The sequence below is a fragment of the Passer domesticus genome, chromosome 13, assembly GCF_036417665.1.
Source record: "Passer domesticus isolate bPasDom1 chromosome 13, bPasDom1.hap1, whole genome shotgun sequence".
Taxonomy (NCBI): Eukaryota; Metazoa; Chordata; class Aves; order Passeriformes; family Passeridae; genus Passer; species Passer domesticus.
In genome coordinates, this window is record NC_087486.1 from 6,983,398 (window position 1) to 7,053,750 (window position 70,353).

At 41.6% G+C, this 70,353-nt stretch overlaps 3 protein-coding genes and 1 long non-coding RNA gene across 24 annotated transcripts; 2 read left to right on the forward strand and 2 right to left on the reverse strand.

The window, feature by feature from the left end:
* The first annotated feature begins 1,062 nt into the window (after positions 1–1,062).
* Positions 1,063–16,407, forward strand: HNRNPH1 (heterogeneous nuclear ribonucleoprotein H1). Of its 18 annotated transcripts, none has more exons than XM_064388328.1 (16): positions 1,063–1,198; positions 1,771–1,882; positions 7,610–7,669; positions 8,419–8,556; positions 9,393–9,548; positions 9,748–9,891; positions 11,407–11,545; positions 12,543–12,721; positions 12,956–13,027; positions 13,106–13,239; positions 13,406–13,541; positions 13,709–13,792; positions 13,903–13,953; positions 14,283–14,366; positions 14,970–15,062; positions 15,628–16,407. In XM_064388328.1, the coding sequence occupies exons 2-16, from the start codon at positions 1,834–1,836 to the stop codon at positions 15,750–15,752; spliced, it is 1,644 nt and encodes a 547-aa protein (XP_064244398.1). In that variant the 5' UTR covers positions 1,063–1,198; positions 1,771–1,833; the 3' UTR covers positions 15,753–16,407. The 18 variants fall into 18 exon arrangements, with proteins under 18 accessions (XP_064244398.1, XP_064244399.1, XP_064244400.1 ...); XM_064388329.1 differs by lacking the exon at positions 14,283–14,366 and adding an exon at positions 14,804–14,866; XM_064388330.1 differs by having other exon boundaries at positions 13,127–13,239.
* Positions 2,539–6,979, reverse strand: LOC135280438 (deoxycytidine kinase 2). Its single transcript, XM_064388347.1, has 7 exons — positions 6,745–6,979; positions 6,037–6,152; positions 5,449–5,642; positions 5,084–5,231; positions 4,733–4,848; positions 3,372–3,471; positions 2,539–2,728 (listed from the first exon to the last, which is right to left on the reverse strand). Exons 1-7 carry the CDS (start codon positions 6,842–6,844, stop codon positions 2,690–2,692), a joined length of 813 nt encoding a protein of 270 aa, XP_064244417.1. The 5' UTR covers positions 6,845–6,979; the 3' UTR covers positions 2,539–2,689.
* A 1,166-nt stretch (positions 16,408–17,573) lies between the features above and the next one.
* On the reverse strand, positions 17,574–32,733 carry RUFY1 (RUN and FYVE domain containing 1). 4 transcript variants are annotated; one of them, XM_064387610.1, is made up of 18 exons: positions 32,451–32,733; positions 27,534–27,707; positions 27,100–27,217; positions 26,358–26,459; positions 25,913–26,036; positions 25,445–25,503; positions 24,647–24,712; positions 23,967–24,036; positions 23,413–23,514; positions 22,872–22,988; positions 22,380–22,547; positions 21,547–21,644; positions 20,995–21,114; positions 20,084–20,213; positions 19,564–19,658; positions 19,077–19,125; positions 18,830–18,907; positions 17,574–18,308 (listed from the first exon to the last, which is right to left on the reverse strand). In XM_064387610.1, exons 1-18 carry the CDS (start codon positions 32,716–32,718, stop codon positions 18,165–18,167), a joined length of 2,082 nt encoding a protein of 693 aa, XP_064243680.1. In that variant the 5' UTR covers positions 32,719–32,733; the 3' UTR covers positions 17,574–18,164. The 4 variants fall into 4 exon arrangements, with proteins under 4 accessions (XP_064243680.1, XP_064243683.1, XP_064243681.1 ...); XM_064387613.1 differs by having other exon boundaries at positions 32,393–32,725; XM_064387611.1 differs by lacking the exon at positions 32,451–32,733 and adding an exon at positions 28,408–28,544.
* Positions 32,734–39,561: 6,828 nt separating this feature from the next.
* Positions 39,562–51,898, forward strand: LOC135280363 (uncharacterized). Its single transcript, XR_010347342.1, has 6 exons — positions 39,562–39,650; positions 41,342–41,427; positions 43,894–44,005; positions 48,277–48,330; positions 49,653–49,739; positions 50,939–51,898. It is a non-coding gene; the product is annotated as an uncharacterized LOC135280363 (long non-coding RNA).
* Positions 51,899–70,353: the final 18,455 nt, after the last annotated feature.

A 70,353-nucleotide genomic window follows, 5' to 3' on the forward strand; every position in this document is an offset into this window, starting at 1 on the left:
GTGAGTGCTCACATACCATGAGACCACCCCCAGGTACAAAAGCACTGAACCAGCCAGGGCCTCTGAGGAAAAGGGCTGCTCTGTTAGCAACAATTCCATTTGAATTGTTAATTATTTTTGCCTTTCGAACCAGCATATACATTGGCTAATCACAACTCTTCTGGTAACTATTTATGTCTTTGCTTGCCCCTGCAGCTCACAGTCACGTTCTTCCCTTGGAAGTGGCTGTACCAAACTTGCTGTGGGTTATGTCAAAGGCAGGCTGAGTTTTTTGCCTAAGATTAGTAGCAGTTACATTTTTGCAGAAAGAAGTCATATGATCTTTCTTCTAACACTGGAAGGATATCTAGAACTTCTTGTCACTGTGAACACAGGATGATTTTAATTTCCTAAGAGACCTCTAAAGATAGGTCCTACATCAGAATCCTGTTTAACTAAATAAACATAAAATCAAGAAAATATTAGGCAAATCAGGCTTTATTTCTCACTGTAAATTAGATAGCAAGAGAACAGCCATTACAGCTCTCTTTAAAGCCACTTAATCACGTGGATCATGATGCATAAACAACAGAAAACCTATTTTCTGTCCTTTTTCAAATGCAGTAATGGGGACTAAAAATACCAATCAGGACTAATAAAATGACACATAGTAAATGTTCCTCAGTGTATGAGCATTAATACACACTATAAAAAGCCAAAAATTATCATTATCTCACTGCTAGAAACGCAAAGGCCTCAACAGGGATTAGCAAAGGGATTTGCTTTACACTAACACCGGGCCAGAAACAAAGCTTGGAGCCGATGCCACACCTCCACAGTCCTAAGGTCACCTTTTATCTGCTCAATCCCACAGCAAGGCTCCCTTGCAGCTATTTTAACCCGAAGCTGCTTCTTCAGCTCGCGATTTTTTTGCGGAGCCGGTGCTGGGCAGAGCGCGGTCTGAGGGCTCGGAGGAGCTCCCAGCGCCCATCGGCGCTCCCAGGCACAGCAGGCTCCTGCGCCGAGCCCGACCCGCCGCAGCCCGGCCCGGGCAGCCCGAAGGAGCGGGGCAGCGCTTCGGGCCTCCCCGCCAGGCCCCGCCGGGCCCGGCCCCGCCGCGGCGGGAGGCGGAGCCCAGCGCTGCTGACACCGGCGGCGGGCGGGGCTGCAGTGCGCGGAGCCGCCGATCGCCGCCGGAGCCCCGCGGCTGCAGCTCGCCGTGAGCGGGGGTGTCGGGGGAGCGGGGACGGGCGGGGGGCGGCGGGGCGGGTGTGGGGGTGAGGGGCAAGGCTGCCGCCATGTTCGGGAACCGGGCCGCGGCACGGGCGGGGGCGGGACTGGAACCGGAGCCGGGGCCGGCAGAGGCTCGCCCCTGGCTCCCCGGGGACTCGAACCCGGGTCCCCCGGCGGGCGCGGGGGGCGCAGGGCCTCGCGGGACCCCCGGGGCGGTCGCGCGCTCCCCCCTCCATTATCCCCCCCCCTCCTCCCCCTCCCACCGCGCGCGCGGGGGGCCGGACGTGACTGGCTGCGTTCAATTTGTCACGCGGCCATTGGCTGGCGGGGGCGGGCGGCGCGTGACGTCAACGCGCGGCGCTGCGCGGCCGGCGGCCATTTATAGGCGCGGAACGGGCGCTGCGCAGACGGAGCGAGCGGGCGGCACCGGGAGTACCGGCGGCTGTATCGCGGCCCATCCCCGCGCGAGCGCCGAGAACCCCCCCCCGCCGAGCCCCGATCCGCCTTCCCCGAGCTCCCCTCCGGCCGCCGCTGAGCCTTTTGTTTCTGTTCGCGCAGCGCCTGAGCGCCCCCGCCCAGCTTTGTTCTCCTTGCGGCCCCTGCGGGGAAGGCGCGGCCAAGATGGACCCTTGTCACACCGAGGAGACCGAGGGCGAGATCCCCGGCTTGGGTAAGGCCCAGCGATGGCGGGCAGCGGGGGGAAGGGGCGGTCGGGCCCTCGTGGCGCGGCCCGGTGCCGCGGAGGCCTCACGGCGGTGGGGGGAGGGGGCGGCGGGACGGGCCCGGCCGCGTGCGCCGCTCAACCCCCCCGGCCGCGTGCGCCGCGCCGGGCGGGGCCGCGGGGGCTCCTCGGGGTCGCTGTCCCGCCTCCGCCGCCGCGCCCGCGGGTCCCTCCCCGCGCTGCGGAGGGGGAGGGTGGGGGGGAGGGGGTGGGCGTGAGATCGCGAACGAAGATAAGCGTGAATTGCAGTTTGTTGCAGGTCTAACGCGTCCAGCCCTAAGTAGCGTAAATCCGGTGGAAACGGCCACTCAGTAAAGCAGAAGTTGAAAGTAAAGGTTTCTGGACGCCATAACAGTCTCGTCTTAAAATGGTGAACTCGTGCCAGTTATTGCAAAACAGCCCTGCTCAGCGCCTGCTATCTGTTTACTGGGTGTCGGCCTCTCGCTGAGCTCCCCCCCCCGGGGACAGTCACTCGACAGGCAATATGACTTTTAAATCTTTATTAAACAGCAGAGAATATACAGGGAAAAAAAAAAAACAAAACCAACCACTATCAAAGCACCCCATATTTGTTCTTTTTAGTTATACAAAAAAGTCTATCAAAACCCACGCTTCTCATAAAAGGATAAAAATCAACTCCAAATCATGTTATTGCATTTCAGGCTTGCTTTAAAATAAGCTATACAGGTAATGCATTTGCTTTAAGTAAATTTTTAAACAGATTGTTGAGTCAACTTCAAGGACTTGTTATTCAAATTAATGTTCATCTTCTAAAGAAGTCAGGAACGACTTGACCTATCAAGAAAAGAAAAAGCATATGTATTATTTCGTAAATTAAAAGCTAAAGCACCATGCTTTTCCCTTTATTTGGGAACAAATTGTTCATTACTGTGGTTTTCCAGTGATGTTTTGCCCCTGCATTTAATTAATGAGCTGAAATGCGTGTGGCCTTTCAGGGGGGCAAGGCAGATGGCATTTCTGAGTGTCTGCTCAAAACTAAGCTATTAATTGCTGGGTTCCATGAGGATGTAATAACAAATACCTCCACAGTTCATCATTGGGCTCTCCTTCCCAGTTTATTTAGAGCTGTTAAATTGAGGGAATTAGTCTTAGAGTCATTCTTCAGTAATCTCAAATTGATGACCCAGATCAAGATGAAGAAAATGGTTTTTATATGGTTTGCTAGGGGAGAGCACTTCCTTATTCTTTTAAGTATTAGGTGGAGTTTTTTTCTCCCCCTGGACTAGCCAAACTTGAAAATTTCTTTTGGCATTTACTTCCCAAGTCTTGCCTTTCCTTGGAGTTGGTAAACACCATTTTGACTAAAGTAACCTTGTCTCAAATGGTTGTTTACTCTCCCTCCCCACTCTGGAAGTGTCACTGCATGCATGATAACTACAGAAGAGCAGGTACAAATCCCCCAGTACTTCATACTTACTTTATCAATCAGGTACTCTTGTTTAATTTTATCATTCTTAAAATCTTCATTAACATCCAAAACGAGAATAGGAATCTCCTTAATGTTCTCAAAATCAACTCTGTTAAATGGAAGAACATAGTTTCAGTAAAATCCACATTAAATCCTGTACATTCAAGACCCCTGCTCTTGATTACCACATACACCTGAAATGTTAAAGCTGATGCTCTTAACTTAAATATGAAGCCCGTGCCAAGTTTGTCCTTAATTGCTCTTCATATGTTTCACACATCTGGGCTCTTATACACGTGGGGGTAAGATAGTTTTTACCTTAAGTTCCTTTTTCTCAGTCTTGTAATGGAATCACTTAGCAGGAACTGAGTATTTTTTTCAAAATCTCTCTTGCCCTGTGTCTCCCACACTTAATCCACTTACCAAGATGCAATTTTAAAGCTTCCTTTCATAAGGATGACCTCTTTAACAGGTTATAAGACTGGTATTTATAACCAGTCTTTATTATTACAAGTAATACCATTTTAGCTTCAGTTTAGGAACAGATGGGAGCAGTAGTTAGTTTTTCAGAGTGTGGAAGGCATTTCTAAAATGCAGTACGTGTGCTCAACATTCAAACTTGTGCTTGCACACTTCAGTTCCAATTCCAAACACAGGAAGTGAGTACACAACATAAACATTCCCAAAATTCCACACTATGCACTGCCTTCTGTCTCCTAAGCATTTGGGTCATCCTATGTGAAACTTCAGCAAGAAGATCAAACTGATAATGTACCTTTCCTGGAATTGTAATGCTTCCCCTTCAGTAGAAAATTTTGGACTCCTCTAGGGAAAAATCTCGAGTCTGTTTTTATATTCAGAGATTCTTTAGATGGGAAAACCAGTAAGAGTCAGTAAGGAACTTAAATTTAAAGGAAGGTATGCAGACATCACTCAGTTGCTAATTAGGTTTCTTGTGTGTAACAGGTCTGCCAAAAGCCTCTCTGATTATTGTTTAAATTTAAGTTAGGATTAATATGTAAACTTTAGTGAAATGCAGTCCTGCTAGTTTAAAGGTAGCTGGGGCCTTGTCTGCCCCTTACATAGCAACAGAAACTCTGTGGTGAGAAATGTGTGTGATTGTTCCCTGGCCACCATTTTAAGTGTCTTATTCCTGAGTCCTTCCAATTAGCAAAATCCATATCCTTGCTGGAGTTACAACTGTAAATCTTTCTCGATAAAATTAGATGAAATCTGAAGTGGGTATAAATATGAGCGTATCCAGCTGCCTGAGTGAAACTAGACTTCACTGAACTCAGTAAAACTAAGGCTTAAAGTAGGAAAGAGCCTTGCCTGCAAGTTGAAACTTGCTACAGAAAATGGATTCCTACCTCATAGTCCTTTCATGAAGCCAGGTTTCATGTTTATAGTGGAGGTTTTCCAAATACTCAAGCTCAATTCCTTGCTCCTCTTTTCTTCCCCTCATCTGTAGCCTTTCCATGCATTTCTGGGGAAAAAAAAAGTATAAACCTGGTCATTAATCATGTGTTCTAGGTTAAATCAGCTAAACGGATCAAGTAGCCCTTAACTTGGAAGGACTAATGCTAGACATCAGTGAGCATTAATTTTAAATGGTTGGCTGAACATAAATGAGTTAAATCCAGAATAACTTTTTTGTACCCTCTTAAGTCTCTGGAAAATGAAACTGGAACTGAGAAACGTCCATTTTTAGTGAGCATTACCTGAGGTGTGGTTCTGAGATAGATCATGCCGTCCAGTTCTATATCTGATTGAAACTGATTCAAAAGCCATGTGTGCCAGTCCTGATAAATGGACCACTCTGTTTCATTAATATTTCCAGACTCGAACAGGTTAGAAGCAAACACGTATCTGCAATGAAAGACATCAGTCTCATGCCAGGAATTACAAAAGTGACCTACCAAAACACTTGTCATCAGAACAGAATGATGGTATTGAAAAAAATACCTTAATCAAGCCTGCTCCCTTGCAGGTATTAGTTTAAATATCAAGTGTTTCCTCAGCTCCATGTCGTTAAAGACCTGGAAACTGTTAATGTGAGTTCTTGCTATGCTGTGAGAGTAATTACCTGTCACTGTACACTGATCTTTCGAAAAATTGCACTGGATGTTCTGCTTCATATAGCTTGGCTGAGAGAGGTTTTAGTTGTGCTTTTACTCGGCTCAAGCAGGCGTAAGTTTGAAATGTGTAAGCCCATCTTGTGGGTTTGTCATACAGCATTTGAAGTAAGTTTCCTCCGCTCTTCTGAGATGTTGAAGGTTCCTAGAAGGCAAGACAAAAAAGTTAATATGAACGTACTGCTTTTCTCAGTCCAGAATTCTGGTATGTTTAAGAATTCATGGCTTTCTTTTTATTATTAAGAAAATGCTTAGGGATAGGAACTAAGAGACTCTTTCCTCAGGTGATGGTGGTTTTCATGACAGCTTCTTTGAGCAGTCTGAGTTAGATTTTAGTGCGATCCCTGTGGAGTAGGGGATGTGATTTGGAATATACGTTCAGTAGTATCTTGCCTTTACAATTTGAGTGCTTGACCAACTGTGGTATGATAGTGGGGATGACTCTGGCTGCTGCAAACTAAGTATAGCTGGATTTTGGCATAGCTCCCTGACTGTGGAACTCCCTGCAGTTTCTTCCGGCCCAGATCCAGCGCACCTACCTCATACTCATCCTCGGCTGTCTTGATGTTGCACCACTTAGCGATGGGCTCGGGGATGATCTCCCACTCATCGCTGTGTTTCTCCAGCAGCCTGACAAACGTTGACTTGCCCGCAGCTGCGGAAGATTAGAGCAGTTTACAGAGGGGTGGGGGTTGATGGCTCTGGTGCTGCTGACGGACGGGGGGGCAGTTTGAGGTTGTTAGCGTCTGTTGGGGCCGGCCGGGTGCGCCGCGGAGCGAACCGCGCTAATCTTTCCGGGCAGAGGGGCCGCGCCCGGCCGGGCGGGCGATAAGGGCGGCGAGCAGCAGCCGACATTTTAGAGCTGCCGAGGCGGGCGGAGCTTGCGGGGCAGAGCGAGGCAGCGGCCGCGCAGGCGCCGGGGCTTGGCGCGGGCGGGAGCGAACGAGTGCTGCTGCCCTGGTGGGTTTGTGCTCCCGAGCCCGCCCTGCGCCTCGGTGTCACTGGCGGGCACCCTGCTCGGGGAGCTCCCCATCCGCCCAGCCTCGCGCCGGGTTCGTGTCCCGGTGCGGCTCTCCCTGCAGGGCCCCCCGCTGCCCGCAGAGCCGGGACGAGCGCGGCAGCCGCGCCTCTTTCTGTCTCCCCCGGCATCCCAGCCCTTGGGGTGCTCCCGGCCTGGTACCCCCCACCTCCCCCCGGACTCCCCTACCGCCCTGAGCCGCCTCCCGCGCCCTCTCCGCCGAGCTCACCGATGTTCCCCTCGATGGAAATCTTCCTGAGGCGCTTCTGGAAGCTGGATTCGAGGGAGCCGGCGGGGCTCTGGCAGTGCCGCTTGGCAGGGGTAGACATGGCGGCGCCGAGCGGGAACTCCGGGGTTCCCGGCTGCTCCAGCGCACTTTAAGCGTCCCGCCAAACGGGTGGGCGGGATGGCCGCTTCCCGCCAGTCCTCCCCGGGAAGAGGCGGAGGCGCTGCCCCCTCCCGCGCCGCTCCTGCCCCCGGCTCCCGCCGCCTCGCTGTTACAAAATGGGCGTTCGGCAAGTGAAATGGAGAAGAGAGCTTTGTGCAGGAAGTGACTGTAGCGCGGTTCCACTTACTGATCTAATTTGCATTTCTGTAAACGAGTTCGCCATGTTGTTTGATTTACTTACGTAAACTTGAGCATGCACTTAAAAAAAAGTCAAAAAGCCTGCAGCTGTGGGGGTGGGGTGGTTGTTAGCAGTCCGGAACATGTAATGAGAGATGAGGCAGTGTAGGCTCAGTCTGGTTTGGTACTGACTGGGAAAGAAACACTCGTGCACGTAGGGCGTTCAGAGCAGCTTCTGGGCTCCAGATACCTGTGCAGGGGCTCCAGCAGCCTGCTGACTCTAGGCATAGGTTCTCTACCGACTGTGTAGACAAGTTGAAACAGGAGCTGGTTATCCAAGGGGGAGGGGAATGGAGGATTCTTACATAATGAGTTATTCAAGTTTCCTCCTTCCTCCTCGGTAATGCAAGGTGAAATCTAGCTAGGTCTGGTGTGTTTGGAGGAAATGGGAGGGAATTAACTTTTCCGTTCTTTTATGATAATTGTGACCCATTGTCTCTTCTTTCCCCATCTCCTCCAAACACACCAGGCTTCAGTGACCGAAGCGAGCAGATTGTTTCACGTGGGGTAGCGTCAGCCTTTGAAGCTGGTAAGTGCTAGTTGTCCCGCACGCTGCGTGCGGCCAGAGCGCTCCGCTGTCCGCGCCGCGCGGGGGCCGCGCCGGGCCGGGGCGGGGGCGCGCGGGGCACGCGCAGTGCGGCGCGCGGGCCGCGCGGGGCCGGGGCTTTGTTCGGCGCGGCGGGCGGGCGGCGCGTGCGCACAGGCGGCGCGCGGGGTCTCGGGGGTGGGGCCGAGCCCCACCGGGCACATGCGCCCCGCGCCCCCCCGGCCACGCCGCGGCCGGTCCCGTGCTCGGCCAGGGCTCGCGGCGCTCGGTGCCCGCTCCCCACACGGCCCTCCCTGCCAACCGGCCGCGGGCGCTGCGCCATCGCCGGGGGCCGCGGGCCCGCCAGGGCGGCGTCTGGGACCGCGCTCTTTGTGCGGAGGAAGGCCCGGCCCAGCGGAAGCGGGAGCACCCGCCGCCATTTCCTAGCGCGCTCTCGCTGCAGGCTCGCCCGCTCGCTGCCGCCTGACCGGGACTAGGCGCTCTCCGGACAGTGGATCAGGCTCGGAGCCCTAGAACCAGCGCGGAGCCCCACCATGTGTGCGTGCGGGGAAGGGGCAGGGCGCGGGCCGGGGGCGGGAGCGGCGCCGTGTGTGTGAGGCGGCAGCGCCCGAGGCACAGCAGGACCAGGGAGGGCCGGGGCACAGGCCAGGGGGGCCGCCGGGCGCTCTGAGGGGGTGCGGGTGGCGGCCGTGCTGAGCAGCATCTCAAAGGGCCCGTTCTGATCTTTCCAGCAACCACGGAAGCAGAGACAGAGCAGAGCCTCACCCCGAATGTGATGCTGAACACAGAGAGCAGCGAGGGATACGTGGTGAAAGTCCGGGGGCTGCCTTGGTCTTGCTCCACCGAGGAGGTGCAGAGGTTCTTCTCCGGTAAGTGGGGCTGTGGGGGAATAGGAAGTGTGGGAGAGGGGTCGGGCTGTGCTGTCTCTTCTTCTGGGTCCCTCCCAGTGGGAGTGCTGTAGTGAGCAGTTGCAGGAGGCATTCAGTAGCAGTGCAGTTTGTAGTGCAACAAGTGCTTCACCTAGAGCCTGGGATGGAAAGCTGTGTTCCTGCTAGCAGGAACTCTAAGGGGCTTGGTCTGGGTTGCTGGGATAGCCACAACTGCCTTTGCTGCTTGAGCAGCCAGGAGAGAGAAGGTTCAGTTTTAAAGCATGTTCAACCTGAAGCAAGAATTTTAAAGCTAAATCAGTTTAGTTCTTGTATTGTCCTAATAGACTCATGTCTTTTGGGACAAAACAAGTTTTCAGTGTGTGTATCATTCCCTAAATTATTGGCATTCTGCAGTAATAAGTAGTGGTGGTAAATGCTGCAACTGGACCATTTAAAACTGCTTCAGGAATTTGGTGTATTTGACTTAGTTCTCATACAGTTTATTGCACTTACACTGATTGTTACTATTCCTTATTTCTTGTTAATAAGAAAGTTAAGATCAAAAGCAGATATTATGTTTGAGGCAGAAAAGCTTTGGAAATAGCTAATTTGCAATTATCTGTAGGTTTGACGAGAATGGTAACTTTAGTTAGCATCTTAGTTAGTTGATGCATCTTAGTTGATTGGTCATTTTAAGGTTGCATTGCAACAGGAGTACTGCTGGTTTTGTTGTTATAATTGATACTCAGTACATTTTTGGTTGTAGGCTCTCTGAAATTTTCAAAGTGACACTGTTCTTGTGATAATTAATGTAATTCTGGCCTTTCTGTTTTCAGACTGCAAGATTCTGAACGGGGCTTTGGGTATCCGTTTCATCTACACCAGGGAGGGCAGACCAAGTGGAGAAGCATTTGCTGAACTTGAGTCAGAGGAGGATGTGAAATTGGCCTTGAAAAAAGACAGAGAAACAATGGGACACAGATACGTTGAAGGTTTGATTCAGTTGGTCTAGTAACTGACTACATTGTGTTTGTGCTTGATGGGTTTTTGGTTAATTGCATTTTTTTGTCCCTTTAAAATGCATGTGAAAGGACAAATGGTGGACGTGCATAAGTTGACTAGTTTCAAGGCAAATGACTTTAAAAACTGTTCCTTACTCCAGAATGCATTAATTCTAAGTGCCTTTTACAGTTTTCAAGTCAAACAACGTTGAAATGGATTGGGTTCTGAAGCATACTGGTCCCAACAGCCCTGATACAGCTAATGATGGTTTTGTACGTCTTAGAGGACTCCCATTTGGCTGTAGTAAAGAAGAAATTGTACAGTTCTTTTCAGGTATGTGGGATAAAAGTAGTAGCTATAGCACTATTGGTTTATGCTAAAAATACCCCAGCAAACCAAACAGGCATGGATTGCCCATGTCGTAGTACATCCAACAGTATTATCATGGGTATTAAAAGTAAATCAGTTTTTCACTAGTTCTCTGACCATGAGGAATCCTTTGGATCACTTTCTAAAATACTTGATAATTAAATAATTTAGGGAATGCCAAAAAGGTGCTTGAATTTGTACTTGGTGGGACATGCTGTTCCAAAAAAAGGATTATAGCAAAGTGTCTTGCTTTCCAAGTAAAGCTGAACAGTTGATGAGGGAGGCTACTTCCACCCCCAGCCTTGGATGATTGGCCCTGGTCAGTGAAGGAGGTAGAGCACACTCACCACGGGGCTCTGTGAGGAGCAGGTTCTCAGTAAAGGCCCATGACCTCTTCCCAACATAGAGCTAGTACTGGGGGAAATGCAGGGAAAACCTGCTGAACTCTACCCAAATACAGATTTACAGATTTGCCCCTTTCTCTTCCTATGGGGATAAAAAAAGCCACCAGACCCTTGATGTTGCCTAGCTCAAAAGTTTTTATGGATGAAGAGTTTGTCTTGTTTTGACTAATTTTTACTTTTTTTGCAGCTGTTTTATGTTTACAAACTGGAAGTAGACTATTAAGATGTCTAAGAATGGAATATATTGATTGTTTAGGATTTCACTTGTTATTATTTTGAAAATACTAGATTTCTTAATGTTTTGCTATTACAAGATATTATGAAGCTTGCTGTTTTGCTTTAAAATGCAGTAGAAACATTTCCAGTTTTACAATCTCAGAACTTGTTTTTTGTTTGTTTTCTTTTTTTTTTTGTTTTCTGAATTGGTGATATAAACAAAAGCAATTTCTAAGCATGTGCATTTTAAGCTGTTTTTTTCTTACATGGTGAAGTAATTCAAGCTTTATAAGTTATTAATGTGCTTAATATACAAAATGTGTCTCTTCTGTTCAGGAACTAATACTTAAAAATTACTTCATGATTTTTTTCTTAATTAAGCACTCCTAAAGATAAAAAAAATGCTGAAACTTGATGTTTGCATAAGATTTAATTATTTTATATGAGTGACATCTAGTAAAATTACTTGTTCTATATAAAGCTGTTTAACTTGCTGTGTTTGAATTTAAGTTCTCTTAAAAAGTTCATCTTAAATACTTTCACAGAATTGCCGAGGTTTGTAATGATGTGTGACGTTCTTAACGCACCCTGCATTAGATGCCTTCTCTGAGGGGCTGTCCCTGACCCTCAGAGCTTTTCTGAGCTCTGCAGGGTGGGTTAAGAACCTGAACTGAATGGTATGTGATCGTGGAGCTCTTTGTTGACATGCCTTTTTTATTCTGGTGTTCTAGAATCAACATACCATTCGCTTAAAAGTGTTTAAATTCTGGTGTTTTTAAAGCTATAAGAAAAAACTCATGACTGGGCTTGTGATGTTAATATTGCCCCCCTACTGGGGTTATTTGTCCTTGGGTTGAAGGGTTGGAAATCGTGCCAAATGGGATAACATTGCCGGTGGACTTCCAGGGGAGGAGTACGGGGGAGGCCTTCGTGCAGTTTGCTTCACAGGAAATAGCTGAAAAGGCTCTAAAGAAACACAAGGAAAGAATAGGGCACAGGTGGGGATGGATGGTTGGTTGGCTCTGTCACTTTTCTTATGGTAAACAATTAAATCCATATTCTCTCTTCTGAAAGTGTTAACACCCAAATCAAAATAGTATTGTGGTCTCTAATTTGGTGATGAGTAAAGGTATTGATTGCTACACTGTGTGTGGCACAGACTGTTTAGATCTACCTGAAAATACAAGATAAAATTGGCTAAACTAAAATGTGCTTTGGAAAATTAGTAATAACAGGCATTCAAAACTATAGCTTGGAAATGACAAAGTTGAGAGACTATGGCTTTAACTTCTCAAATAGCACCAATTCTGCCTTTAGCTCTAAAGACATGCACAGTATTCTTACTACCATAAGAAAATGTGATACTTTCTAAACTTGTTTTATAAGTTGAAATGTAACAAATTTACTTACTTGTATTAATCTTCAATGTAATAAGCATAGCTTTCAAGAAATTGTCACAAAGGGTTTTTATTCAATTTTTACTTGTGACTATTTTTCATTGAAGCATGCACCTTTTGCCTATGCTGAATCTCTGAAGCATAGGCTGGGTTCAGTAGTACATGCAGAGCTTTCTGTGGCATCCTGGTGGGTTAAACTCTCGGTGGAGATCGGGTTTTTAACCCTCTGTTTCTGTTGCCTTGAGCAACAGTGCTGAGTTGAGTGGACACTGGTCCCTCCTACATTGTTTGACTAACATTTTAAATTGGGGGGAGGTGGGTGGGGAATTGATATTGCTCCCCCACCCTTAAGGCTGGGATACTGCAAAGTATAAGGAGCACATAAACCCTTCAGTAATTTTAATTTCTTGAAAATACACTGATTTAAATGTAATGTAGTGCTAATAATAGAAAGTCATTGCCTACATAACGTAAAGAAACCTGGCTTAAAATACTGCCAGTGTCAAGGCTATGACTAAATGGCTTGTTGTAATGTGAAGTTGTGAGGTGTTTGTGGAAGGAATGGAAGACTGACTTGTCCCTGTGCAAACACTCGCAGGTACATTGAGATCTTCAAGAGCAGCCGAGCAGAGGTGCGCACTCACTACGACCCTCCCCGCAAGCTGCTGGCCATGCAGAGACCCGGGCCGTACGACAGGCCCGGCCTGACGCGCGGATACAACAGCCTGGGTAGAGGAAGTAGCTTGGAGAGAATGAGGCGTGGAGCCTACGGAGGAGGTAAGTGCACGGGGGCCCAGGGAGCTGCTCGTTTCAAAAGCAGCAACTCCTGGACCTGGTAGTGTCTCCCCAGCTGTGTATGTGTCCTTGGCCTTAATTCTTGTAGAAGAAATGAAATGTTGTAGTAGTCGTTGTTTGCAGTGTGTACTGTGTATTTGGATCTTTCTGTAGTCGAAATGAAAGTTTATTTGGATCTTTGTGTAGTTGAAATGAACATGTCCAATCTGTTTCTAGGTTATGGAGGTTATGATGACTACAATGGGTATAATGATGGCTATGGGTTTGGTTCTGATAGATTTGGAAGAGGTAAGGATCTCTAATAGGAACAGTAACTGAACTTACGACATGTCCCAAAAGAAACTAAAATACATCTGAAAGACCTAGAATGGACTCTTTTCTCCGCAGGGATGTCGGACCACAGGTACGGCGACGGATCGTCCACCTTCCAGAGCACGACCGGCCACTGCGTCCACATGCGAGGCCTGCCCTACAGAGCCACGGAGAACGACATCTACAACGTGAGTGCCACACGCTGCTCCCAGTGCATGGCTTTGGGTCCCGGGGTCCTTGTGGGGACATAGCAGCTGTGCTGCAGCTGCGGTGTTCCTCTGGAGAAAATGGCTTGTTGTAAGCCCAGACTGTTGCATTGGTGCGTTTTAATCTGTGTGACTGTTCCGTGTGTAGTTCTTCTCACCTCTGAACCCTGTAAGAGTACACATTGAAATCGGACCAGATGGCAGAGTAACCGGAGAGGCTGACGTTGAGTTTGCTACTCATGAGGACGCAGTGGCTGCTATGTCCAAAGACAAAGCAAACATGCGTAAGTCCGACTGCTCGGAAGAGGTGGCTTTAGGGAGCTGCCAGCACTGGTGTAGTGCATCTGCTGCAGCTGGAATGCCAGAGATGTCACTGCAGTTTCACTTGCACTGAGACAGGCTGCATGGGTTTGGTGTGAAATGCTCTCATGGGAAAACTTTCTTCTTCCAGAACACAGATATGTAGAGCTCTTCCTGAATTCTACAGCAGGAGGAACTGGTGGTGCCTATGGCAGTCAGATGATGGGAGCAATGGGTATGTAACGGTCTCACTGCATGTGGAAGCTGGCTCGTTTTGTACAGTTCATGCTTTATTGTGTGCCTGGCTTCAAAACTGAAATTCAACATTCTGTCTTAATCACACAGTCAAGGAATCGGAAGGGGTGGTCCAAGATTGGAACACTAGCACATTGCCAGGTATATAATCCTTTTGGGAATACATTTGGGCTTAAATAGGTTGAATAAACTTGGTGCTGAGTGTGGTATGCCTGATGGGATGAGTGGCTTCTTTGAGAGTGTGGTAGTGCAAAATCTGGGAGATGCCTGTCCTTTTTATTCTCCTTCCCCTTCCCTGTTGGGGAATACCAGAACATAGTTCGGTGATGGAGGATGTATCTGTGGCATGTGACCGGCCATTCAAGCTGAGTCTTGGTGGTGAGAGAGAGATACTTGGAATTGGGAGAAATTGTCTGAATTGCTCTGGCAAACCCCAAAATTGTTTAAAAATCTAAAATGTGTGTTTGCAGCACAAGTCTTAAATGCCTGTTGCTGTTATGCCTCTAAGACAGATACCCTCCTGACACCCAGCTGGGCTGGTTTCGGAGATGAAGGTGGGGTTGGTTTCTGGGGGGCTCCTTTCTCTCGAGGGTGGGGGGTGTGGATACACTGCTGTTTTTATAGTATTTGGTTACAAAATGTTTGTAGTTCTAATGCTGATAGTGAAACTACAGAAAGGAATGTAGGCAAGTGATGAGGTGAAGAGCAGTTGCTTGTGTAAACAGAGGTATCTCTGTCTGAGCCACAGCACTGCTCTGATGTGATGCACAATCAGTCTGGGGCAGGAATAAGTCTGTCAGGACCATGTACACATGAGTGACTCCAGTTAATGAGCTTCTGTCCTTCTGGAAGGGCAGCACTCAGTGTGAGGTCCCTTAAAGCCAAGCTTAAGTTTTTTGGGGTGTGTTAAAATTCAGATTGATCCTTTTTAGTATAGTCCACAGAAATTGTAAAAGTAATTTCTAAAGTTCTTGTTGCTGCTTGATTGCAGGGATGTCCTTAGAAACCCCATCACTTTCCTTGAGCATGTTAAACTTCCCTTGGTGTGAGCAAGGTAGTGCCAGAGTGCAGGGGCTGTTGGTTGGGTGAGGGCTGGGTTTGTTGATGAGCAGATCTTGACCCGAAAGTTCTTAATCTTTCTACCCTTAACTTAAAAGGGAGCCAATCCAGTTACGGTGCTCCAGGCAACCAGCAGCTGAGTGGGGGCTACGGAGGAGGATATGGAGGTCAAAGCAGCATGAGTGGCTATGGTAAGAGCATTTCTTTGCTGGTTCGCATTGGGCCAGCTGGCTTAACATGCCCTTCACTGGTGTTCAAGGGTTGTGTTATAACCTGGGCAGCACAGGCTCTGAAAGTTAAAGTTGTGGTTACTGTGAATTTTGGGGAGTGGGGGGATTGATTTGAAGCTGCAATGGGGAGCTGATGGGGGGGAAATGTGGGAAACTATTCTGAAAGGGGCAGGAAATGCCAGTCTCAGACTTGCATTGCTCTGATCACTTTTCTTAACCCAAAAGCTGGAGACCAGCTTTGTTTAAACACAGTACAAATGGGGGAGGGGGTCATGGGAGGCTGGGTCCTCCCTATTCCCCCAGAGCAGTGGTAAAGCTCTGGCTTGGGAAGGGGGTGATGCAGAGCTCGTGCTGTCGTTGAACATCCGGTAACTGGCTTTGGGTACGGAGCTGTAAACTGACACTTTGCAGCGTTGGGCACGGTAGACGGTATTTACGAGGTGGCCCAGCAAGGACAGGCGTTGGGGCAAGGATGCTTCGAGTCGGCCTGAGGCAGCTGTGAACCTGCTGTCGGTTTCCCCCTCAGACCCCGGGAGCCAGGGCGCCATGAACAGCAGCTACTACAGCAGTGGGAACCGCGCATCCATGGGAGTGAACGGCATGGGCGGCATGTCCAACATGTCCAACATGAGTGGTGGCTGGGGAATGTAACCAATCGCTGACTTTTGGTCACATCTTTTTTAAAAAACAAAAAAACAAAAAACTAAGTTTAACAGTTTTGCAATACGAGCTTGTGATTTATGCTTTACTGTAAGTGAATTCAGGATTGTTTTAAAACCTTTCAGGTTCAGTATTTTTGAACATACAGAAATGAACATTCATCTAGGATGTAATAACCAAGTAAAGACTATAACTGTTAAACAATTTGGAGCGTTTCTCAAGTTAGTTTTGTTGTAGGAGTGTATTTAAGCAGTAAGCGTATTTAGGTTAAAGCTGTTTGAATTATGTTAAATGTTGCTCTTATACCATATTACATCCAACACTGTTTTGAATACATGTTGAAAGAGACATGCTTTTTTGTAAAGAACCAATATAGGAGCTGTGTCTGAAAATCAAAGTGAACATTTGGCATGTTAGTTCTAGTTTATTTCTTTTAATATCCTGTAAGGCATGTTAAAGCTTTTTTTTTTTAAGTTAATGGGGGAAACATGTTGAGACGCAATACGGCTACTTTAGGATTTTGGTCTTGGTGTTCGTATAAAATTCTGAGGCCTTGATTTAATCTTTCATTGTATTGTGATTTCCTTTTTAGGTGTATTGCGCTAAGTGAAACTTGTTAAATAAATCTTCCTTTTAAAAACTGGAACTCACTCCTTCTTGACCTCCAGCTTCTTGTAACCACACTTGCACCCATGTCCTCTGGCTGTTGTGCTCTTGCCCTGCAGCTGCCCCACAGTGACTCCTGAGGGAGCACTGACCCATAGAGTGTTACAGTGACAGCTGGGGGGAGCAGGGGCAGCCACCCCTGCTGCTGGGGGTGCCCAGTGGGTGTTGGTTCAAAGCACTGCATGGCTGTGCCCTGAGCGGGGCCTGGGCCCTAAAACTGCTGGGGGGATGAGAGATGATTCTGTACTTTACTGTGGGCATCCATGGACCGGGCAGCTTACTGCAACCATGTTTCAATAAATGTAACTTGTCAAACATCCTGCTTAAAGATGTGATTTTGTAAGCAACATAGTTACAGCTTTTCAAGCACTGCAACTTCCCCCGAAATGGGGAATCTGCTTCCATGCAGTCAGTGGTCATAGTACTTTGTTTGGCCATGGTATAGAGCCATTTGTCCTGAAGGGTAAAACCTGAGGTCCTTTCTACAGTGATGAGTGTCCTGTTCTGTAGCAGAGGAGCTGTAAGGGTGGAATTCCGAGTGCTGGGTATTCCAGCCATGGCTGTGTGCCATGGGAGCAGCCTGCTTCCTGAGGGGAATGCTGACAGCCCAGCTCAATGGCCACGTGGCCCTGCCGTGCCTGTGTCAGAGCTGGGGCAGAGGGGGGATCACCCCGGGGTTTGCACTGTCCACATGGAGCCTCTGGTGGTTGAAGAGCTGCCCTGGAACCTGGGGCACACACGGGTGGTGTTGGGTGCTGCTTGGGGACAGGGCTGCTGGTGAGGTGACAGCCCTGTGCCCTGGCACAGGACCACAGACTGCTTTGGGATCCCTGGTACAGCCAAGCCCAGGCCTGGCAGAACAGGGACCAGGGTCCCCTGGGGCTGGAGCAGCAGCTGCTCCCCTCTGTCCCAGGGGTGCACACAGTGAGCTGGAGCCACTGACCTTTTTTTTTTTTTTCTGGAAAAGGGTGAAAGCAGTTCCAGCTGCAGAGCAGTGCCTTCATCTGGCACCTTCCAGGGAATACCACAGCTCTGGTCAGACACATTCTGCTACCTTTAGCTTAAACCCTGGATATGCATGGCTGGAAGAACATTCTCTTCTAGGATCTGTGACTGATGGGTGTTAAAAATGGCAACTTCACTTGCTTTCAGTTTTTGCAAAAGACTTTATTGTGTAACTACTGCACTGTGGTCACAGCGACTTCCAGAACAAGTATAATGTGCAGTTTTGACTCCGCAGTGAACTGAAGGCACATTCATTGACACTCCTTATAAAGCTTTCTATAGACAATTCATAAATTGACCTTTTTCTCTCTGACTGACTTAGAGCAAATACAAAACTGTACATGAGCCAGGGGAACACACAGGAGCACCTACAGTGAAGGTAAAGAAATTAGGTTCATGTACAGAGAGACAATGATGTCTACAGGGATCAAATAAATGTAGAAATGCCATATACAAATTTTAATACAAATATCTATAAAAATCAGAAAAATGAATCTTAGTTTCAAATAGAACTTTTGGGGAAATTACAGTTGATATAAGCTCCTTAATTATTTCAGTTGGAGAAGCATTAGCTTGCACAATCCCTACAAATTAATTTACATTGCCCTTACAGTGGAAATTAGCAGACCAGCCAGTCCAGTCTGCTGAAGACAGAAGACACCTGCAATTCAGAATTAAAAAAATAATGGCTACTTTCCAATGTTAAAGTGGCTCTGTAAGGGTGGGAGAGCCTTAGGAGGAGTTGGAGGAGCACTGCTGGAGCAGCAGTGTGTGACAGTTATCACAGACACGGACGGGTTTTGGGTAGGATGGCAGCGCCAGTTCGTTACTGGAACAAGTGTTGCAGAAGATGTCCCCGCAGTTTCTGCAGTGGTGCTACAAAAAAAGAGCCAGAATGAGCACAGCTGCCTAAAAATATCATCAGGAAGAGAGAAGTCAGGCCTTGGAGTCCACTGAGTCCCACCACTTCCCACCAAGCCCAGCCCTCCCAGCAGCATTCCCCTGCGCAGGGCCGAGCACTGGGCGCGGTCCCGGCGCTGCCGCCGTCCCTCCGCGGCCGGGAGCTGCGCCCGCCCGGCGCGGGACAGCCGGGAACAGGAGCGGGAGCGCGCCTGGCGCGGAGGGAGTGGCTGCGCTGGCCCGCACCGCGGGCCGGGCACGGAGCAGCGCCTGCCCAGCCGGGAAGGGAGCCTGAACACAGCCACAGCAGCCCTGCACCGAGAGCACCGAAGCTGGGGGCAGTATGGCTTTTTGGGTGGTAAATGCCAAATTATTCCCTATATATTTATCATGCCAACAAGATTTGGAATTGAACAGGTTCAATCTTCCCTAGCAAGGTACACAACAGCACCACTTTTGTTTTCCATTGATTATTTAAAAATAATCTGCTGAATTACCTTCCTTCTTGAGATGGAGAATTCCTTTTTACATTGCTTACAATGAGTTGCTTCATCATCCTTCAGCCACGTATGACCCTGGAAAATTGGTATGAAAACCACCAATGGAGATACAAATAAACTTACAGGCATTTTACCAACATTGGTATTTTTCAAAAGCCACCTTTTAAAGCAGAATAACCATGGTGAAATTTGAAGGTGTTAAATGAAATTCATATGTTTAGTCAAAATATCCATGAGAGAGTACCTTTAGTGCTTTATTTACTTCTTTAATGTCTTCCATCTTCAGCTTTGATCTGGAAAAAAGAAATTATGCCCTGCATGACTTTTTATTTAGTTGTGTTTGGTTTTCCCTGCCATTCCACTGTTGAGCCACTGAAACCAAACCCCAATTCTTCAGGCAGCTCCCTGTTACCCATCTGAACCACTCACTATCACTGGCAAACTTTGTCAGCTCAGGGTTTGCCCCTTTTTCAGGATAAACAGAATAATGTAGGAAAAGCACAATTCCACTGTAAGAACTAAACATTTCCTTTAATGTTTCAGCCAGCTCACTCTGACAAGATCCTCCCTCACTTTCATTTCATGGCTCTTTCGTTTCTCATACATAGTAATTGCCTATTAAAATTCTCACATCAATTGATTTTTATAAGTAAATGAGGTTTAGAATTCTTGCTATTAGTCTGATACTCCAGCTTACACCACTTACAGGAGTTCTGTTCCCTAGAACTTACTGGCTGAGATGAAGTCCCATTTCTTGGAGAGCTTGCTCCTGCTCCTCACGGACCTTCTTCAGCTGCTGCTTCTCATCTTGCAGTTTTCTCAGCTCCTATAAAATCAAGCACAAAATTTAATTTTTTTGTGCACTGCTTGACCTAATAACCTCGATCAGTCTACCCAAACTACCCAAGCAGTTCACAAAAATCAGCTCCTTTGCAAATCCCCCTATTTCTAAGGCTTGATTTTTAAAATTACAAGGGGGAACTACCCACAGGTTCTGCACAAACAATGGAATTGTTTAACCATATTTACCAAGAAAAGGATGATTTTCAGGCTTTGAACATCCTTCAAAAGAGCTAGAAAATGGCAGTCTTGTGCCAAAACACAGGAGCACACAGACAGGTACAGGTGCACAACTGTGTCCTCAGAAACTGCTCCATACATGGCACCAAATCCCCTTCAGGTTAAAAAGAATGTTCATACTTAAAAAAGAAACCACATTCAGTTGTTCTGAATGCTTGAAACTGTGCATACCTTTTTCAGTCCTTCCATCTGTTGCAATTCTGTTTTAAGCAGAGTGGTTGCATCCTTCTCTTGGTGCAGTTCTTTTTGCAAAGTTTGTCTCTGTTCCTTTTCGGATTTTAACTCCTTTTCCAGAGTTGAGCTATTTAAAAATAATTCATTCTAAAAAAAACCCTATAGCAGAAGAATATCCTATAGCACACTTAAGGATAGCGACAGTGTGAGAAGTAGAAATCTTGTCCAAAAGAGGGCAAAACTAGAGTGGTGTTCTGGGAAAGAACAGGCAGCAGATGTCAAAAATGTTAACACTGTTAACATTTAACATATGTTAACATTTTCAAGTCACAGAAAACAAACAGCAATGAAGGGCTAGAAGAAAAACAACAACCAAAAGACCCCCAAAGAAACCAATCCCCACAAATTAATATTTCACTACCTGTTTAAACTGCCATGTTTAAAAGGGACACTCTATCCTGCAGTCTGAACAGTGGAAGAAGATTTTTCTATCAGTGTTAGAAATCTTTAGAGGATTAACATTCCCTAAGTAAACACCCATAAGTCCCTTCAAAAATCCCAGTCCCTTTGGATTAAAGTCAGTTCTACGCTCAGCCTGCAAGCATGACCATACCTATCTCCTGATTTATTAAAAAAAGCAATTGAAAACTCTATTGCTAGTTGGAATGGGCAGATTTTTTGCCGCCACTCTGTGCTCTAAATTAGATGTTCTGGAAAAAACATGTCAAAATTCTGATGCTAATTGCCTACTGTACAGAAGTGTTGTGCTTCCTTGGGTCCTGTCTGTCAATGCTGAAGCCAACAGAATGACAAATTCACCCCCTTCTTAGACCTGAGCATAAAAGGAGTAGAAAACACTTCTTAAAGAAATGGCAAAGGGAAGGAAAACACCTGCTCAGATTAAATACCATTTGCTGTCCAGCTGGGCCATCTGCTGCCGACACGAGTCGAGCTTCCCAGCCAGCTCCTGTTTCATCTTATTGCACCGTTCCTCTGCTGCCTGCCTGGCCTTCTCTGCCTGCTGCAGCCTGCACAGGAAGGGACACAGACATTTGTTTGCAATTCACTCCTTCCCTGCACCCTCTTCTTTTAGAGTTACCACAGGGATCTTTATAAAAGCTTGTACTGAAAATGGTAGTGGAGAAAAAAAACACTTTCGAAAGCAGTTGTTTTTGGAAAAAAACCCAAAAGGAAAGTCACACCTTAAAGTGAAGTTAACATGTTTTTCAACAGCTTGCTTATGGAAAGAGCTATGGTTTTCCAGTGGGTCAGCTATGGGCATGTTTGCCTGGGAAGGGAGAACAGCAAGCACAGAGGGATGAAGAGGAGGAAGTGAAAAAGCTCATTCTGGCACACAGGCCCAAGTGTCTATGGGGTATATGGAAGGTCATCCTCTAAAGGTTTATATTGTAAACTTTCTACTGACTTCAATGTTGACCTTCTGATCTTGCAATTATTACCTCTTCTCCATTTGTTTCATAGAGGACATCATCTCATTTGTTTTTCCTTCAAAAGAAGATATTGCTTCTGTTTTCTGTTGTAATGAACACTCTGCATTCTGTAGGAAATAGTGAACAGTGTTTAAAGTCTGCCACCAGAAAAAGAATGTTCAGCTTGCTAAAGGCCATGCCTGGGTCTGACTGGAATGTGCAAACAAAATGCTGATAATTCCAGAGCAGACATTGCTCCAATTGTTTTGTTACAACCTCAGAAAAAACCCAAACCACCTTAACTATGTTTTGACCTATGAGATCAGCTACAAGGCAAAAAAGTTCTCTTCAGAAAAAACCCGAAGAAATAAAACCAGATTAAATTGACAGGATAAGAATATCAATGATGATTTGAATGTAACAACTGCACTCAGTGGGCATGGAACCAGGAAGGAAAAAAAACCCCAAATAAATACTTGCTTTCAAAAGCAAAGGCACACCTCAGCACTGGGGCTTCACCGACTTGCAAGTGTCTGGGAAGGAGGCAAAGACCTGGATAAAGCCTGAGCAGGCATCAAGAAATAGGCCATAAAAATTGAGAGAAATCCTCTCAAGATTTCTGGAACAAGGCGTGGGAGAGGAAGGCTTGCTGAACTCTTACTTCATGCATAGAGAGGTTAGCTAAACTTTTGTTTCATGAATGGAAACAAGCTGTGTATATTTTGTGTGAGCACTGCTACACCATGGCTTCCTCGTAGAAATGCCTATCACACAGTTTTGTTCAACTGAAAAAACAACATAAAACCACAACTCACCCAAACAAGAGAAACCCCACACAACCATCCCCAGCCCCCTGTACATACCTGGGATTTGTGAAACATCTGCAAGTTAATGGCCTTCACTTCTTCTAACTGTTGGCGAAGGGCAACTAAAGTGTCTTGTTTTTCATGAGTATCTTTTTCCAGAAGTTTCATGGCAATTTCCATTTCTGTTTTCATTCCAATTTGTAGCTCCAACTCCTTCTCTAGCTCCTTACAAAGACATTTCCTGGTTATTGCTACGTAGCCATAGGTCAGGGATAAAACCCAGACAACCCCACACACAAACTATGTCTCTGCTATAATAATGCCAGTGGTTTCTTTAAAAAAGGCCTTTTATTTCCAACATTACAAAAGCCCCAATTCCCAGTACCTCACAGACACTGTTAATAACCAATGCCCAGCATCTTGCTTGCAATTGCTGTATGAATTCTGAACAGCTGCAAAAGGTGCACAGCTGTCATCTTGTATTTGTAATGTTACCATAGGCTGAATCCTGTGTCTTTCACTTCACTTTCTGTAGTTAAGTTTCCTTACCAGCCTGATTTTTTTTTCTTCTTTCAACTGCTTCCAAACATCACTGTACATTTCATCAAGACCCTGGCGTGACTGCTTGTAAGTATCCAATTCTACTTTTGTATCCTCTTTTGTTACCTACAAGAAACATCAGATACATAAGATCACAAAGTATTTAAAGTATCTCTTTAATTCTTGCGTGTAACACAGTATTTCAATGTGCTATTTCAAGTAAAATCCTGCTGTTTTACAATCAATGACCTCGTAAACATTAATAAGCTGAAATTTCAAAGATACAGTAATGATAAAAATACTTCAATACTTCACACTTTTTACTTTAATACTTCTAATACTTTGAATTTGTTCTTCCTTCTGCAAGTGTATTTTGGGTGTGTAGTAAAGATCAGTAAAATCAAATGCCTGAGCATACATCACCCAAACCCAGTGACCTCAACTGTGCTGAGCATTCCAGTGCACAGTGGGCTCAGGAGAACTCACTGCAGCTGATCAAAAGAGATCACTTATTTTAAGGCTCCTCAACATCTCTAAGTAGATGTCCCACCTCTACACTTTTTTCACTCCGTTCACGAATTAATTCATTCTGTTGTTTCAGCTGCTGCTGCTCTTCCTGAAGGGATCCAATTCGGTCGGTAGCTGCTGCAAGCTGTGTGAAGAGAACAGATCTATATTTAATCACTGTGCAATCATGCAGCATCTGGAGCAATTCTGAAGTCAGTAGCTCAGTCTCTGCAGCAGCTGTGCTGCTCACTTCCCCTTTTGCATTCCCCAGGAGCTGCCTGACCCTTACACAGCCATACCCACTGTCAGCCAAAATTAATGTGCCCAGCAACATTTGTTCACCAACTTCAGCTTCACACCGTCATCAATTATTTTTAAATATTAACTGAGCAAAGAAACACACCATAGTGTAAAAGGCTAAAATCCACCCTGGATCTGTGGTATGAACTAGAAGTCACACCAACCCATTCCAGTCTGTCCACTCCCCACAGCTCATCAGTATCTACTCAAATATTTCAGGTGTAAGGTACAGCCTTAGGGACTTTTGCCTCTGATGGAAAAGAGCTCTGAGAAATATTTGAAAAACCAGATACAAACCTCTTCCTGGAGTTTTGAATTGGTCTTTTCTAAACAGTCTATTTTGTTCTGGAGATCTGCAACTGTGCAACTGCAGCAAGGAAGAGAGATGCATAAAAAACAATAAATGAAGTGTCAATGTTGAAGTTTTACTCCTATCCTCAACAGTGTTTTTACCATCTTGCATTTGTTAACAATGAAGTACTTTGGTGTTGGTGAACTGGGGAAAAATGCAGAGGGAGAACACCTGTCCCTCTCAAGCACTGAGAGGACCATGTCCTTCTGCTGGCAGCCCTGTTCTGGCTTAGCTTTCACAGTTGTAACACCTCTCCTGCTCAAGAGGGTAAGGGAGGCCTGCTTGTCCCACTGAGCAACCTATGGGGGAAGAGTAGAGACTCTTCCTCCAAGGAATAGATTTCCAGATGCACTTGCAACAGTTTCTCTTGAAAAAAATAGTTTCAAAATGTTCTGTTAATCACTCTCAAAAAAAGTAAACTATTACACACACTTGCTTTCTGCATTGCATGTACCTGCAGAAGAGTGGGATTACAAAATGAAACTAAGTTTTTTGGGAAATAATCAGAAAAGGCACTTCAATACCAAACAAAAACCTACAAGACTTGCAGCAGAGACATTCAAAGCCATGCTGGAAAAGCTAAACAGGACAAGTGTTTGTAGATGAGAACAGATGAGAATCCCACCTTAGATGTCGGTTCAGTTCTTCCACATAATGCTTCTGGTCAAGGACAGCTGTAATTCCTCCATCTCTAGTTGTAAAAGTGAGAATTTATTGATTGAGAAGAAACTCATTATTTTAAAGTGCTATTCTGTACTAAGGCTTTCAGCATATACCTGCAAACAGAGCTAAAATCTTTTATCCTTTTCTTATAAAAATACTTGTGTCTGAGCTGGATCAGAAGCACCAGGGAGGTGGAGCAGCTGCTTGGCTGCTTCTCAGCAGCTCCACAGTGAAGTGCTCTGAAGTGACAGAAGCACATAAAATATGAAGATCTCTTCATTTGCTACAGGTCTTAGAAGACCTTAGAAGACCTGATCTGTGTTGCTAACTGCAGTCTCAGACCTAATATTTCACTTAAAATTACATTTTTTTCCTCTGTAACTGATCTCTCCCTCAAAGACAGCTACTTAATTGAGAGGGTTTCTGAAACTGTGCTTAGAAACAAAGCAGTGAGTTGGCAATGGGTGACTTGGCAAATCATTTCTTCTAAAACAAAATAAAACCACAATCTAATATTTTGTGTACTTTTAATTTGGTCCCAGCTCAAGACTCAAACTCTCCAAATTGTTGCTAAAACTACCACAAATTCAGTCTCTGAAAGATATTGCTTTTGTTTAGGTAACAAAATCTGGTTTGGGCTCTCCTTTGTGGATGATTAATAGTCTGAAATCTCCAGCACTCCCATCCTCCTACAGACTGTCTGACAGGTTTGTTCTACAAAAACTGTAATGATTTAGAATTATTAATTCACCATACATACTGTTTGCCATCACTGTCCTGTGTTTCCTTAAGGTACAAGGAAAAATCAATCACTCCAACCTGAAAAATATATTTAAGATATTAACACACCTTCACAGTGCAATTATGTGTAGAAGCAGGCATTACTGTATATTTGGGAAGTGATAAAAATCTGAAGTTTAGATTTAGAGAGAAAAATCACACCTACATTCTTCCTAGCTGATGCAAACATACAAGCTAGCATTTGCCATAAAAGCATCACAGTAACCATGTTATGTGTGAACACTTTCCTTGCACTTATTAGTTTCAACAGTATTTCCATAAACTGCTACTTCTGTACTTTCTTTTAATTCATGAGGGAAACACAACAAGCTTCAACACAGGCCATGTTGGAAAGAAATCTGGACCCATCTCAATGAAGTATTTATAGATGTACTTAATTCTACTAGAATCCTATACCAACTGATCCTGTTTAAGCTTTAATCTTCACCTGGGAATCCAAGTCTTCTCCTTTCAAGCAGAGGTTTGCATCAATAACGTTCAGTCCAACCAGCAGACCCACAATAACTGCTCCTTCCTCCTCCATCATCAATGCATCAGGTTCATAAAACTCACTGGAACAAACAGCACAAGGCACCACTGCACATCAAACAGTTATAATGGCACTTCCATCACTGAAATCATAGAAACAATAATGCAGCCTTTACAAAATTCAGCTGAGTTCTCACTCATTTATTGCATAAGGCAGAAGATTTAGAACTCTCTCAGAAAATACTCTGCAAGTTCCTTTGTAGATTCACTACAAAAACAATTAACCACTTGCTCTTCTGCAGGCTGCAAGAACAAGCTTAAACTGGTAAATTATGACTCTCCCTGGAGCCTCAGGAGGTGTCAATGTTTCAGGAATATTCAGGAATACACGTCTGTGCTGTTACCTTAAGAGATGCTTATGGTCCAGGAGTACTTTGAGATAATCTGCCAGCTTCTTTTGCATGAGTGCTAGATAAAGCCAAGCCCTCCCTCTGCCCACAGCAGTCCTAAAATGAAAAGTTGCATGTTTTGGTAAAACCAAGGTGTTTTATTAACTAGATTTGTGCAATTCAAAATTCTCAGTTTACAAAATGAGGGGAAGGACATTATTTACTAAAAAAACAACAACAAATCTCTGGGGAAATGAACTGTTGTCTCCAGAACACAAGAACATTTAAGTAAATTCCTTTCTTCGGGGAAAGTATACTGTAAAGTCTTCTTAATTTGAAAACCCATACATATTGTCAACTACCACCATAACCCAACCATTAATACATCCCAGTATTAAAATCAAGTCTATCTCAATCATCCTGAATTACTCAAACCAAATACTATGAGCACATGGGCAAAATGATAAAAAATCATGAAAGTGGGGGAAAGAGGAGGAAAAAATACCTGCGAATAGTTATTTTTAGCAAGGTTATAATAGTTTCCAAATGCTGTTTTCAATCTGAGAGCGTTGTTTGAGTCAGAAACTCTGAATACTTTGAGATATACTCCTTATCTCTTGGAGAAGTCAATGCCTCTTACACACCCTACTTTTTGTCTTTGGGAACAACAACTTGTTACGGAAGCCAAGAGATTACATGAAGGATTCCTTTTCCCAGCAGTATGAGCAAAATGCATCATCCCCAACAATTAACTTACTTCAGCTCTGGCAGATTTTTAACACTGGTTGCTATATCTGATGCTTCGGGACAAAGTTTTTCCACTAGCTCCAAAGGACCAAAAAACGATTTGTTCTGTCCAATAAAACTCTTCTTCACTAAAGGGAGCATACAGAGAGATTTGTGAGGAAAAATGACAGGCTTCCAACTCCAGAATTTTAGACAAAATTTACTTTGTTACTTTGCCTCATCAGCTTATAACATGTCTGTGGAAAGGGGGCATTAAAAATCCTCTGACAGTTTAGGAGGGACAAAATACAGGGTGTACAAGGGTAACCACATAGTTATATCTGCATTACCTATTAGCATAATGTTTAAGAACTAATAATGTCATTCAGAAGTCAAGCTGGAGCCACAGCAGGACATGACAGACTCCTTGACCTGCCTCTCCTCAGCCTGGCAGCCAGTGCCCACCTTTGAGCCCGTGTTTGAGGCAGTGCTCCAGCACCACGAAGAACTGCTGCAGTGGTGGGAAGTCAGAGTCCAGGGTCCGGCCCAGGCTCAGGGCTGACTGGATGAGGATTTTGATGCTGAGCTTCATCATGTTCATGAGGTTGGCACGCTCCTCCATGGTGTGACACCGCGTACCTGGGGGCACATGGGTGGAGAAAGGAAAGCTGCTTTACAGTCCCAGAATCAAACAGGCTGGAAAAGATCATCCAGTCCAATGTATAATCAAACTAGGGCACTAAGCACCAGATCCAGTTTTTCTTTAAACAGCTCCAGGGACAGTGACTTCACCACCTCCCTGAGCTGCTCCTTACAGTGTATAATCAATCCCCTTTCTGTGAAGAAATACTTCCTAATGTCCAACCTAAACCTCGCCTGGTGCAGCATGAGATTATATCCTGTAATCTTATCACTGGTTGTCTGGGAGAAGAGCCTGACTCCCACCTGGAACAGCCTCCTGTCAGGGACTTGCAGACAGTGACAAGGCCACCCCTGGTTCTCCTTCTCTCCAGACTAAACACCCCCAATTCCCTCAGCCCCTCCTCAGAGCAGCTGTGCTCCAGAACCTTCCCCAGCTCTGCTGCCCTTCTCTGGGCCCGCTGCAGCCTCTCAGTGCCTTTCCCGAACTGAGGGGCCCGATCACAGCACCCGAGGCGCGGCCTCCCCAGCGCCGAGTACCTGGGGAGAATCTGCACGGAGACGCTGCGCAGCTTTTAAATACCCCTCGCCGCGGCGCCCCAGCTGGGCCTCCATCCTGCGGCGGGGGCGAGCTGGCTAAACCCCCCCTCAGCGCCCTCGGGGGGGACACGGCCGCAGCCCCGGCCCGCGGGGTCCCTACCTGAGCGGCGGGGCCGGGCCGGGGGCCGCGGGGCTGAGGGAGCCCGGGGCTGCGGGAGCCCGGGGCCGCGGGAGCCCGGGGCCGAGGGAGCCCGGGGCCGAGGGAGCCCGGGGCCGAGGGAGCCCGGGGCCGAGGGAGCCCGGGGCCGAGGGAGCCCGGGGCCGAGGGAGCCCGGGGCCGAGGGAGCCCGGGGCCGAGGGAGCCCGGGGCTGAGGGAGCCCGGCCCGCCGCGCTACCGCGGCTGCAGCGCGCGCGGCGGGGGCGGGCCGGCCGCCATCTTAGAGCCGTGCGAGGGGCGCGGGGCGGGCTCGCCCCGGCCGTGTAGCGAAATGTGGAATTATGTACGGATTTACTTAAGAAAGGATGTTTCTCGATGTTTGTACAGTTTCAAGCCTAAGCAACAATAAGGGTGATTTAACCCGTGAAACATCAGCTAATGAGCAAGGTGTAAGCGACGCCCAGGTGTTACAAAGGTGAATCACTGGTCGGTAGAATTGCCTTGTGAAGGTTTAGGGCTGGACATGCTTCAGGGACCTTGAGCCCTAGGGGAGGTTAATAAAAGGATGTAGCACTGATAGTGGACTCAAAGGGTGCAGAATTTATGCGCCACAGGGACAGCCTGAAGCTGAGTCAGGGAAAGTTTAGGCTGAGATCAGGAAAAGGGTGGCTGGGCACTGGAATGGGCTCCTCAGTGGTAACAGCACCAAGCCTGACAGAGCTCCAGGAGCACTTGTACAACACCTTCAGACTCATGGTGTGACTCTTGGGAATGGTTCTGTACAGGGTAGGACCTGGACTCAATGATCCTAGTGGGTCCTTTCCAACCCAGCATATTCTGTGATTTCACAACATTTGGCAGAACCCCCAAGATAAGGAAGAAACTCATAAAGTCAAGACAGCAACTGTGCTCAATCATCAATGACTGGATAGAAGGTAATTCTGGAAGGAGCAGATTGTGACCACTGACCCAAGAAACTCACCGACCCAAAAGAACAGATAGCCTGAGCATGCAGACTAATGAGCATGGGAAGTGAGGATATCATTGTCCAACAGAAGATAGAACGGTAATTTACAAGAGAACTGGTGAATTTGTAACCAATGAACATTAATACCTAATGCCTAAAATACTGAAAAGTTTTGGTAGTTGTGCTGGCTTTGTGGATTTGCCACCCAGCCCCCTTTCTGTGCAAAACTGTAAATAAATCAAATCCCTCCACTCTGTGCATGGATTGGCCTCTTGCAGACCAAGTGAAAGAACCTGTTTTGGGACAACAGGAGGAGTGGGACCAGGACCAGCTCCCTCGCTTCTTAAGACACCTAAGGCTCTGACAGGAGCTGCCAGCCACAACCCAGTGGCCACCAAAATCACATTTTAGGCCACTGCTGTTTCAGCAGGACAGTCTTGCTGTCACCTGTGTGTCACACACAGCCACACTCTGCAGAAAAAGCAGCGGCAGAAGCCCCAGCCCTGTGTTAGTCACACTCAAGATGGTTAACAGTGTTTTTAAGATCCTGCAAAAGTCTCTCCAGTGTTTTCCTTTTTGTGCACATAATGTTAATTTAGGGTTAAAAATGAGCAAAACTCCTTCTTGTGTCAGAATAGGGAAAACAGAGTCATTCCAATCTAACTGACCTTAATAACCAGAACACACACAAAATGCTGTCATCTCTGCATGCCACTCTAGAGTTCATTGCATAGATACTATATACAGTATATACAACAGTATATATAGTATATAATCAATATACATTATATTGTGGATATACATATATATAGGAGTATACTGTATATTGCCTATAGCAAATGGATGCCTCAAAACTGTATACAATGTGTTGACATGAGGCTGAGGATTAAAAGCACCATGTTTAGAATTTTGATCTTAATATTGTCAGGTTACACATTAGGAACAGAAAACCATAGAAACAGAAAACCAGTGAGTTTTTGGGTGTTTCAATGCAATGCTAACCATTTTGATGGTTTTTTGAATTTGAATTTTAACTTACCAGGAATACTTTGCCTCTACACCTTGCTCAAGATACAAATATTACCCACAAGACTTAAAAAAATAAAATATCATGAATGAAAAGCTCTTTATGAAAACAATTTTAAATTAAGTGTCTTAATATCAGTTTGCATTAAGTTAAATAATTACTTGAACAATATTTTTTAGACTTGCAAATTTACACAGTCAGGTACATATTTTGCAAAACTGTGCAGGTTGGTACATGCAAAATAAACAGGTATTAGACACACTACCAAAGCCAAGCTTTAAAGATTAGGAATCAGTGCAAAAGATCACAGATGTGATGCTGCAATCTTTAAGAATGCAGTCACACAGTTTTGTATCTTATTCAACTCAAGAGATTTATTTCAACATCTTTCTGAAGCCACATGCCTTGTTTACTGTAGTTATTCAGCACACTTTGAAGTCAGAAAACACTGAAGCACAAAGGAAAGCTCACAGTTCTCCATCCCTTGGTCTTTGGGACTGCAAATCTTTCTTGATTCATTTTCTTTACATTTGAAGCTTCTGGCCTCTCTGCAAGGCAGGACACAATCTCCTCAGTGGCAGACACTGGTTTTAGGATGGGGTTTATGTGTTAAGAACACATGATCAACAGATCTGAAGTAGCAGACAGAGGTTATAAAATCTCTGAAAAACACTACAGCAGGCAGCATGCTCCATGTTTTCCACAAGTGGTCTTGCAGGTCTTGCCTTATTTCTTAAACATACCTGCTTTAAATTACATTTACGTGCTTGGTCACAGCTAAGTAATATTGAACAGGTAGAACAGGTGCCTTAGCATCTGTTCACAAGTTATTAACTGATTTTCCATACAGAATTTTCCACAAAACTTATCAACATATTATCCAAATCCTTTGAGCAATGTGGGAAGGTCGTGGTTTGTTCCCTTACTTTACAAGGAAGAAGAGGAAAGATTATGGTAAAAGTTCCATGAAATGTGGGAGCTCCATTTCAGGTAAAAGAATATTTTATTCCCTGCCCCTTGCCAAATGCTGTGTGTTGTTTTCAATTACATCTATCCACAGCATTATTCCAAAAAGCAAACAAAGAAACTGGGACATTCTGCACTTTGTCAGGTTAGATCCCTGGTATGCAAGATGGGCACTTGAGAAACAAACATGTGGTAAATTTCGTGTGAGACTTTGAGAAGCAGAAAAAGAAAAGAGTCTATTTTTTCAGGACAATTAATCTTCAACTCTGACTATGCAACGTTGAGGAATTAAAAAAAAAAATGAAGAAGTCCATCAGCAGTAACTTTGTCACAACTCAGCTGCATGGGACTTCCCTTTGAGTACTCAGTACCACTAAAAACAAAAAGCTCAGCACCAAACAGAGCAGAACTGAGCTCCAGTGCTCCAGAACAATTAAGCACCAGTCTGAGACTCTGGAGTACAAGGCTCCAGGCCCAATTTCTGCTGCATTTGACAGGGTTTGGTTTTCTTTTTCCTACATTATGAATATTGCTGAGATTTATTTTCCATATGATTCAACTGAAGCCATTTTAATTCAGTTCTAATAGACCTGTTCCACAAATCTGCTAGATCCACAAATGCCAGTGTTGAACAAAGCAATCTGTGGTTAAACTGAAGGCATTTTTAGTGTAGTTAAAAAGTGACTTATAACAAATCTATAACTTGGTTTGCTTGTCTAGTCTCTGACATGAAAGGCACAGAGATTCCTTCCCGGAACCAGCAGCACTCGAGGCAGGATGTGGAATTTTGAGAGACACCTCAGTGCAGTCAGGCTGCTGGAGCTTTATGGAAAAGGAGAAAAGGCAGCAAATAAAAGAAATTTTCTTCAAATATAAGAGTTTAGGTTTCTTTTGGTTATAATGCATTTCTTAAATTCCACATCTGTGTCACTTGTTTAATTTTACTTCAATACAAAACTGCAGCATCTTAAAAAAAATAAATCAAAGTAACACCCATGCACCACTGACACGACCCAGCAGCACTTACGGGAGCGAACTCATTTGCGCACCACAAAAGCGAGTTTACTAAAGAAGCGGAGCCGTACTTGTCTTTGCCGGGCTGTCACTGCTGCCGGGCTTGGACACCAATCCCACCAGGGATGCGGACTTCAGGGCGCTGCCATAGCTCAGCGCCAAGTTTTCCGAGGCTTTCCTGGCCAGAGACAAGATCGGAGCAGACCACCGCGCTTCCTCCGGCTTCGCCTTCTCCTCGTTCCTCAGCTCGGCCGCGTCAGGGAGCTGTTTTTTGTCAATAATCTCAAAATCTTCCTCCTTTCCCGCGGCGGGCGCGGCGCGGCGCTCCCCGGCAGCCATCTTGGACGGGTCACATGAGCGCGGCTCGGGGCCGGGGCCGTGAGGGCTCCGGGGGCCGGGAGGGAACCGGGAGAGCCCCGGGGACCGGGACCGGGGCACCGCGAGGGCTCCGGGGGCTGGGGCAGCGATCTGGGGGCCGGGAAGCAGGGCAGGTCCCGCAGCCAGCCTGAAGCACCTGCACACGGAAGCAGGGCTGTGAGACAGGCCTGGCCAGGACAGAACACTTTACTCGGTGTTCACTATTAAAGGGCGTGGAAGATGAGGAAAGAGTTCACCTTTGAACAAGCTAGGAGAGGAACAAAAAGTAGAGGTTTTTACTGCAATCTGTGTCCCCAGACATAATTTTCAATAAAAAAAATTAGTGTGTTTTGACGTCTCAGATTTACACAGTTCGGTTGTGACAGCTTAACGAGCTCTCTATTACTCTGCCTGTGAATCAAGGCGTTGTGACTTAAAGTGGAGGATTGGTATGACAGGTGCACTGCTGTGAAGAGGAATTGTCCCCGTCACCACATGAAAACAGCTCCTCAGGAAAGCCACTCCACTGATGTGCAGGGGCTGGGTTTGGTAGAACGATACACCATGAAGGGGAACTGAAATTACCCCACTATGAAAATCTGATCTCGCTGTGTGCCTCAGATGTTGATGCAGCCTACTGATGTATGGCTTGGTAACTGTTTTTCCATGCGGCAGCCGTGTGTGCTTGAGATATGTCACTCCTTTAGTCACGAGGTAGTAGATGCTGCATACAAGCTTTTTATGCTATGTAAAGTCTTTTGGGTGTTTTTTTTTAATTAAGAAATTGGGGAAGGAGGCTAAAAAAAAGAGAGTTAAAGGTCAATTGCTTTAGCCTTGCAGCAATATAAATCTTCAGATCTACATATATATATATTTTGTTTTTTTCCTAATATAAGCTACTTTATGATCGATTCTGCCTTCTTGGCTTCTTAGACACTGAAAATTTAACAATTTGTGTTACACAAAGCACACGGAAGCTCTTGTATTTTTGTTGAGGATTCAGAGATCAGCAGCCTCTTATTCACCCATGATTCAGATGAGCTAAGTATAGGCTTTAAGCTACTTTTGCTAAAGGCTGCTAGAGTTAAGTTCTGCTCCATCTTGTGGACTCCAGCAGTATTGGGCTGTTCTTAAGGAAATAGCTCAGCTCTGTATGTTGCTGTCTTGCAGTTGAATATATGAATATACCTCTTGACAGGAGTGAGACTTGATAGTGATTTTCTGCCTTTCATTAACTACCCAATATTAGAGTCAGGGTGGGGAAGGTAGTCTTGAATAGAAGCAGAATTCTAAGAATTAAAATAATATTTTTTCCCCAATGCATCTGAAGAATAGGGCATAAAAGTTTTGTGACTGAGAACATAAGAGTTAACCAAGGCTCCTCTTTACCTCATTATGTTGCTCCCTTAAGATAAGGATGCCTCAGACTCCTCTTTACAGCCTCCCAGTGAGCTATTTTGTAAAAATAGGAAGTGAAGTTATCACATAGTCTGTGATCATCTTTTCTTATGTTACTATTAAAGAAACATTTGATCATTTTATTTTGTGTGACTGATGAGGAAAATTTACACTGTGCATAATAAATGTGCTCAAACTTTTGCTACACATGATTTAATTGTGCTTCACTTACTACTGTTTGGTCAAAATTACTTAATCAGCCACTGATTGCTTTAAATGCCCTCTGTCCTCATGCTTTTTGTTTTAAAGCAAGAAAGAAGTCTTGTGGCATTGTAAGGGAGCCCTAAGTTAAAGAGATTTGTTTTGTTTACAAAGTACAATTTCCCAAGGAGTCATTTGGGGCAGCCAATGAGGGTGAAGTTAATACAGAATACAGCTTTAATCACATTAAATAAAACATGAAAAAACTCAAAACCAAAAGTGATGTAACTTTGGTTGCAGCTCACTGATTTATCAGGGAGGGGCACTGTGCATGAATAACTCTGATTGCTTTTAGCTTGGAGATCGGGCTTGTTTTGGTCTTCTGCAGATGATGGTGTTTCACCACTCTTCTTTTTACAGACCACTGGTCCAGCTCTCGCTACTCATGTGAAGATGAACAATATTTTCTTTTGAAAACCCATTTTGTGCCTAGTTTTTGTCTGCCATAAATGTCAGTTCTGTTTAATCACAAAAATACTTTAAATAGTTAGGGCTCATTGAAAAGTTAGGGGACTAAGTGACCCACTTACACCTTTTTGCTTTTCCTAATCAAGGTGTTTCTAAAGAAAAAATACCATTATGAAGCTGAGATAAGTTTTGTTCTTTTTTCATGTGGATCTTGCACAGCCTTGTTTGGTTTTACTGACCCCCTCTTCTTTGTCTTCTTGTGTGAAAGGATAAAAACTAATTTTTGAAATACTTAAAAACTAATTAATTCAAAGTATAGAAAAAGATTATTCTAGAAGAATTTCTATTTTAATAAGGAAATTGTACATTTAATATAAATGTCTGGGTAGCAGAATGGAAGATAATTAATTTTAGAATAGGAGAAACAAAATTTTTACTCAATGATACTTGGCAAGACAGTTTTTTTGGCTAATTCCTGTTTATCTCAGATTTATTGTTTTTTGGGGGGGTAATGTTTTAAGGAACCTTTTTTGCCGTTTAACATTTCAAGTTAATCACACACTATAAATATTTTAAAACAGCTAAATGCCACTGTGTGCTAAAGGGTAAACTTTTGTGATTAGCTGTTATTTATACTTTGTATTCCTATAACTTTTTCAGTCAGCAAAACAGATTATATTGCAAATGATCCAGTTGAGTTTTTGACCTTTAAAACGCTGGTGGGAATAAATACCAAGTGTTTCTGTAGTTGGGAATAACATAAGACACCCAAAATGGTGTGTTGTGTGTTGACAGCACATTATAGAAGTTTTACAGAGCAATACAGATCACAGTGTTTGTTGAGAATTGCTGGTGTTGAGAGGTTGCTGAGTAGAGCTGCATCCACAAGTCCTGAGCCACCACTCTGTGAGCAGCACAAGGAGCTGTGCATGGACACAGTGCAGCCATCCAGGGTCACTCCCAGTGACTGCAGCAGTGTCCAAGAGCCATGAAATGTTCCTGGTACTCCCTCTCCATTCCTCAAACCACTGAAACATTCTTCCCTCTGGCTACGGGGGTGAGTGAGTGCCATTTGGGGAAAGATTTTAGGAAATGATAACATTTCCTTTCGACATCATCAAAAAGCCCCCAACTCTCAACAATTTCCATGTCCATTAATGAATTCCTCCCTTATAACAGTGATTAAGTAATTAGAGAAGTTTTAACTGTTGTTCTACTTCTAAAACAGCTAATTAGTTAAAATAGTTTCCTATCACTTCTAATAAAAAAGTGATTTAAAGAAAACCAAATTTCCACTTGTGTCATTTCACCTGTATTGGGTGAAATAATTTTTTTAAATGTCAAAGCCACAACTTTATGCTCCCTGACCCCACTGCACCAGCTAATGCCATCCTTGCAAAAAGTCATTGTTAATGACAGAATCAGCTGTTTGAAACTTCTTTCTAAAATCATTAGAGTCCCTAAGAGGACATGGAAATATTTATAGCTGGAAATGTGTGTCATTGTAGTAAATAAAGGAAAAGACAGTAAAATGTGGAAGAGAAACTGTTGGCATGAAATCAAAAGAACAGCAGCTCACTCAGTGTAAGTTTAAATCAGACAGTTAAGACCAAACACCCACCAGATATATGTTGAATGACAGTCTGAAGAAAAGTCCAGGATATTTATTGTTCTACTCTGAACTGTTGCCTGGTTTTTAGAAAAAAAATAAAAAAAAAATTCTTTCAATAGGAGTATAGTGGACTAAATGTGGAGTATTAGAAAGAAGGTAAAAAACCCCCACTGATTTTCGTTTAGTTATTTAACATTTGTTGGCCCTGCAAACAGAGGCAGGGGCAGAACTTCCCAGCAGGTGACACTATGGCACCACTTTATTCAAGAGCAGCCTCTAGCGCCCAGCAAACACCACATCCCGAGAAAACACGGAGAGCTCCCAAGAAATAGAAAAGAACCAAGCTGAGATGCTCATCTGAGCGACCCCTGAAGCTGCTCTGTGACAGAGACCTGGGGGAAAGGAGGAGCTCCTTGGCTCCTTTTACAGGAGCCTCAGTTGGGGACTGCTGGATGAGTGTCCAGGAATGCTCTCTAATGGAACCATGGCATCCTACCTGTCCGTGAATCAGGGTCATTTACCAGTCCTGGAGTTTCGTGTGGGATTATAAAGTTATTAGTATTTTACAATGGATGCTTTTCTGTTACAAGTTGTTACATAATGTTCCAAGGACTTTATGAGTAGGAAGGTTTGGATAAATGGTATCATTTGGTCTGGTCTACTAACAAACAGACATCAAAGCACATCTGTTTGAATACCTTAATTTCTAGACTTCATGACCTGTGTGGTTTTAGGTTACATTTTTGATGGCTTTTCAAGGCCCTTTCCTTTCCTTTCCTTTCCTTTCCTTTCCTTTCCTTTCCTTTCCTTTCCTTTCCTTTCCTTTCCTTTCCTTTCCTTTCCTTTCCTTTCCTTTCCTTTCCTTTCCTTTCCTTTCCTTTCCTTTCCTTTCCTTTCCTTTCCTTTCCTTTCCTTTCCTTTCCTTTCCTTTCCTTTCCTTTCCTTTCCTTTCCTTTCCTTTCCTTTCCTTTCCTTTCCTTTCCTTTCCTTTCCTTTCCTTTCCTTTCCTTTCCTTTCCTTTCCTTTCCTTTCCTTTCCTTTCCTTTCCTTTCCTTTCCTTTCCTTTCCTTTCCTTTCCTTTCCTTTCCTTTCCTTTCCTTTCCTTTCCTTTCCTTTCCTTTCCTTTTTATAAAAGTGCTGTAAATGGACTCAACTGAGGGGCATAGGGTCAAAGGAATTATAAATGTGATTACAGGCTGAATCCTAGTAAAATATGAATGCAGTATTTTTGAAATGTGCTGACATTTTTGCTACTTAAAGCAGTTTTCAACTTGCACACATGAGAATATTTATGTGACTTAATTAGCTGAAGAAATGGGCTTGTATCGTTCTATTAGTGTAACAGAAATTATGCAAATTGCAGAAGAAAATGTTGTTAGTTATTATATCAGCCAATGAAATACATTGTGTACTCCCTAGACAAGTTTAGGAAAATACCTTTATGCTTTACAAAACTACTGTTAGTTATTTTATTCATCTGTTTCAAAAGCAAATTTTGGAAGTCCATAAACATTTAATCCATTATCCGTAACCTAAAGAACATTTAGGTTCTTGCCTGCAGTTCTGGTGACGCTGCACTCGTGCACTTGAGGGCGCAGTGTGGCACCAACCAGCTCAGGTTTCTCCACGAAGAGTTGAGGTTTTATGACTGAGTCCCCTCTGTAAGGTGCAGGACACAAAAAATTGGAAAAATTGCAACAAGTAATGTGAGAAATGCAAATCCTGATTTTCTGCTGCATTTGATTGTCTCATTTTCTGATTTATCTATGAGTGACGCTGCATACTAATCAGTAAGATATTTAGAGAGCTTAAACCAAAAGTGAAGTCAATAAATCTTTAGCTAGATTTTTCTCTGTTTTAAACAGAAACAATATCTTCTCTCACTTCTTTCCTTTCCTTCCTCAGAGTGTTTTTCCTTGCAGAGCTGTAACTTAAATTTGGTATACCACACTAAGGGATAACTCCCAGACCCTTTGATTCAATAGGAATTTTTATAGGGTGAAAAAGGGAAAGAATGTTTTACAGATATACAAAAACACCCTAATTATTGAGAGAATCAAAGGGAAACCTGCGTTTGGTTAATGCAGGTGTGCAGTTCAGCTTCACCGTGTCTCTGTTATCAGCTCCCCTCATTACATGTTTGGCTAATTTCTCATCAGGCCTTTCCAGGCTTGATGGAAGTTCGAGTGGGCAGGTTAGATGTTAACAGTGAGATTGCTTAGTGATCTCTGACCAGAAATCCTTTGAAATATCTTCACTGATCCATCTGAGGGAATTAATCATATGTAAGCATGTCACCTTTGGAAGCAGAACTGAAAAACAGGGCTCTACACACTTTAGTGGTTTAAACTACTTTAAAGGGCCACTGGAGTGCTGCTGATCCCTGTTCCTGCAGCTGTGTGTTCCCATTTCCTTACAGAGCCCTGCTCCCCATCTGAGCTCCTGAAAGCCAGTGGCAGGTGGAAGCAGCAGGAAAAGCAGGCTGGGGCTCTGTGCACCCCAAGGCCACCTGCCTTCTTGTCACCTCTTGCCTCTGGCCAAAGCCCCTCCTCACCTCCCTTGGCCATTTCAGTGCACTGAGTTGGCAGAAAACTAACACAACAAAAGTGAATAATTGTTCTGCTGATTTAATGCACTGAAAATGTCATATTTTCCAAATTGTGTATTGGAAGAATCACCTCCTATATGGATGTCCTGTTCAACCCCCAGTTTTCTGTCTGCCCTGAGTTCTTCATATGGCAGAGACTCCACATGGCAGATTAACGAAACGAATGACAGAGTTACTACTGGAGTGTTTTATCTTCAGTATTCTTCTTTCCATCTTTTCTCAGTCATAGGGACTCCTGGCATCATACCAGCATAGGGGGAAAAAAGGACCAGAAATAGAAAGAGGAATCATTGCTTTGGTAAATACCAAAAGCTTCAAGTAACCAATGGATCAGAGACTTTGTGATCAGAACTTGTATCTAAAGGAGCCATCTTTAGATAAAGAGAATACAGAGAAAACAAGATGTGGGTGTAGACTGAAGGCTTGTACGTGCACCAGCAGAACCTCCCCAGAAATCACCAAATTATTATTATTTTGATTTTTTTTCTGTTTAGATCCTCAGTTTATACCGTTTCTGACTCACACATTCACCTTGAATGCTGATGATATTGTCATATAGGCAGATGTAACTTCCTTCCTCAAATACTGAGAAACAGAGTAACCAAGGAACCATGGCAGAATTTTCAGGTAGGAAAAGAAAAATAGAAGGGTCTAAAAACAGCAAATGCATTTAGTGTGCTACAGGTGGCACTGACAGAAGTGTATACCATGGCAAATTTCTGTTGACACCTCACCTGATATAATACAGATCTCTTTAAACTATCTCACAAAATCAAGAGAATTCCTTTTTCTACAGCAGACCTCCTTCTTAGGGGTGAACGTTAAAAGCACACAAAGATGAAAGTTACAGAACTGTGAAAGAGCCATAATTTATAATAACTTAGGTGGCAATAAAGAAGTGTAATGATGGCTTCAATGAAATAAAGTGGAGATTGTTAATCTTTTTTAGGTGGAACTTGTTTAAAATTTCTAGCAGTGTGAAAGAAAGAGACCTCTAATTGAATTGCTACTTTGTGCAAGTGGGGAGGCAAAGACACCCCTGGTAGATCACTGTGTTTTGTTAAAAGAGAGTGGTAATTGGCATCCCACTGTTAAGATACAGTGTCTTGCCATCTTTCCTTTTCCCCTTTGGTCTAATAATTTCAGAAGATTTTACACATTGCCCTGATTGCTGTTGGAAATTGTTTTAGTATTAGTAGCTATTAGTATTAGAAATAGAAATAATGTTAGTATTAGTAACTGTAGCAAAATTTTTAGGACCTCTTTTAAAAAGCAAAAAACGCCTCAAACCCTCATCAGAAAATGTCTCTATTGGCTTTTCTATTGGCTTAACTAAGTGAGGAAGGAAAAATGTGAAGCCCAAATGTAGTATAAAGGCTAAAGTTGAAGAGTTTTGTTGTTTTTCTAATAAGCATAAACCAAACATGTTTGGATTTTAAGTACAAGAAGAGCAATAAAAAATCCTATTATTCTCTGCCAATTATCACTTCAGGCTGTGATCTTGTCAGAATTCATAAGCTCCCGGTGCAGCATCCAGTACTGCCAGGAAATGCTGGTATTGATTCCCCTGAGTCAATGCTTTATCATGGTTGGAGGTGAGGCCACCCAAGGCACTGTCACATAATCCTGAGGCCCTGCTTTGGTTTTTACCTGTGTCAGGGTTGCCATATGCACTCTGTAAACACAGAAAGAAAATATCTTTTCTTTCCCTGTATTATATTGGTGAGTAACCACTGCTGTCTTGGAACTCTCACAACAGGCTGAATTTTCAGGTGCATCTCCAAAAGTTCCAGTTATGATGGTCCTTGTCAGTCAGGCATTCCCTCCCAGGACCTCAGAAACATTAGGTCCTCAGAAACCAGGACCTCAAAACACTATTGGTGTTTTTTTTTCTTAAAAATCCACCACCACTTTCAGGTAAAGGAGAAAATCGGGAGATGCTGTGGAAGAAGATGAGTAAATGGGATTTAAAGGCAGTCCCATTTGTTGTATTTTAGTTGCAAATTGAAAAGTCATTGATGAGTTGCATGGTGTCAGAAAAATAGTTGGCTTTGATTTTTGGAGAAAATGTTATGTTTTTATGTAAGAGAAAAACTGCTTGATTAAAAACTTTACAGTTTACTATTAAGTGACACTGCTTTTTACTGATAAGGAAAAGCTTAATGGCTGAGACACTGCAGGGAAACTTAGATATTTGTTCTATTCCCAGGTCTTGGGTAGTTTATTTATGTTGTGACACATTGTTTATGATTCCAAACTTTGCCTTAGTGTTCTTTCTGCAGAATGGTCACTATCTTCCTTAATTTTTTCTATGTTAGCTGCAGGCTGTTTGGAGCAGGGACTTCTCATTGTATTTCTAAATGCATGTATCATGCCTGGCACAACCAGAGCTAATGTGGTTTGGGTAAGTAGATATATATTTAAAGCCACTCTTTAAAAAAATTACTGTAAAATGCTGCTGTTGAATTGGAGTGCTTCCAGTTAAAGTTACTTTTATGTCTGGTTATAGAGAAAATGTTTCACACTGAAAGCTATAAATTTTCATTAACCAAAACCAACTAAATTTGCCACAGGCTTCTAACTTCAGCTTATTATGTGTCTTTGAAAGTAAAGTATTTCTGCTATTTGTTATTTGTAGAGACTGAGCTGCAAAATCTATAACTGCTCGAGAAATTATGTAGATAAGATGGATCCCAGAATAAGGAAGATAGAGGGAAGGAAAGAGCAAAATTTTGTCCTGAATAAACAGAATGTGAGAGAAGATTTTGAACTAATTTAAGACTGTAGGATAACAGAGAAAAGTTCTATTTTTTCCTTTCTATGAGTGACTTATGATCTCTTTCTGTTGTGCTCATATTTTATAAAACCCAGTTAAAGAAAATATCAGTTTGATTTCTGATACTATTCATGGCCACTATTTTATCATAAATCCAGCTTTTTTTTCAGGCTAGCCTCTGGTTAATGCAGATACAGGAAAAAAAAGCCACTATGGATCTAGGTGCAAGTTAAATTTTTCAAAATAATTTCTGATACAGATCTCTTTTCATTTGACTGTGACATTCTGCAGAGATTCCTAATTAGCTAAACTTCTTTTTAAATTCAATTTTAGATCAGAATCAGAACAGTCAGTTGTTTGATTTCCCACTGGTGGGGAAGTGAGTGAGCAGCTCCATGGTGCTTAGTTGCCAGCTGGGGTTAGAGCATGACAACTCATTATGTAAAGCTTTACTCCTAGAGCAGCTCTGAGATGCACTGAGCACAGAGTCCAAAGGGAAATACTTGCTTTGTGCCTGAAGTATCTCTGAAATTTATTAAAACCAGTTTTGCAGTAGTTTGGAGGCAGTGCCTAGATCTGAACTTTGGGCCTTAATCCTCAATTCTGCCATTTGTGTTTCTCTTCCTCCTTCATGTTCCCTAAGTGGGCAGAGGTGTTGGTGTCATGACTAAAATTTATATTGCTTTATGAAGGGGAACTTCACTGGCATTAATGAAAGATATGATCCCTGTTTGTTGAGAAGGAAAAAAACCAAATTATTTTAGATCTTACCAATCCAAATTTCAAACTCTGCTGTGAATAATTGACATGAGATCCAAATCTCTGTAAAGTAGCCTTAATTTATACTCATTAACAGGACAGAAGCCACAGGAAGCTGGTAAGAATTTGCTTTGAGAAATTTCCTCTGGTTAGGGGCCTTCTTCATGATAGCAGTTGTGAGGTTTATTGTCACTTTAATTTAAAATTCCAGAAAACCTTTATATTTCAGGACAAATGAAATATAACATGCATTGTCCTTAAGGACCATAGGAAGAAGAGATTGAACTGAGGCTTATTACAAATTGTAAGAAACAAACAAACAAAAAAAAATCTCAGATGTTTTCCTGCACAGGTTAATAGATGTTCATCTTTGGCATTAAGTCTTGCATTATGTCTGAGCCAGAGCAGGAGCTCACAACCTCCTGAAGAATGTCACTTCCTGCTTCTTTTTTCTGCTTGTTTGTCATCAGCATGTTCCTTCCTTCTTCTTCCTCCCTTGGCTCAGGAACTCGTCTGACACTTACCATGAGCTGATTCAGCTAAATCTGACTAAAGGAGCAGAAAACTACAGGCCTCCATAAAAACCCCCCACAAAAACCCCCACCAACCAACCAACCAACCAACCAACCAACCAACCAACCAACCCCAACCAAACACCCCAAACCCTCTTTTTTTTTTTGCTTAGTTGGAGAGCTGAAAGATCTCACTAAAAGTCAAGTGAGTGGCAGAGACAGTGCAAGGATGAAAACATAATTGAAGAGGGACCTATTCTCTCCATGGGAAATTATATCTCACTTCAGTTACAGGGCAGGAACTTCTGTTATTAAATTGAAAATCTAGATGTAATCCTTTTTATTTTCTAGTAAGTCTCTCCCTCTCACAATTTAAAAACTTTTAAAATGTTACAATATGCATTTTTAAAAAACCATGTCAAATATTAATTTGGAATGTTACATTTTTTCTCTTTTTAGAAGACCATCAATACAAAAATCCAATCTTTGTGAATCATGCAAGCTGACAATGACATCTTCAGTATCTGCTGCAGTCTGAGAAATCTGTTCTATAGGTGGAACTTAGCAATCTACTTTTCTTTAGCATATGCATAATTTTTTTTTTTATTTGAGTGATCTTGCTTAGGAATAAAATAGTCAGAATTTGAGCCTTGCAAAGACAAAAAAATTAGGCATCTCAGGAAATGCCATGTTCCCATTTTTTTTGATTAGTTCTCTTTCTACTGGTTTGACCTGTTAATGACCAGTTCTGGCCATAGTTAGACCAGTCTGATTTCCATATCACTGTCTGCAAATACTTGACTTTTTCCTTCCACTGTGACAGTTTCCTACCTGCTGTGGTGCAGATCTGATGAGAATTCAGCTGCTGTGGGAAACGTGGCACCAACACTCTGTGATGACTCAAGAGCTGGCAGGGAGCCCTACAGTTTTGCTGAGTAAGTTGTTATTCCTGAGTTTGCAATTTAATCACTTATATTTTTGCTGGAAAAACTTATACTATGATGTGAGAGTTATTATGGCTTGTTTTTAGTTTTCACATTCTCCCACCTATAACTTTTTCTGTTGTTTTATGGTATCAGTCTAAAATAAGAGTTTAAAAGCAGTGGTCTCCTTTTCAGAATCTGAGAATCTTTCACACATCTTCTACTCTGAGTTGTTTCTTACTGCTACATTGAATTGTAAAGCATAAAAGAAAGAACCTGATGGTGTTTTTTATGATGATAACAGAAAATATTATGAAATAAGAACTATGCCTTGATATATGTAGCAATTTTTGCTGCACTGAATTTCTGTCTCAAAATTCCCAGACTTTTCAGTCTTAAAAAAGGCAGTTTTTTTTGGTACTACTTGTAGAAACACTGCATTGTACAATCGGAAATAAAAACCAGATTTCACAAGGTTTTACATTTTTCTTTACAGAGATACACTCAATTTTTATCTTAATCTTGAAATATTGTAACAACTCATGGGATTAGTTTAAAAAGACCTCAGTGTGCTGCTACCTCCACATTTGCAAACGAAACTTAAGAAGCCCAACCTGGGAAACTTTTTTTTAATTTAGTTCTGAGTACACAGTTCATTACTGTCACTAAAACACTCAGATTTAGCTTGACTTAAATGTCAGAAAATATTATTCAGGTGTAGAAGACACCAAAGATCACATCTAACTGTTATATTGAATCTTAATTAGCAGGGAGACCATATAAAACTCAGAAGCTTCTGTGAACTAAGAAAACAGCCCTGACATTCTCTGCTCAGTTCTGGATATTTGTTACTGGCTTTGATCTCCAGTGATAATCTCCAAAGACCCAGGATTGTGGCTTGCTTAAAAATTTGGTTTACATTCAAACTTTGCTCTTAAGTCATTATTACCAAATAACTGGAGGGACTAGAACCTCATAAAAAGCATTTTATTTCCCATTACAAGAGTTAGAGTTCAGGCAACAACATTACATAAAGCAAAGCTTGTTTCTTCTCTGCAGCTCAGTACTAAGTATGTCACTATAGTTAGTAACACTAAGTGTAGTGTTAAATAAATTCTGTGCATTGACACTCTGTCCTGTTTGGGTTTTATAAGAATCAGCAGGTTTTGTGCAGGTCCCATGATGTTTAGAAAATATCACAATATTTTTAAAAGATGCAATAACCAAATATTTGAGAAAAGGCCTAATGCATCTTCGCTTGAGATAAGACCACAGCCCACATCGTGGTTAATGGACTCTTCTGGCAAGTAGGGAAAAAAATATTTTTTTTTTCTTCTAGATTTTCCTCTTTGATATTTGTTCTTGGCAGGATTATTTCTAATTAGATTGTTCTTTTTCCCAGTCTCAGAAGGGACACATGCAGTGTGTGAACAAGCCGACTTTGTAGCTCATGCAGCTAATAAAGTGCTCTGCCGTAACAGCTAAATTTGCATTTTTAAGAAGTCCATTGTCACGACTAATTACATAATTTCTCTTTGTTATGGGAGAATGTTATGGGAGCAGTCTGTGAAAGACTCTGCATCAAACGTCAGATTATTTGGACTTTTATTATGGTTAAGTTTATGAATTTGCAGTGTGATCTTGAAAAATGTTTCAGGTGCTTAGAAGCGTGAGGTGAGTTTTATTTGAGAGGGCCACGTTAAACATTCTCTCGTACTTCTCTTGTAATTTGATTGGCACCATATCACCTGTATTATACAAGATTATTGGGATATCAGTATCTGTTTGTTTTTTCCTGACATTTCCATTGTTATGAAAAGCAAAGTTGAAATCTCATGTCAAAGAAGTTGGAAAATATGGTTGTGTTTGTATTTAAACACAAGCAAAGCAACTCTAAGCCTGTTTTCTCATTTCTGCCTTGAATAACTAAAAATCATTCCTGGTATTTTCTGGATTTGATATCTGCCAAGATAAATGAACTAATACACAGGCTTCTGTGATGTGCTGAAAAAGTAAATGCACTGGGAAACCTTTCTGAATATTTATGTAATGTTCCCATTGCTGTGCATTCTGTGGGAATGTTTTGAGTGAGGACAAATGGGATCAACTCTTGGATGCTGAAAGTGATGCTTGGAGAGGATGAGACAATTTACCATTATGAAGTTGGGTGGGAAACCTTTTGGTTGGCTGCAGCACACAAACCCTGATTACTTTGTGCTACTGAAGCCTGTGTTTATCACCGTGTTGTGAGCAGGTTTCAGTCAGTGCTCAGCTGGCATTTTTTATCCATTTTTAATCAATTTTTTAGAATGGAACTGATACAAACTTGTAGTTTTCAGTTTGTGGGATGTTCTGAATTCCACGTTTTGTTTTCATCTCAGGATATAAATCAATACACTTTGCAAAACAATTCTCAATGCAACTTTGTTTACACTGACACATTGCTGACAAAAACAGTCTGTGATAGTCCAACATAATTTTTCCCATGGCTGCTTTGCTGTGTAGAACTTAATTCTGGTCTGTTCTGGGAAACTTCAGGTATGTAACTATGTGTCCTCTGTCCTTTGGAAGCAGAGTGATACCATTGTCACAAAACATACAGGACACTATGAACACTGTAAGCTTTACTTCTGAATTTTAGTAACAATCTTGCCAGTTTTACCTTTTGCTTTGGATTATTTGTGCTTTCCTACGTTTTGGATTTCATACTCAATTTAATGGCCAAATTCCTTTATTTTCATAGCAATTTTTTCAATGTTTTCAGGAAAAGCATGTTGAGGTGTAAATTCTAGACCATGACCTCACTCTGGTGGGTCTGCTTAAAAACTGAAAGACAAGAGATGTTGTCCCAGAATTTACCATCTCTGTGAAGTTGTTCTGTGGCTCTGTTTGACAGAGAATGGTCAGTCACACTGATTGTGTTAGATCTTACCTGGATTTATAGGTTATCAGTTGCTGTCTGGGCAAATCTTTCTGCAAAACCTGCTGAAAACTGCTGTGCCCAGTATTTGTGACATTGTCAGGTGCAGCTCTTCAGCGACGTGGATGTGTCTTGAAGCCCAAACTTCACAAGCTTACCTAGATGAAAATGATTTTATATTTTCTTTTTATAAAAGAATTATTTTCTTAAATGCCTCCTGTATAATTGGATAATGTGACTTATTTAAATGTTGGAAAATAGAGAACAAGAAAAAAAAAGAAAGAAGCCAGGTGTGCTGAATTCTATGAAATTTGTGTGCTTAAGGAACACAATTTTTAAAATTTTTTTTTGTGACTATTGATTATCTTTGGTTCTCATTGAAAAATACTAGTGGAAAGGAAATATGTGTTCATCTGCTGTGCAGGAAGTGTGGTTTGACACAACCAAGTGTCTTTTAGGTGGTAGATCCTTAAAATAATTACATAGGAGTTACTTTAACTTAATTTAACTTTATTTAAGAAACAATACAAAATGTAGGTACTTAGCTGGCTTTCAAGAAAGAGGAAATATAGGGCATATAATAACATGTTACATTTAGAAATCCATAGAAACATGACTTTTCATTGCATTAATTGTTTTCCTACTATTGCATATATTAATTTTTTATTTGCTAATTTCTACCTTTCACACTTATTCTAGACGAAGTCACTCTATTGTAGTCTGTAACTGTCAACTATTCCCTTCAAGAACAGATTATTTACCATTTTTTGAGTTTACTGTTGGTGAAGATTTTAAATAATTGTAGCAGGATTGGCTAAAGTCTGTAAGTCACATGATATTTGAGCTTTTTATCCTATTGAATTCAGGAGCTGAAAGTGACATAGTAATGCAAAGTCAGAAGGGGGAGAAGTGGATCAATATATTGCTAAATTCTTATTGAAATTCTCATGCTTAGACTGTTCTGGGCGGTTTTATTTCTGCTTAACATTTACTGAGTAAAAGTCATTGCCCTAGAGATGCGAGATTTATTGACACACAGAGATGAAAATGATTAGCTAAAAGGTTTCTGCACAAAGAGAATCAGAATCAGCCGAAGCACTACAGGGTGGCTCATATACAGGAGGCTGAGCAATTTTAAATAAGTTATTAATGTTCAAAGCTGAAAGCTGAGGTTGTTAATATTATACCAATTGTTTATTCTTTGCTTCCTATGGAGGAACCATAAAATTCTGAAAATTTCAGCTATATATATAGGCTTATATATTCTATACACACACACATTTTGCTTTTTAGAGTTCATAAAGGTTTTATTATGTTTCCATAGATTTATTTTCTAATTAAGTACATGGTTGTTTATTTATAGATACCAGCTTTTGAAGAATTGACTATATAGAATGTTCCCACAGTCCTGACAAAGGTAAAGCTCTATGACAATATATTCTGGTTCATTAGGAATCATGCAGACTCATTTTTTATTTGATTTCATATGCCACATACTCAGCATCTTGGTACACCCTATTTAGCTTTTCAAACATCTGAAAGATGTCAGCATGATTTGGCTTGCAGAGCTCATGAGCCTGCCAGGAACACAAGGCAGAACCTCTGCTTTTTGGCCTAAGGAAGAGCAGGTTTTGTCCTCAGACTTGACTTTCTCTTGACTTTGCACAGGCAGAGTATAGTGAAGCCTGGAAAGTTTAATTGTCAGACAGATGAAATTGAATTACATTGTGGTTCAGTGCTCTCAGAAGTCAAACATAGGGAAAAATTAATCTTCTAACGAGGTGGCATCCAAAAGAGTTTACTAATCTTACTAAAGCCACCTAAAATCCCAGTGTCACCACATTTCTAGTGAGAATCTCTCGGGGCCACATTTTGCTTCCTTCATCAGCTGCTGAAAGGACAGTCACCCACAGAAATCTGTGGTACTCTGTAAAACCTGCTGTGTCCTGCCCTGGGCTCCAGCACAAGTGCTGCACGTGGCTCTTCAACCTGGGAGAAGCAGAGAAGGTTCTGGAAGCTGTGCCTGGTGCCCTGAGTCAGAGCTGGGTTTGGGAAGGAGACATCTCCCTGTGGAGCCTTGACCAAAGGACAGGGCCTTATCTACCATGCTGTTTCTCCTCATTAAAGCTGGAATATTCTAAGCAAAAAGAATGAAATAAAAAAGATTAAATACAACTCACAATTCAGAGAAAATGAGATGAGAGATCACTGAACACCAGACAAACCTGGAAGTATTGAATAATTGTGTATACTGTTGCAAGCATTGTTGTATGAGATTTAATTCTAGGTTTCTCACAGGTTTTAAAGCTCTGAGCAGGTTTTATTTTGAAATAGAAATGATTAAATGTAATTTTTCAATAGTTTTACGTGATTAATGTAACAGGCTGATTTTCCTTTGAGTACATCATAAATACCATTCACATTGGTGTGCTATATATGGAAAGTTTTATTGCTGCAGCACTTTATGAAATTATTCTTTGGGAAATTATAGATATTCAATGAATAATTCAAGAGAAAGAATAAAACAAAATCTAATAAACTCTGCGTATGACTGAACTTTGACATTATTACAGTAAATGTGTATACACAAACCTCGCTGTTATTGTGGAAAAATGATCCAAGTAGAGACTGGATTTTGTAACAAGAGATGTTTCCACACTTTGATTATCAGAGTAGAAAAGTGACAATTATTAACCAATTGATAACCTGAACACCAGTCACACTTTCTTCTATTTCCAGAGAAGTGAAGAGCAAAAGATATAAAAGATAAACTGTTGAGGAAACACTGGAATTTTGCCTGGGGTTCCAAGCATTATAACATTTTCTGTAAGTCTCAAATACTCCTGTAAATCAGAAAATTGAGAACCTTTCAGAAAGCAACATTTGAGAGGATTGTACTAAAAAGTGCCTGTACCCTTTTCTCCCTTCACTACTTTGGGTGAGGCAGAGATGTTACAACAGGTGGGGAGTGGAAGTGAGGGGCATGGTGTGGTCTCAGCTAAGCTGGGAAAAACTGGGGCAAGGGATGAGAGAGACTGAGCAGGTACCATCTTGGTGCTTTTTTGTGACAGCTGCAACCCAATTTCCTGCCCATACCTAATTACTGGGCTGTGGAAAATAGTTCATAAGCTCTTTAACATGTGCTTGAGGCTGGTATGAAGTGTCCCAGCCATGAACATCTTGTTTAACTCCTTACAGGAGCCTTGGCTATCTAGCAAGTGTAGAGAAGGACACCCCAAAAGCCTCTCACATGTTTTTACAGACTCACCATCCTAAAGGACAATGGAGCAGGACAAGAGAGGGGGCATTTCCTTCTCCAAAGGTTAAAGCTGATTTAGCACCTTAATCTTATGTGCCCTGAGGATTTTGTGTTCTCACCCTCCTCCTGCACTGGTGTCCTGTAGAGCTTGACCTCCTGGCTTAGCATAGAGGGGATATGAACTCCTGCAGTAGCTTCATGTTATACACTGTCTTTAGAGACATTTTTAGGCAAAAAAACCCCATCACTTCAATCATCCTTGAGCCTGGGAAAAGGAAAGAGTCCAAATCAAGCCCACCCTGTGCAGATGCAGCAGTTTCAGATATTTGTTAAGAAAATAAAGTCTTGTAGCTCCCCTCACAGAGAAATTTCCTACAAATATGTCCAACTTTCCCTTTTTTTTTTTGGTGTATAACATGGCAGCACTTCTTTAGTGACTGTAAATCAAAGTAACACCACAGATTTTAAGGGCAGCATGTGAATTTATTCCAGCTGAGTTTGTGAGTAGCTTCAGTGGTCCCAGGGATATTTATGTTAATTGGAAGATCTGATCCACTGATTTCAGTGGAGCTGTCCAACTTTCTCCAGGTGGAGAGCTGCCTACTTCCTACCACTATTTCTTTCAAATTTGTTAAACTAAAGAAAGTGATGACAAGACATAGAAAAAAAAAATAATGAGTTTGACGTGTTGATGACAATCATGGAGTTTTCTCAAGCTGAATGGATTTTTAGGTATGAACTGAATTTTGCTTTCTCCCCACTGCAGATCCCCAGCTATTCACTTTGTCCCTGGCTTGAATCAAATGAACAATCTGACTGCAGCTGAACCAGACATATGCCCTGGGACTGTGATGCTGCTGAAGCCCCTCCACAGAAAACAAGTTCTCTAAAACTAATGTAAATGAGAGTAGGATCAAGTCTTTTTCTGGTAGTGTTTGCTTGCATTAGAAAAGGGGAAAAAGAGGGAATGGTGAAAAAACAGGTAACAAGTGTTCTCATTTGTCTGGAAAAAGCACTCGTGCTTTTTTGGAATTGCCTCCTGATTTGTTATGAAACTCTGAAATTTTTTAATTTTAGTTCAGTTTCATGACTAATCACAGTTTGACAAATATGGAAATTTGTAAGTGTGGGGGAATTGATGTGCAGTAGTTTTTGTTCTTTCCCCTGTTCTGTTTGAGGATCTGCATGTTGATGTATTTATTTTGAATTAATGTTTATTTCAGTAAGCTGAGGGATTTGTTATGATTATTATGAAAGGGCCTGGTATATATGCAAATGAAATTCAGAGAAGTAGGAGAAAGGAACTAATTTGCTATTGGAATTTGAGGATAAGTTATTTTGATCAAAGCTTCTAGATAAATATTATTCCACATAGCAAACCTGTTTCTTCCTTGTCTTAATGAATTCTTGTATTGTAAATTTGTGTAAGCAAAATTGATTTGGAACACCAACATTAGTTTAGTCAGTCAGTTTATATGTTACTGGAATATTTTCAGTTACAAGCAGGGTCACAAATGTCCACCTTATTTTTAAGGAATTTAGGGAAACAATATTCTTGTCAATGTGTGGTGACTGGGTGAAGATCTAGGTTTTAAAGTGCAACTAATTTTTATGTAAATTTATTTTGCTTGCAAGGATTTTACTTTTCTAAACGTGGTTTTAGAAGACTTGGTTCTCTAGATATAATACAGGGTGCTTCTTTTTTGTTTGAAGAAAACTTGTTTCAATGTGAGTTACTTTGATACTTGCAGTGTAAACAACACACAGTGGGATCAGTTATCAAAAAGGTGACTTTCTAATGCAAGTTAAAGGCTGAAATGATGAATTTCACATCTGTTAAATAGACTTAATTTCTGGTGACATTATAAACTGAAAAGGGCAACAAGCTCCTTCTTCATCACACACAGATCTCTCCAAACAGATTACAATTTAGAATGTGTTCAGCATTGAAGGCAAAACTGCTGAATGGTCTGAAGAATGCAAGCCATCCTGTTAGGGGAATATTTGCTGACTTTTTAGGATTTTGGCTCAAGAAAATCTTGACAGATATTGCTGGATGAAGTTTTACTGTCACAGAGATGGGCTCTGGAGCAGACACTTGGTATCAGTAAATATCCACAGTAACTTGCATTATCTGACACCTGGTAAGAGCCAGTCTCATGTTCTGATATGTTCATCCTCTGTGTGGTTGGAGGATATGAACATGAAAAGCATACATTACTCATAATTTATGATTAATATGTCCTATGAAGGACACAATCAAATTTCTTATATGAGGATAGGCTGTGGAATTATTGCCAGTGTACACTGAAGGAAGCATTGACAAGTTATAGCTGAATCCATTACATTTCTACATTTCTACATTGGTGTCCAAGGTGCAAGAAAAAAATTGCAGAATCAAGTTTGTGATGCAGCTTTTCTGAGGATGCTACACAATGACATAGCTGCAGGTTTGATGCATTCTGTAACAACTACTTTGCAGCAGGACTTCCTAGTGCTGTATGATTTCTTTTCATGGTAATCTGCCCCATCTGTTTCACAGATACATTTTTAGTCCATTTCCCTTCAAACCCGTTTCCTCTCTTCAAGGTAGTGATCATATATCTACTATTTGTACTTACCTGATGAGTCTGTTATAGTACTCATCTAATTATTTCCCTTTCTTTTTATTGCTCGTGAATGATGAGATATATTCTAACTTTACAGCTAAAATTAATTTGAAAGATTGTTTTTATAGCTGATCATTTTTATATTAATTTTTGAACTATAATTTATGTGCTACTAGTAAAAATACTTTGTCATGGATACACTTCCAAGTCTTTAATTTAGTCATACTTTCAAAGGCATTACAATTGTTCCAAAGCTTTCCAGCAGAAAAATCCACTAATGGAATAGGCCTAGGCCATTTGTTTATCTTGTGGTTTTTATAATCTCTACCAGCTCTGGTCTACCTTTCCAGAGAAATTTTTTCTCTTCCAAAAATGCACTATTTGTTTTATGTAGGAGCCATTTCTAAACTCTGAACCACTTAAAATTAGCAAGGTGGCATCTGTGGAACAAGCACACCTCCACCTCAGTGCATTCCTCTCAACTGTTACCAATTCTCTGAACCTGAGGAAGCAGAGGTCAGGAAAACATGGGTATAAAGGCACCACACCTTGACCCTTCCAGAACTGCATACCTGAGAAGCATAACAAGAATTTATAGTAGAAATGTTATTTTAGAAGCATTTCTACTAAATAAAAATACCCTGCAAAGTCAGAGCTAAGAAAAGGACAGAAATAAGTACTCAACTTAAAGAGGATGACTTGTTTTCCAGAATTGTTATTTTGTGGTCCTTCCACTTCATCTGACAATTTTCTTCTGTGTTATAACATAACTCTCCATCCTCACAATTCCTTTTGTAAATATCATAATTGACTACCATCCAGAAAAGTATGATTTCTTCTTGACTTATGTACTGAAGGGCTCAATCACGGGCCTTGCTCTGACATAAAACTGGCTTCAAGCTGCTTTGAAGATTGCAACACAATCCCAACATTTTGAAAACAAGGATTCAACAATATTCTAATATCACTTACAAGAGTGTGCTGAGATCTTTGTTCCTTTTGAGAGAGGGAATGTCAGCAATGGGAAAATCTGAGGGGCCAAATCTTTAGCATTGTAATACTTTGATAATTTTTTCCTTCCTTTTTTTTTTCGTCTCCTGAGGTTATTAGTTCTGTATTTTACCTTACACTTGTGCCCTGTACGTTTTAATTAAATCCTTTTCCCAGAATAGAAGGGAAATGATAAGTATAAAATTTTAATGAAATGCTTATTTTTATGAAATATTTATACTTTTTCATTCTAGTAAACATTTTTCATTGTCATTTTGGGACAGCAGGTGCTTGAAGGGCTTTTGTTTTGTATTTTCAATGAAAGTTTGATGTTATTTGATGTAAATATCTTCTGACAAGCTAAGGGTATCGCTGGGTCATAGCAAAGGTAGTCACCCAGAGGACAGATTCACTGAGGTGTGCTGTCAGACTCATTTCCCATGCAGCCAGTCATTTAATAGGCAAGATGGTATCACTCCTGTTTAATAAAATGAGATTTACACTGGAGAACCAACAAAGAACCTTGCAGAGTTTGACATTTACTGTTAGACAGAGAGAAGAGTGATGCAGTTGCTAATGACTCTGTTGTCACCAGATGTCTAAGAATCAAACATTATAGCAACAGGTTTTTTACTCAGTCCTAATGATTCTTTCAACAGTGAATCAATGAGCAAAACAGAAGCTAATGTCCTGTTCAGGTGTACCTTTAGTCCCACAGAGCTTATTTCTGAGAAAATATCTGTTTTCTGAGTACTTTATAGCCCATTTTAAGTATCCACTTACATGTCTAGGAGGAGCAGGAGGGTTTTGATGGAGAGTGCAATGTGGCAAATGATTGCAGAGGGCCAGCTGATGGGAGGATGGAGGTCTAGCAGCCAGTTCCATGCCTTGAGTTCCATCTTCATGGTTTATGAACAGAAGGACCTTCACACTGTTTGTCCTGTGTATTACCATTAAAAAAAAAAAATTAAAATTGACCAAGGCAGAGAATTTCTGTCCACATTGTACTGGACTGCAAGCAGTGTGTTTTATGTTTTGAGTTGGTGCCATCCATGGAGGAGCACTGGAGTTTGTCACACATGGGGGCTGCAGCATGTGTTTGTAGTGACAGACCCTCAGAGCTGCTGAGCCAGAATCTGTTTTGTGTAAGCAGCCCTGCTAGTGAGGTCTGGCATGTTCTGGTTCTCCTTCAGGCAGGTCTGGCTGCTCAGTTCCCTAAGCACTGAGTGTGGTTCTATCATTTATCTGTCTTTGCTGGCTCCTAGAACCTGCCATGCCTTCTGCCATCAGCAGCCTCAGCCTCCCTTGCAGCTGCCCTCAATAGCACACAGCAGGAATAGAAGGGATGGCTGAGAAAAGACAGAAAATTCATCCTCTGTGGGAATTTTTGTGTTCAATAAGAAAGAACACTATGGAACATTGAGCCAGTGCGGCTCCAACACAGAAAGTCACAGAGTGCTGTGACCAAAAGAAGGGTTGCTACTCTGGTCAGGAATAAATAAATAGGGGAGATGCTTCTGTGGGACCAAAGCAAAGGTAATACCTGTATCATCTAAGACATTTTCTTCTTGAAAGCATTGGATTTCTTCTGATCCAGAACCAAGTGTGAAGTTCAGGATCCTTACTCAGTCCTCACTTTGGCAAATACTCATCAAAGCTCGTGCCAGAACTGAAGTCTTCAGCCATGAGATTGCTCTCAAATTCTCATAAAATGCATTGCTTTTTCTTTCTCATCATATCATGTCATATCATATCAAGACAGTGCAAGCATCAATGCCATTTAATGAACTGTAATGGCAGCTCATTGGTTCCAGGCAATAACTTTTTATTTAGCTCTATTATGCAAAGATTAATATTAGAATGATAACTTCATCTGATTATTATTTTTAAGCTGTCCCAATTTTATGGACATTGTGTGACTAAATTGTATTTGTTCTTCTTCTTCCCCTTGCAAGCAGTTTCCCTAATATTAAATCTTCCAACATCCTGCATCCTTTCTATCAGGGTGTGCTGTTGCTGAGCAACACCAGATTTGCTCTTTAAAATTATCCAGGTTTCTTTAGCCAGCTTTGTGAGTTGGTGCAGCAGGGAAGCAGTAATATGTCTAAATGCTTTAAAAATATTCATACTTTTAATTCAAATTATTTATTAATGTTTCTTGTCTTTGGGCCATCGTACATGGGTATATGGCTACACATTTAAAAATAATAGAGTTTCACATAGTTTTTTAATTCTGCTATGAGGATTTTTGTAATTATATAACTGTACTTGTATAACATACATTAACTCCTCATACATAGGTGTGAGAAGAGATAAAAATTAAAACACACATGTTCTTGGGAAAGTTCTTATCTGATAAATTATTAATTGATTTTTCCCCCTTAAGGCATATATATTTCAGCTTAACTGTCTAGATGGCTATAACAGTTGACAAAATATTTATTTTGACTTTAGAATGGAATGTTGTAGAAGTTATTTTCCTGTAGATTAAGTGGAATTAACTATTTCAATGCAGGCCCTGATATGAGTACGTTCCAAATGTTTTATTCTTTAGTGTCAATTTTCAATGACGAAAGAAAAAACTTTCATTACTTCCTTTATTGAACAGTTCCTGTGAATGTGACCATTGCTAACAAGGTGATAAAACATGTGTGTAATATTTGCACATGTGGCCAACATCTGATTAGAGGGGTTGCAAAGCAGGAGAGAGGCTGAGGTTTTGCTTACCTGGTGGAAGCTCAGACTCCTAAGAACCCTGGTGAAAATTGGAAAGCTCAGCCTCAACAGAGGACTGTCAGTGCCTTTCAGCTCCCGTGCCACAGCACAGGAATGCTTTGGGAGACAGGAGCCTTGAGCAGCTGAGCTGTGTACCAGGAGCTGAGTCTGTTTGGAGCATGTTCTTCCCTGTGTTCAGCAGAAAGTTAATGTTAGCCTGAGTTCAGCCTGTTGGAACGAGGCACTGAGAGAACACACCAGTGGCAGTAAGTTTGGAAATGGAGCTGCACTTTCAGGCACAGAAAGGAAGAGACTGGGCTGCAACTTCACACCTGCTTTCAGCGGATTTTCAGCTTGCTGTTACTAAACAGAGCAATATCTTCAGTCCCTGCCCTTCATCCTCAGCAGCATATGTTCACTGTTCTCCAGAGCTGGTGCTTGTAGAGTTTTGCAATGAGTTATATCAGGGAGCTCTTTTGACTAAAAATGAATATTCGAGGGGGTCTTGCTGGTTTGTTTTGCAGTTGCATCAATTTCTGTGTCAGACTCACTGTGCAACCATGGGAGAGCTAAAGCCAGGGTTAGTGAGGGAATGAGAAGAGCAGTTTCATAGAGAGGGGAATTTAGAAGTCCCCCATTTCCCTGGCAGACTGGGTTTATGCTGGATTAAAGCAGCTGTGTAACCATGGCCACAGATCTCCTAGGATAGCTAAAGGGTTTTACAGGTGCTCTCTGTGCTTTTCCTTGAAGCTTGTAAATACCTGCTTTGCAGAGGAATAGTGCTGCAAGAGCCTTGCGTGTGAACCCACAGAGGTTTATGGGACTTCTTTGCTGTTTGTGTGATATATGAAGAGGGAGTTCTGGGAAGACACTTTTGCATAAACCAACAGTGTAGCCCCCAGCTGAATGTCTAAGTGGAAGAATCTTGCCTATTCTCCATCATAGCTTCCTTCCTATTGACTCTCTTCTTGTGTGCTCAAGTCAATTTAACGATTTGAGATCAATTTTAAATTAAAAGCAGAGAATATCCAACCCCTGGAAGATGAAAAGAAGGAGGCAGTTGAATACACATGCAGAACACAGACAGCTAGAACAAATCCTTTGGCAGCCATTGCAGAGGAGGGAAGGAGGAAAAGCACAGCAAATAATGATCTGAAAATGTTGATTACCACATTTTTAAAGCTGTGAGAGCTCCTTGAAAATGTTGACCCAAGCAATGATTACACCTAAGAGAAACAAAAGGTAATTACTTAGGAGATAATAAATCCAAGAAGGAAGGCAAAAGTAGTATCAGGGGAAAGTGTTAAAATGTTGTGCGAAGGATGAAAGGATATTTTAAGTCCAGATGTTCCTTTATGAATTTATGGGAAATGAGCCTGCATTTGAATAGTACTTTGAAAGCCCTCCAAGGAGAGGAAAAAAAAGGGCATTTTAAAATTCTGTAATTCTAATATAGCTGGGAGAAGTCTTTTTATTAATCATCTCTCAGAAGGACATTCTCAGACACAACTCTGTATTTCTCTTTAAGAATCTCATTTCCAGCAATGTTTGTAAAAGGAATTGGCTGCACTTAAGTTGTTGATGTACTTGCACCACCATTTTTGACACTAACAGGCAATACCTGGATGTGCTTGTTTCGTTGTGCTCTGCATGTGGTTACTCACCTGTCTCCCATCTCTTTGCATGGATGACAAGCTCTCTCTGGACAGAGATAATTTTTGATTCTCTGTTGTTACTCACCTTGTGTGTCTGGGTCCCAGCCCTTGGCTACGAATCCAACAAGGATAATGCCATTCAAATACCACTAAACTTTGCCATGCTTCAATGTCTTCTGGCCTCTAACCTGTGCCCATAAGAGTGAATTTCTGCTGCCATTTCTGAAGTAAGTTTGGCTGCTCTGGACTCCTGACCCTCCCTGACCCAATTTATCAAAGTGAGTGACAGTAATTCCATTAAGTTGAACAGCTAGTTGGAGAAGAGAAATAGACTAACAAGTGAACCATATGGGCTCAAAAAGTGTTAAAACAAAGGAAATAGCTCAATGTTTGTCACTAAAAAACCCCCAAACCCTAAGATTTTTTAGTTAATTTCTTTCTAAGGTATTGAACAAGCAGATGCTGTGTGCTTTGCTGAATCATAGCAGCATGAAAGGAAAATAAAAAAAAAGACATAAATCAATGCAGTGGACATGAGAAGTGACACTGGGCGTGTTCCTCAGGATGAAAGACAAAGTTAAGCATACTATCCAGGTTCTAAAATTTATAAGTCACCTTGTATTTAGTTTCCTTCTTAGTAGAACAATGAAGGTATTTGCATGTGACCGAAGTCTCTGGCAGCACCTTTCAAAAGCTGACAATTTTCTTGCTGCCATTGGTTTACATTTTCACATTACTAGCATAAAAGTCTGGAAGAAAGACCATGGCCAGTTAATTAAGTGGAAGAGTTAGCTGAAGGTGGAGGAAAAGTGGGTTTGACAAATGAGGCTGTAGTTGTTTACTCAGTAGTTAAAGGGAATTGAAGCTTCTGGCACCCTGGTGCTCAGCCCTCTGCAGGTCAGAAGAGCAGCTCACCACTTTGGTGCACTGTACTTCAGTTCCTATGAAATCAAATTATATCCACTCAGATAAGTGAACTTATGCTTAACTTAAATCATATTGCAAAGCATTCAAGAAAACATTTTTTCCCAATTACATGAAAAAGAAGCTAGCAAAAGTCTTGAGTGATGAAGAATATTTTAATGATAAGCTTGATATTTCAAGATCTTTAATTTCAGTTTTTCAAAGTCACAAGTAGCCATGAATGCTGCACATCATTATCTAAAACAAATACTTCATGATTTCCCTAAGCACAGCCTGGAAATAATGATCAGTTGCCGCCTACAGAAGATAACAAACAACAAATACTGCACTGTAAAAAGAATGAAATTTTGCATTGAAGCACTTACCCTATGCCTCTTTTAATTTGCACATTATTCAGATGGTATCTAACAGAGTATTTACTTATATAGCAAAAGTTAAACTCATTAAAAAGCACCACCACACATGCAACTCAAGAAGTATATTTATTTTCCAAAATCTCATTAAGCTCAGGTACTTCTACATTTCCTTTCATAATAATGAAGCACAGACAGAGTTTCTGCTAGCACTGAATGAGGAATTTTTTAAAACAAGGTGCACAATTCTTAGACAAATCTGTTAGGACAAATATATTCTGCCTCCCTTTCCACTTTTGACTTCATGATGTGCCAAGGTCTTCCTTCAACACCTTGCCTAGTCCCCTTCTCCAGGTACACTTTACTACTACTACTTAACTTCAAATACTTAACTACAATAGAACTGGATATTAGTAATTGGAAGGGAGCATGAGAAACAATAACAAGGGCTTCAAAGTATAAAGTTTCCTCTTAATGTGGAGTATTTTGGGGGTTTGTATAATTAAAACCAGCACTAGATTATAGAAAGATAGTTTGGATTTTGTCAGTCCAGTTATTCCCTCAGCAACATCATCATCTTATCACCCTGCCAGGAATGTGTGTATTTGTCCACACGTGTCAGTAACTCCTTGGTAGTAAACCTGTACTCACAGATACATATTCTATAGAATCTATAGATTATATGTTTATAGCATATATAAATATAGAAAATAAATAACATTTATAATAAATAATTAAGTATTTATTATGTAAATATTAAAAACTCAGACAAACACCACATCACTATCCATTTGCGATTGAAAAAAATGTATGAATTTACATAGCTGACTTACCTAAATGCTTTGGCCTGTCCTCAAAAGTTTCTCATTTTTCAAAGTTGTTTTCAACTGGAATGACATTTTGAATTCCTCCTAGTATGAGTAATTCGACTAAAGCCTGCAAGTATTTGTTACATTGAAAAAAAGATTAAAAAAGGTGCAACTTTCCAGATTTTTTTTCTTTTCCCCCCTCTTTTTCCTGAAAGGTTCTGTAATTTAATACAAAGAACAACATCAAAAGAAAAAAGTTAAATCTATCCTCTCTCCTCATTTTTGGGGACTTGTTAATGTGACAGTGATATTTATTTTTGGCTTTTTGAATTCTCTGCAGATTCACCTTATGTTCATTTATGAAATAGTCTTTTGAAGACAAATTCAAAATTGAGATGTTTAATGGAAATGTGTGATTAACACCCAAGCTTACCTGAAATGTCCTGGGAAAAAAATCTATTGTCTGTAACTGTGATTAAAGTATCTCTGTGAGTTCTGTAGCCAAGTTTGCCAACTTTCTTATAGCTTAGTCTCCATTGCAGGGGGAGAGCAGGGGATTAAGGAGTGGGAGTTACACTTCTTTATTTTCATTATTGTAATAAAAGATAAGTATTTTTTAATAAGTATGTGAGGATGAATTCAGCAGTAGGGGTTGAAGACTAATGAAAACATTAACTTTATAATTTTCCTAGAATTGCCATTTCCATAATCCAAGAATATTCCACTTAATCAGAACCATTATGGCAGTTCCTGATTCTCTTTTCCCAGGGGTAGCACCACAGCCTGACATCACAGCCTGAGAAATCATGGAAAAAATTTTCATTGTGTATCTTGAATGTCCCTTCTGGTGCCCAGCCCAACATCTGTGCAGATGTGATGAAAGTAAATTATACAGAACATGATGAGGCATCAGAATATTCACTGGAGAGGGGCCTGTTACAGCCAGAGATGTCTCTGCTCCTTGAGATTTTACTCTGTACCAGAATAAGGGTGACTAAATTTTACAAAGATATCAGCCTGTGGTAAGGACTTGGTGCACAGTGCTCATAACCTTTGTTTGAAACCTGTTATTGAGTTTCTTTCTAGTGATGAAGTATTCACTGCTGAGAAGCAATTCTGAGCACGATGATAAAACATTGCAGACACCTAGCTGGGGATGTTCATCTGTAAAGGTGGTGTTTTTTACAGCTGAAATATGTTATGCTAAAATACTCCCAGTAGGCCTAATTAAAACTGGGAAGCAAGTGAATGCCATATTTGCCATCTTTATGTTCTGATGCTCTTAACCTATAGTACATGCATTTATGCTTCAATAAAATTCATTAAGAACCACATAACTCAGGGGTAAATGGCAGAAATTGGATTCTGGATCATTGGATGATAAACCCGTGACAGTATTTTACAGTAGTTATAATGAATTTCAGAAAACTCCTTCCAGTAACTTTGGGTTTAATCCAAAGAGTATCATAAAGCACTAAATGGTCCTATATATGAACAAATATTGAATTTTCTTCATGTTGTTGTACGTGTGAGGTACTGGCATACAAACCACAGTAACTAGAGAATCCTTTTCTCAAGGCATTAGGGTGAACCAAAAAGAGTTTCCAGAAGGGAAATGTCCTTGTCTCTCTGCCTTCAGTGTGAGCGACTGAATGCAGTAATCATTGCTCTCCTGTTTGGTTTGATATTGGCTTTCAGATTTCCAGTTTCACATCACATCTTACTGGATTGGGACACAAAACTTTAAGTCATCATTGTTTTTGCTGTATCCTCTGTACTCATTTGAGGCATTGCATTCAGATTCTGATATCTTGCTGAAAGTACTTAATAATTAATAATTACTCAATAATTAAAACTCCATATTAAAAAGAGAAGCATTTTAAAGACACTATTTCTTTGGCTAAATAGTTTTCTTAATTATTGTAAGACCATCTACTCAATACCTTATTGACCTTTAAGCACATACAATTGTCATGTTCTAATAGACAGTCTTCTTTTTTATTGATTGTTTTTCAGTTTTCTACAGAACTTGTATAGACATATCGAGCTTGTATATCGACAAGCTCTTTTTAATGTTGATTTAAATAGTAACTGTATCTTTAGTGTTTATTAGGCTTTGGAATGCCTCCCATGTGTGTCCACATGACCTGGAGCTAAGAGCTGGGTCCCAGGCAGGACAGTGACCTCTAATGGTAAATGAGCAGCTGACAGAACGAATTGCAGCGACTTTTCTCACTGTACTTACAATGAAACTGCCTTTTCTGTGCCTTTCTTCAGGGCCACAGGAGGCCCAGGCAGAGCAGTGGTCTCCCAGGGCAGCCAGAGAAGGAGGGGCAGCACCAAGAGCCCTGAGCCACTGGCAGGTTCTTGCTGCTGCCCCAGGAGAAGCTGGTGTGTGCAACAGGGTCACTGCAGGTGTGACAGCAGAAAGCCCTTGGCAGAGCCTGTCACCCCATTTATGCCATCTCATCCCTTTGAACAGTGCCAGAAGAAGCCAAGTTTTGCTCCCTTTCCACATCTCTGCCTGGTTTTCCCCTCATTTTTCCCCGCCCTGGGAAAGGTGTGCCCTGGTCCCTCTCCTTCCACATGCCAGGGTTTCCTGGTTGTACTGGAACCCTGGGCCAGTCCTGCTGTTCCTAAAGAGGCAGTGAAAGCTTTTTATAGGAGAAGGTACCATCTAGAACACAGCTGGAAAACGTGAGACAGACAGAGATCTGCTTGAACCTAGAGACATGTTTTGGGAAGTAATATAATAATCTCCTTTTTTCTGGTCAAATATGGCAAAACTTTTACCATTTTGTATGCAAAAATCATGCTAACACAAATTCAGCTCTGTATTTAATGTCTAGAAATCAGAGCTTTGTGATTATTTTGAGCCTTTTAATAGCATTTCCCTTTTGTCTTCATAATACTTGATCACATTACAAAATTGCCTATTGCTGTTGGAACTGGGGTGGTGCTGTGGTGGTAGGTCACACACAGATGTGCCACACGTGGATCTTTGAGCACCAGTCCCACCCTGGTGCCAACAGCATCCAGCAGTGCCAGCACTAACACGGCGCTGGCTTTGTACTTGTGGGTGTAATCACCAGGTCAAGATGGGAAACATTTGTCAGGGTGGAATCTGATCAAAGGAAATGAGCACATTTCTTCCCCAGTGCAGTCCTGAGCTTCCTGGGCTGCAGAGTTTGATTTGTTCACTTTTGGCTGTGTGGGAAACTGGGGATGGTTTAGCCAGGAAATGTCCCAGAACCTCGAACAGGAACTGCTCTTCAACTGCTTTGGCTGAACTTACCCTGCATCTCAGGAATGGCATCTTTTATTTTTTGCTGAAATTCACGTCTTGGTTTTTCTAACAGTTGGCAGAGATTTTATTTTGCCACTTGGTGTATTACACAGATATAGGCTGCAGATATAGGCTGCAGATCCCAGGAACTCAAGGTTTTTTCACACTTATTTCTAATATTACTGTAATTTTTTGTGTTTTGGGTTCTGGTTTTCTTCCCCCCCTCCCCCCCAACATTATGATCTGATTTGCTTTTAGCAGTTGTAACAAGAATATTAGTGTTGACACCTTCTGGTTTCATCAGTGAGATTGTCAAAATTAATCTGAAATCTCAAATATGTCCCTGACTGATTGCTTCTGTGCTGAAATCAGAAGGGGTTTATTATTCTAAATTTTCTTGCAATACTTGATCTTGAATATTTCTAGCATTCTGGGTAAAAAATGTTGTGAAAAAAAATCTGTGATTTGAGTCTTAATTTAAAATTGGATTTCAAAGAACAGACTGTTCCTGTACACATCACTGGATAGATACACCATTGAGAACACATCAAATGCTTGTACTAATAGTTAAGGCTCCTATTTTAAATATAAATAAATAAACCAGATTCATTGGCAACTGGTAATCAGTAGACTGAAGAACTTCACCAAAATAACCAAATTTCCATCATGGGTTTTTTCTGTAGTAACAATAACAATGTTGCAGAGAGTTACTAAAACAGCCAAAGGAGAAGGTAACAGATTTTGTAAATCTTCCAAAATCCATTCCTGGTGAAGTCAGAAAGTATAACATTTTCAGACTTGTATGATGGCAGAGAGTGGATTAAAAGTGTGCAGAGAGACTATGAAAAATGTATTTTATTATTCTTTCCTGGTAGAATATTCCTTTTTGTCAAAATTGTAAGCTTCAGGTTAAAGTTGTCAACTGAGATTGAAGTGAAGGAAGAACAAGCAGTGCTATGTGGGCCTTGTGCTCAGTGTAAGCATATTAAACTACAGTGATTATCCCAGAGTTTTCTAATCTACATAACTGGATCATTTGGGGATAGATTTAAAATTATTTGATATAATAATTAACTCTGCCAAATGTCTTTTTTCCCTGAGAACTACTGGAAGATTTAACAAATAAACACTTTGTGAGAATTCCCCAATATATAAAAAATCCTATTGTTGTTTCATAATCCTGTAAAAAATTGCAAGAGGTTAGATTGTAAGGAAACTTCAGTGGAGTTTCAACTTTAATGTGAACAATTACATTGAGTGCTCTTGTATAGTCAGTAAAAGAAGATATAAATATTTACTGTTGCCCAGTTGTTGTAAAGCAGTTCTTTATAATTTGCTATTCTTTTTGGCCTGCATGTTTCCATCTTTTATATAGCATATGTGTGTAATAGATATAAACAAAATGTAGTAAGATATAGAGTATATAGGTAATACATGTATTTCTGTGGTGCTATTTCCATCAGTTCATATCTAATATTTTTTGCTCTCTGGTCTAAATACCTGGTGGACTTTAGAAGTTGGAATTAACTGTTTATACTTAGCCTTTAAAATCCAACGTGATAACGTGGTGATATGGAGAATAATAACTTAGTTTAATTAAAAAAAAATTGATTCATAGCCTTTTGTAGATGTGACAAATACAGACTTGTGTATTCACATCTCTGCAAATTAGGAGTGATTGTGTTTTAACAAGGCACAAACAGTTAATAATATAATAACATATTTCATCTGTGTTCTGAAAATGGCATCCATAAGCAATTAGAAGCTAATAACTGTGTAGTGTATTTGGAACTTCATAACTTCATTGGGCTTTTCTGCAGTTTTTCTGGGGAGATCTGTGTGTGTGTGTGTTCAGCAGTGGCAGAATGAAAAGATAAGAAAGTGCTAAGGATAAGATAAAAGTGCTAAGTGCTATTACAAACTAATATACAAGAATAATAAAAATATTGTTAAGTGACCTGACCTTTGAGGTGCAAAATGTGGTGGATTATTAAATGCTCCTGTATGGTTCTATCAATCCAGACTAAAAATGGGCAGTGGGAAGAGCAGACAGAAAAGCATTGCCATGCATGGGTGTAGGTGCAGGAGCACCCAGAAATAGCTGCCTGCTTCTCTCCTGTGGTGCCACAAGCCTTGTTCTGTGGGAGCTCAGCACCTGGAAAACAAAAACCTCACCCAGCTAACAAGAAACACTTTTCCAAAGCTGTTTTCAGGAGCTGCCACCCATCCCAATGAGGTGGAAACAAGAGTCTGGATACTGCAGTGGCCTAGCCAGGAATGCAGGTGAAACCCTGGAGCACTCCAGGACCCAGCTGAACCCCTGTGCCAGGCGTGGAGGCTGTGTAGAATGCTGGAGCACAGCCTCAGTGTTGAGAATGTCTCCTCTATCTGTTCTCTAAATCCTGGAAAAAGTTCTACATGTATCCTTGATTTTATGACAGTTTATGAGGTCCTGTTAAGATTTTATAATGTGGAACTTGAATTTTTACAGAACGTGTCTTCTAAAAGAAAGCTTTAAAAATCACTAAGAAATGTTGTGACTTGTAAAGTGTCTGTGCAGTCATGGAATTCTACAGCTCCCAGAGACACAAATCAGTCACATATTATTATTTAGGCAACATGACTTAAGTTTTTAAGTTCTTGAATTTGAAAGTCTATATTGCAAGCATGAATATGCACTATTTAGAAGACAGAAAATCTGTGATGACATTTTTTGTGGCTTGTACCTTGAACCACAGATTTTATGGAGACAACATAGTTTTTATATGAAAGGAAACAGTTCAAATTTAGGGCAATAACCACTTGGAAGCTTAAGAGTCTAGCTACAATGAAATTCTACAATTAACCTTAAAATCTGCCTCTGTAGAACTGTAGATTAATCAGTTTTTATATCTCAATCAACAATGAACTAGCAATTCTGTGCATTGAACAATAGAATAGCAGATTTCAGTATAGCAATAAATTGGATTCTTAGTGTATCTGTAATAGGAAATTTAATCCTGTAATTCCTCTGTGTCACTAACTTGACTCTAGATCATGGTAAATGATCCCCAAAAAATTCTTTGTCTATTCAAAACCCATATCAGATAAGATGGACAGACATGTCTTGTTTGACCAATGTGTATTATTTGGAAACACCTTTTACTCAACTAGAAACACCATAATAGCTGACAATAGCATCATAAGTCACTGATAGGTTGGAAGTACTATTAAAATTGTCAAAAGCACTCTGAGACATGTTTAAATTTTTTTAAAAATTGTACACCCTTCAGAATTTCAACTGGAACTGGAAAAGGAGCTTGATTTGCTGTATTGTGGGAACAGAACACCTAATAATCCAAGTAACTAAAACCTACAATGACAACACATGGAAAAGATTTTTTTAAAAAGTAATTTCTAGGAAACTATCGAGGATGTGAAGCCTAAAATACATGTAGTCAAAACCTGCATTTTTATAACACAGCTGTGAAATTTTATTGAGTTTGGATGGGACACATTTAAGGGTTAACACTGCTCAGCACATGGTGTCCACAGTGGCTCTGAAGCCAATCAAGTATGAATTTGTCTCATGCTGAAGGATAAGTGCGATGTGATGTGACGGTTTTTCTGCCTTTCTTCTTGAAACAACCAGATTTATTTGAAATGGGTGAGCTGTTGTGCTCAATCTGTTCACAGTAGCTCCCTTCCTGTCTTAGTTGCCATTAACATTAACTGCAGGTATGCACAGAGAAAGGAAATTAAATGTCTTAATTTTCTTGCATCTGGTAGACAGCTGTACTTTAAAAGCACACCATAGAGGAGAGTGAGGAGAGAACAGCATTTCCTTTTATCTCCTGATCCCTGCTGTAATAAATACAGGGTAGGAAATGAAGTATTACAATATCCAACTACTGCTGAAGATTTTACAACTAAATCTCTGGACAGCATGGTTGAAAGGAATTAGCAAATTACTGTTCAAAACTCACTGTGGACAAATTCAAATAGTACATGGCAGCTTGGGAACATCCCAATCATACAGTTGGACAGAGTTAGTGTGGGAAAAGGTGTTCTTTTCCCAGTCTGTGCATATTTATTGTGAATCCATGGCATTCCAATTTTTTTTTTTGTGAAAGTGAGAGAGCAGCATCCTTTTCTTCAGCCACCTCTGTACACAAGAATCTAAAATTAGCTGGGTGTTATTAAGCATTGCCTGTGACAGGATCAGACTCACAGCCCCAGAGATCAGGGCAGCTGGCTCCTAGAGAACACCAGGGAAAGGAGGGAGTGGTTGATGTTATAAACTGTGACTGAGCTGCCCACAGCTGGCTCAGACCCCCTCTGTGTGTGTAGCCACACAAACACACGTTCAGTGACCAAACACTTGATGCAGACCACAGCACATGAGTTATCAGGGCATTCTAGGAACCACTCAAGCTGGTGTTTACTGCTCTGTTGTGGATGTTTTACCTTGGGTGCATTTGCATGACCAGACTGAGGTGATCTATGATGAATGGCCACTGATCTCCCATTCTGCCCAGGGCAGAAGGTGGGGCAGCCCAGTTTGGTGACAGTGCAGTTTTAGATTGGATTAAACTGATTATGAAACCACATCCTTACACAGCAATGCCAGTGTAATAGGAATGCAGACAACAATTGGATTGTCATATGAATGAGCAAATGATTTTCTTCAATAAAAATACTAAATTTTTTATCCTAACATGTCTTTCCATGTCCTGCAATTTGTCATTCACCATAGTGCAGCTGCAGCAATATTCCTAACATCCTAACATCCATTATACAGGGATGTATAACAAAACTTTTACCCAAAAGACCTCACTATCTGATCAGGAAAAAATAAGCTCCAACCTCAACTAATCCTTTTCTTTCAGCTCCTCATTCAGATTAATATGTGCAAATTCCCTCACAGAATCCCTAACTGCTTATAAATTTTTCCATCTGTGGACACAACTTGCTTTGATTTTTATTTGCAGTGGAGAGCTTATCTTGGTGTATGCATTTTCAGCACATCCAAATAATCATCTTTGTTTTTCAGTTTCTGTGTAGTTTTGAAGAATTGCCAGTTTACAAGTGGTCAGTCAGACAGTACTCATTGTGTGCTCTCTAGTAGACTGTGATAATTTTTTGCAATTTTACTATGTGAAGATTGTTCTAAGAGGGAAAGTGGGCACTGACAACTCCTCAGAGTGGTATGTGGTTATTTTTGCTTTGGACTCAAATAGGCCGGTCCCTAGTCACAGTGGCAGATATATCATCCCAGTTATGTAATAAATTTGTCACTTTTAATTCTATTTGGGAAGATTTAAAGAATTTAGGGCTTTATGATTTGGGACTCAGTCAGTACATAGTGTTCTTTCTGCACCAAGGGAGGAATAAAAGGTCTTGTTTTATGACTTGGCTGGTTGTCCTGCCTGTGATAGTTTTCTCCAGTGTGTGTGTTTTTCTTTGGTAGAATTATGGACGACAAAAGAGAACCACAAGTAGCAAATTGCCAAATTGACAACTTGACTTTAAAGACCAGAACTGACCATGAATGAAGTGAAAACTCTTTCCACAAGTGTAAACACCTAATTATTTTCTCACATGAGTGTCAATCAGAATAATTCCTGTGAGCCTGCAGTGATTCAGCTCAAAGCAAAAGATGTGCAGCAGCATCATTGTCACTGTTTCCAGTATGATGCTGTGTTTGATGGGCACGTGGTAAGTGATGTTAGAAATAAGACATTCAAAGTAACAGCAGGGGGTAATCTCAAGAACTAAATTTAAACAGAAGTACAGCCCAGACATGTCTTGTTCCATTTGAAAGATGGGATTCTTAGTGCATTTAAGCTGGCTGTGCAAAATCCAATTACTATTAAATAAATGTTTAAGGTAACAATTCTGCTGAAGCCAGTTTGAGCATCTTTGCAGCAGATCTCAGCTAACTTCTCTTGCTTTTGCTTGTTTGCATTTTATTGTCCCATCTTGTGCTCTGCATAGCTTGAGAATCACAGTCAGCTGACAACAATTCCTGCTATAAACAGAAAACCTTTTTTCACTCAGTTTCCAGAGAGTATAGTGCTTCACTGAAGCAAGGGAGACCTTCCCAAAGAACAGGGCACTGCAGAGACCAAGAGTATAATTGCTTGGCTGCTGAGCACCTGAAAGTTTCTACAGGGCTTTTGAATGCCTTGGCATAAGGTGGGGTAAAACATAGGTCATGTTTACAGGGTGTTATTATTCCTCTGTAATGATGCCAGTGTGCCTCTGCTTTCCTGTGGGAATGCCCTGTTCCAGAATAATCCTTTAAATCCTTTATTTGAAAATAGAATGCCTGCAGAAAGGAGAAGCATGACAATACTTTGGGTCTGATACATGTTCATCTGCAGCTCTCCTGGGTCAGTATAGCCATGCAGGCAAGATTTCATCATAGTGTGCAAAAACCAGGAGGGTTTCTCTGTTTTGAACTGATACATCTGAATCTTACAAAAACTTCCCCCCTATGTTAGAGTATGTGAGGTAGTAGGCAATGCTCTTTTAAAAACATTCTCTCACATGCCTAATGTTATTAAAAAAAAATCTCATGTACGAAACAAAGCTACACCATTACAGCTGCTGTCTTATCTCCTTTATATCTCTCAAAAATTCTGTTCAGCCTTGATGCATCTTCTGGGTATCCAGATCCAGCTGCTGAGCTTTGACTGTCCTATTCAGTTTTTGCCTTCTTTTACCTCGTATGATATTTAATTCTCAGTGCCAGCTATTTGAAATCCACCCTTAGAAAGAAACAAAACCTAACAGAACCAGAAGCATTTTCTAGCAAATATGCCCAACTTCTCATGCTGTTCACTTGCCTGCATCTCA

Coding starts and splice junctions, on each gene's coding strand:
- HNRNPH1 (XM_064388328.1), top strand. CDS start 1,834: ATGGACCCTTGTCACACCGAGGAGACCGAGGGCGAGATCCCCGGCTTG. Junction 13,793..13,902: donor TCAGATGATGGGAGCAATGG/GTATGTAACGGT, acceptor TTAATCACACAG/TCAAGGAATCGGAAGGGGTG. Junction 15,063..15,627: donor AAGCAGCATGAGTGGCTATG/GTAAGAGCATTT, acceptor TTTCCCCCTCAG/ACCCCGGGAGCCAGGGCGCC.
- LOC135280438 (XM_064388347.1), bottom strand. CDS start 6,844: ATGTCTACCCCTGCCAAGCGGCACTGCCAGAGCCCCGCCGGCTCCCTC. Junction 6,153..6,744: donor TTCCATCGAGGGGAACATCG/GTGAGCTCGGCG, acceptor AATCTTCCGCAG/CTGCGGGCAAGTCAACGTTT. Junction 4,849..5,083: donor ATCTCAGAACCACACCTCAG/GTAATGCTCACT, acceptor TTTTTTCCCCAG/AAATGCATGGAAAGGCTACA.
- RUFY1 (XM_064387610.1), bottom strand. CDS start 32,718: ATGGCTGCCGGGGAGCGCCGCGCCGCGCCCGCCGCGGGAAAGGAGGAA. Junction 25,504..25,912: donor GAGAAGACTTGGATTCCCAG/GTGAAGATTAAA, acceptor TATATTTTTCAG/GTTGGAGTGATTGATTTTTC. Junction 24,713..25,444: donor CAGGACAGTGATGGCAAACA/GTATGTATGGTG, acceptor TTTTACAACTAG/AGATGGAGGAATTACAGCTG.